This window comes from Pelmatolapia mariae, linkage group LG1 (genome assembly GCF_036321145.2).
Source record: "Pelmatolapia mariae isolate MD_Pm_ZW linkage group LG1, Pm_UMD_F_2, whole genome shotgun sequence".
In the NCBI taxonomy this organism is placed as follows: domain Eukaryota; kingdom Metazoa; phylum Chordata; class Actinopteri; order Cichliformes; family Cichlidae; genus Pelmatolapia; species Pelmatolapia mariae.
Genome location: NC_086227.1, coordinates 30317897 through 30389985, shown reverse-complemented (window position 1 = coordinate 30389985; position 72089 = coordinate 30317897). Strand labels below are relative to the sequence as shown.

Below are 72089 nucleotides of genomic sequence, written 5' to 3'. Positions count from 1 at the left end.
CCAAATGTTTTTTTGTTTTTGTTTTTTCAATATATAAATCAAGTCTTTAATTACATTAAGGTTTAAAAGGGGTGTTGCTAAAACTTTCTCTTTTTCTTTTATACTATTATTCATGGAATTCTAACTTCTATTAACACCTGCTCCAACTTCCACGGGCTCGGTTACTTTTAGCAGCTATGTGCTTTACAGAGTTAGCTGGTGACTTGGTACTTTAACTGCAAATATATCCAAATATTGTAATTTCTGGCTCCACAAAGTCATCACCATTCACAATAAATTGGTGATGCCCCAAATTCATTTATTAATATATTGCCTTGTGCTTGGTTAGTGAGGTTCTGTTGTGTTCCTTGAGCTGAGCATTTTAGCTCTCTCCTTGCTGTTTGGATAACTGGATGGGATAAGTGAGTGGTTGATCTTATTAAGAGGCACAATGCATGCTCGTATGATCAACGACAAGATAGACAGCACCCCACCCCCTCAAACGCATTCCCTGCTTTATTCTTTTCTACTATAATAGGAGCCATATAAACATCATTTTAGAATGATTACATTTTGAATCAAGCAATTGAGACCAAAAACTCATCAGGAAAGGGTCTAAGGTCAAAGGAGCTGAGAGTGTTTTTCTGTAAATCTTTATCTATAAATCATTATCAAACAAAGCAGGTTAGTGGCACTTCTCTATTTACTTAAGTTTTCCTACCCAGAAGTGGTCTATTTTAGTCTATTAGTGGTCTATGACCTAATATTTTGCTATTAACTTAAAATATTAGAGTGCATCTTTAAGTGAACAAAAGCAAAAAGTGAAGGACATTTTTGTTTTTGACTCTATAATAAACTCTGGAAGGATTTTGAGTCTATGCATGTGTTTGCTGATAGTTTTCTGTCTAGTCTGGTCTTTGGGTGCTTGGCATGAACAAACTGGTACTTATATAAAACATTACATTCCATTGATTATAGCTGTTTACCAGTTGGAATTAGTGAAAGATTAAAAAAAAAAAGCATAACTGATATGTTGGTTCTTTCTTGGTAAACACCAATTACTGGCTCTAGCTTTTGTTTGATTACAGTCAACTAAGGTTTGATTACAGACATAGCTTTGTTTACCACCTAATATTTGCATGACGAGGTAATCAAATTTAATAACAGAGGAGTATAGAAATGCCTCAGACAGGCCTTATTATTTTTTCATTTCATGTGATTTTTTTTTTTTTTTTAAAGCTTTGATTACAGGGAATTGATGGTACTTTGGTTGCTCTTAAGTCTCCTGTCAAATGCCACAAGGTTTCTAAAATTCCAATCTGCTTGTGGGATATTGGGCCATGTGGGTCATGACAAATGCACCCTTCTGGAACGCTGAAATAGCAGCACATATGTCTCACACAGCTTCCACTGTATTGTAGCTTGTATGGCTCACATCCAGTTCTGTCAGCCCATGCGACTCAAATGCATTGCCTTTATTTTCCACTGTTTTGATTTGGTTCCATCTGTTACCACTCAGTGAGGGGCTTAAGATATTATTTGACACCCAAGGTTGAGGAAACATGCAGGCTGCAGACCTTTGTAAAATGCTGTAAGTTTGTCTTCGAAACATGAGTAGCTGAAATGCAGGAAATCTAACAATATGTGTCATTATTACATGTTAGTACTGGCATGCAGACCTGCTGTATAATGGCTTAGGATGATCAAGGGGCTCTTTCAAGATAACAAACTGTAATACTTCACAAACAAGATAATTACAAGTGTTTGACTGAAAACACATCAAAGTGAGCGGCATTCCGTTGATGAGTTGGACATGGAGTTCAGAATGCCAAGAGAGGACATAGGTTCACTTTGTAAACTTATCTGTGAGTGGGTATGGGGACAATACTTGCAATCTGTTCATCTCTTCTTACCATGCTGGTGGGAAGGTAATTACTGTTGATGATACAAATAAAATGTGCCACTTATGGACTTCTGTGTCACAATAGCGTCCAATCAGACAGGATAATGAGCAGTGTTATTTTAGAGGGATTTTCACCACGCTCTGCTGAAGTTTGTTTGAAGTAAACATCTGGCCTTTTTCATTGATCAGTTTTTTTGTGAAACCTGTGTCATTTCTCAAAGCCCCATTTCAGTGCAGAAAGTCCTTTCAAAATCCATTTTATAGATGCAAAAATTTTGCACTAAAGTGTAATATTATGTTTTATTTTTTTATTTTTACAAAAGTGAGTTGTGGATGACTGTATCAAATACCCCCAAAGGCACAGAACTAAAGTGAGAGCTGTTGTAAATGTGTTAAACCGAGAGAACCTCGTAAAGTAAACTAAGCTGGGAGTGGGATGACTTTTACTAGTGTGTTTAGAATCTAAGGGCTTTAAGTCCTCAAGAATTAGGAGGGAAATTTTCGTTTGATAGCTGAGGAATGCTTTTGGCCTCCCGTGTGTTCCATGTGTTACCTCTACTGTGAAATGATACAGCAAAATCAAAACAGTGTCCTTACTGTGAAAGCACAATTTGGGTTTCTGTAATCAGGTTTTTCTCTCAACAGCTCAAAATATGTGCCGACAAACACAAGAGAGGCCACTAAATTGGGACACTGGCAGGGAGTGTAATGCACGATGAAGATTTTAAAAAGGAGTAAGTATCAACTTAAGTGTTTCCTCCTTGCATGTCATATTCTTAGTGGTTGTGTAGCTAAGGTACTGTGTTGCCAAATGATGAAGGGTGAAGTGTATGGACCGCTGTGAAAGGCTGATATTCTTTTTTCCCCCCGTGAGTTTACGCTGGATCTCTGCCACATATAATCTTGTCTCTGATTTCATTACCAGTCTTTAGTGCATCTGTTTGTTTAGTGTATCAGTGCTGGAGGTTACTCGCCATACAAGTTTGAGAAGTTGACTCTGATTTTGAATAAGATGTGTACTGTTCTAATTAGCATCACGCAGAAACCGACTAATGCACATTTGAATTGACATTGCTTTTATAATTTGAGATTACGGGTTTTAATAAAACACCCTATTCATGCCTCATTTCCACTGATCACCAGCTGCTGGGTCAATTGAATAATTAAGAATTTAATTAAACCTCAGTTTGGATCCCTATTTTCTAACACAGTCAAGTCTTGTAGTCTAAGCATAAGTAGCAGAGATCAAATAGGGAAGGGATGATGTGCCAAGCAAGAATTTAGTGATGTGAGCTCTATCATGCACTAAAATGGAAAGGTCTGAAGTGGCTTATCTATTTGATCTCCGAATCCTCTGGTTCCACTCCACAGAGTGGGGCTGTTATTTTTCTGCTTGCCCATATTATACTTCAGATTTCAGTGCAACCCTTTATGTATGCAGCATTTCAGTCTGTATTATCCCTCTGGACTGCTCCTCTCATCATTGCCAGCATGTAATACAATACTTTCTATTGACTTCTTGGGAAGCAGCTCTCACAGTGAATTGACTGTGTTGCTGTGACCTAAAGTAGGCTAATTTTACTCAATGGTGCATGAGTAAATGTTAAGTGAAGCTACTTTCGATATGATAATATTGCATCAGTATGTATCACCATATACCAAGGTGGTTTTTTTTATCATTTGCTGTTTTTCCAGTATTGACTGTCTTTGGGAATGCATAGTATTGCTTTACAAGGACCCACAGAGTCCTTGTAAAGCACTGAGTATTTAGTAGTAGTAGTACAGCATGTTCTCCCAAAGTTCTGTGGTATATATACTTATGCATTATCATCAGTCAAGTACATAGTAATTTTTTGTTTTTAAATAACTCGGAAGAGTCTAATTTAGCAAAATACTGAAAATGTAAAGTATAGGACTTCAGGTTTATGGAATTAACTTGGAGGACTGATATTTAAGATAGTCATAAACCTAGCAAACTGTTAGATCAGCATTTCAGCACCTGTACTGCTGAGGGCAGCACCGCTGTAAATCACTGTTTTCCATCAACACAGGACTGCTTCAAAAGAGCTAATCATCATTATTTTTAATTCAGTAAAAGGCTATTATGAAGTTAAATAAACATATATAGAGCCAAGCAAAAGGTACCAGTGTGCAATTAGCAGAAGTTGTTTTCTGTAATACAGCTTTAGGCTTTAAAAATATCAATTATTTGTTTAAAATGTAATTAAAAGGTATCGCAAACATAAAATGTGTGAAAATGGTGTTAATGATATTAGCGTAAAGTAAGAAATAGTTCTATTTTTTATTTTTTGTAACAATGTTACTGCAACAAAAACCAAACAAAAAACGTATTCAAAAACGTACTATCAAAATAGTGGACACAAAAAAATCTAGTTCTTATGGGCCTGGATTAAAAAAACTTTTATTAAGTGCACATTATTTCCAACCAAATCCAATTAACATGCAGCAGAGAATGAAGTAAGGGAACTTTTAATCAACTGTAATTGCACTGTCGCTTTCAACTTAATGTCAGTAGTGGGTCCTATTGGTGCAAAGTAACAACATACTCTTCAGACACACACACACACACACACACACACACACACACACACGCATAAAGCCTATCTGATTTACTGCTTTGTACACATTGTGCTGACACTGAAAATCACACTATGCATCACAGCACCTGATGAATAGACCCAGTGTAAAGTTATAGTTGGGTTGTAACCCTATGATATATGCAGGTTGCAAAGCTGCATGAAGACTGCTTACGAATAAAGTAGTATTTCTGGAGCCGATGTGAAACTTCCAAGTGCTTATAACCAACACACTGATAGTAACTCCACGGGCTCGGTGACTGTAACCTGTGGAATATCCTTTGTATTCAAAATTCCATTTCAAAATGTGAGTTTTTCAAAACCTTTGAATGTTTTATACAAGACCCACTGAAGAAATTATTATGGGCAAATTATCCTGTAACTGTATCTGTATGAAAAGAAAAATAAATAACAAGGGCATGCATCAGTAGATTTTGGGGTTATTTATAAGACACTTAGACAGGATGGCTGCCTTCATCCTCTGTGTGCATTCTCTAGGTTCTGCAAAAACAATTAAAAATAAAAACAGGGACTACACTAGTAGTAGTATAAAGACCAAAGTCTTAGGACCAAATTTTAAAGCTGTTCCCCCAGGCTTTAACTATAAGATTTAGAAATAGCGGTGCAGTGCACACTATAGGATATCATTAAATTTTCTTATCAGTAGCGGGTATACAGCACTGTATGTAACTTTCTCTCATCAGGTTTACATATCTGAGTCACGGATGCACACACACACTTGCATGCTTTTTAAACTGCAAGTCCTCACCTCATCCTTATCTTTACATGAAAATCATTTTAAAGCAACTGCAATATTGGCTTTATTTTCGCACGTTTCTCCTCCACTGCATTACTGCCTTGCAGATCCCTAGATCCCCCCGTTTCCTTTTTAAACATTCTTTTATTGATCTTTATTGCTAGTACCCTGAGTGATATAAACAGGAGGTTTGAACGTTTGTGTATCAGTTGGATATGAATATGGCTGAGTGTGACAAAGGCTCAGTTAGTAAAACAAGCTTAGCAAGCTCAATATTTTGTACTGATCTTTTATCAAACTGAGCCACTGGTTTGATAGAAGAATTTAAAAAAAAAATTGGCAGAAGCATACCTCAAAATCTAAGCACGTCTTTAAAAAATACAACAAATATTTCTCAATAAATAAAGTAAAAGCATGTTGATACATCCTCATTGGTAATTTGATAGAACACCATGTATATTAAAAGAACAGGAGATTAAGTACTGTTATGAATATAGAGAAAATGATACTGAAAATAATTACATTTGTGTGTCCTACTTGAACAAATCTCACATGTGACCACACATTTTTAAGCTCCATAGATGTTCGTGCAACTCACTAGCTGGTTGTATTGTTTCATTTTCACTTACATATATTCAACCTTGCAGTTATAGGTAGCTGTGATTTGGGCCTTGTTGAAAAAATTCAGTTCAGCTGTCTTGAAAAAGAAACACACATGTCAAAAGAAACATTTACACAGTGTAGCTAGATGTGCATTTCAATGTAATTTGTTGTTTTTCATGGAACAATAGTTGTACCTCTTGTATTGTTGAAGATGGCATCATAGTGTAGCAATACAGTGCAATAAATGTTTTTTCCTCATATTTTCAGAGTGCACCCAGCAACTGACAAGTTGACCTTGAATGGATAATGCAGTAGATGAAGCAGTTATTCTAGACAAAACTGGTTACAACAAAATTCATAACCTTAAACCTAAGAATATGCCGAGATTGTTATTTTTAATCGTTCTGTCCTAAATCCTGGAAAAGATTGAAGTTATTAGGGGAAAAGTATCTAAAATCCTTTTATTCAGATGTCTAAAGGTAAGGGCAAATATGTGACCACAGTGGGGTTTTTTGCCAGTTAGGAATAATTCCCTACTCTAAGACGGTAGATAAATACGGGTTTAGTTTATTCATCTGCAGCTGGAAGTCAGAAAACAAGCTGAAATAACACATATCACAACCCATTTCTTTGCGATTAGCCATGCTTCTCAGCCACTAAAGGGATTTAAGACACGATAATAAAGATAAAAAGGAAACATTAATGATTTTGTTATGTTAATTAAAGGCAAGAGGATTAGCAACAACACAGGAGCCTTGTAAAGAAATAAACAGACAGGGACTCTGACATTTTTCCAAAAACATTTATAATAATAAATGAATTTGGTCCATGCTGTGATCAAACAAATTGTATGGGAATTGGGGGGGGGGGGGGAACATAAAAAAAATTTAATAAATAAATAACACTTCTCACTTGTCTTGAGGGGCAGTTAGAGTTTGAATTCTGTGGTGTGTAAAAGTGTAGCATTAGTAGTGTGCACTGCTGGTCAAAAGTCAGCAGCTACTGAGATAAGTTGTTAATTTGTAAAGAAAAACATGAATTTTAATTAAAATTAAAATATTGATGAAAAAATGTTATAAATTACAATTAAAGATTAATAATAAATAATGTTGCCCTGTCTATACAGAAAACATTCAGATACTCGCTTTCTGTAACCACTTTTTTTTTAATGTTTAAAGATATTGTTAAAGACTTTCTAATACATCTGAAAACTGTTGTAATGCAATATTGTAATGCAATAGATTTGGCTGTTTAGGTATCTGGAGCATCAGACTATGTGGATTCTGAAAATGATCCAAAAAGATCTAAATCTAAATATTGTTGGATTCATAATTACACCAGTCTCTGCATTCCCAATATACACATCTTAAACCTTGGGATTTTTTCAGTAAAAATAAAGAACTTAAGACAGAACAAATGAAGATACAGAGTTCTTAATGCCATCTGTCAAGCATGGCAGATACGTTTATTGGTTGTAAAAATGAAGATTTCTACAGGATAAAATTAATTTTGATCAAGGAAGGCCATCATTCCAATTTGCATTGCTGTGTCAAAGCCTTTGGATGTCACTTTACTGGAGACAATTTCCTTCTACAATGACCCGCATCTTGCATCTCCATACTCTGCTGTAAACTGTTAAGACAAACTGCTAACAGCTTGTATTTTGTCTATAATGGTGTGGCCAAAGCAGTCACCAAATCACAGTCCTAATGTTGTCCCTCTTGTGGGAAGAGCTTGATCGTGTGATATGCAAAAAATGGCAATGAAACCAACTTTCATTGCCAGGAAGCTTTTGAAAGAAACACGGGGGAAATGTCTTCATTTACTTTAAATAACTGACAGAAAATGGTCTTCAAGGCTGTAAGTGCTGTAAATGTACAACTGATGAGAGCAAATTTTGATTTAAAAACAACAACAAAAAATCATAATTTAAAACCTTGTCAGTGTCTTGACTGAACTACTCATTCAGATTACAAATACTATATAATGAAATAAAATAATACCCAAGTAACTTTAACTTGTAAATGTAGGTATAAGAGAGAGAACTTTGAAATCAACATAGATTGAATGCATACTTACTAATTAAACTTCTGAATGTTGTTGTTGTTGTTGTTTTTGTACAGTTAGTAAAAAGGAAAAGAAAAAACCTACGAGCTACAAAAAATACAATTTTCAATAATAATAATAGTGTTCACTTTATTACAGTGAAGTTTTCGGCATTATAATAAAGGAAACCTTGGGTCCATCTATGTTGATTTGATGTATAGTTGCAGGCCTTTGCTAGTTAGTAATTTTGAATTGGGGTGCTCTAATTTCCATTGCCTTTGTTGTTTCTGTTGTTGCTTTGGTTTCATTTGTTGGCAGAGAAGATAATCTGTTTTGCAGTGTTTGTACTTGTGAAGTGTAGGCTTTGTCTATGGAGCCGCATTGCTTTCTGTAGGCTTGGTTGTCTTCTGCTGCTTTCTGGAATGTGTCTGAACTTGAGGTGTTGCTTCAAGGTGTTGCTCCTCTTTGGACAATTAATGGTGAGGTCCTCCATGTCCCTCTGGCATATGTGCCGGTACAATAGCTATGTGCAGCTTGCTGTTCTTGCACAGTGCCAGGTGGCTATAGAGGAAATCTTTGGTGATGTGACTGTTGTCCATGTGGTGGACATGACTAAGCCAGCATCTGTGTTGCCTGAGCAGCGTGTACAGGCTGGTGTGGGACAGAGCCCGAGATGCAACGGAGGCAGTAGAAGTGGAAAGTGTTGAGCCTGGTGTATGCCACCATGCAATAGTGTGCTGATGTTGCAAGTGCAGTAGACATTCATCAGAGAACCATCATAAGATTATGCACAGGGAGAACATGCAAAGTTCACTAAGAAGCTCTAGCTGGAGCTTTCCTGTTGTGAGGTGACCCATGCATCCATGTTCCACGCTCACCTGTGTATATGAAGAACGATATTAATACTACTCAACTGATTATTTTTGTTTTTAGCATCATTGCAGTTTGAAAATATATGATAAAATTTTGTGAAATGCACTGAACAACAAAATTAAATGTAACGTGTGCTAACATTTATCTTTGTTAAGTAGGTGTAGAGCAGACATTTTGACTTGTGATATTAATTAATGTACTTGTTTTTTATCTATATACACTGTCAAGTGTCTTCTTTGAAAAATATAGTCTGCTGAAGCTTTCTTTATTCGCTTACTAAATGCTATTCAGAGTCCCAATTCCATTTTGCAATCAATGGTGCCCTTGTTTATTCAGAATTTCAGCGCACCCTTTCCTTTACTGCAGTGCACTTTTTCTATTCCATAAAAGCTCAGAGCCATCGCTCTCCATCTAGCTGTTTGCTGTGTAGCTCAACTCAATGTTAGCAAGAGAGGTAAACCAATTAAGGTGTTAAGAAATATGTTTTTTTAAAGGAGTTTAACTAGGAAGGACTAATGGTTTGGATTACCAGATGTCTTAAAATGTTATTTTTACATTCGGTGCATGCCTGATTTTTCCAAAGTCAGCAAGTAACAGGATTACATATTTGTAATCTCAAGTTTGGACAAAATAATCAGTTATAAGTATATATTTCCATAAGAAAGCATACATAACTGCAGATCCTGTGATGACAATTGTAGGTGCCTTGAAACTTTTTGCTGCATCAGATGTTCTTTTCTGAATTTACTGACTGTTTGAAATGTACACCACCCCCTGATGATATTTCTTATACTAATATGACTGATCTCAAATTGTCTGAAGATCTTTTTAACTCCTTTGGAAGACTCATAGTACCCAAAGTATTTATTATGCAAGGCCTCAGAGAACTTGGAGAACACTATACAGTGGAAGACGGAACCACAGACACTTTTAGAGGTTTAAATTAAAAAAGAAAGTTACACTTGTCTCTCCTGAAGAGATTCTTAACAGTCTCAACTAATCTCAAACACCTCATTCAACTTTTATGTTTTCTTTTTCATTTATTTACTCATTGTTTGTTATTTAAAATATGAAAATAAATACAATTATAAATTGCTGTCATTAGATTAAGAATATTAAGTTCATAGATATTTTTTGTTTCCAAGATGATTATCTGGGAAAAAACAAAACAAAAACCTGGCCATGAAATGCATTTTTTGTGAAACAATAACTGTATGTATCTGTGCCTTGCTAACATATTTTTTTGTAATATATCTATTGCTAAAGCACTTTCTGGATGGATACAAACTGCATTTCATTGCCTCTTACTTGTGACATGTGCAATGACAATAAATAAAGTTGAATTCTTAATGTTGCATTAAGGAAAACCGATAGTTTGCTTAATTTATTCAATAGAAGTAGTGTAATTTGTTTGTTTTCAAGTGTCAAAGAGGAAACTGCAGCCCCCGATCACATATAGTTTGGGACTTTGAAATAAATTATGTTCATTAAGTAAGAAAATGATTACAACCCATTAGTGAGGCTGCTAATCAGCCCACTACTGTAACCTGCAGCTGTGCCAGCCTGTCTGAGCTGCTCTTTGCCATTCAAACCGTTTCCCCATTCAGGTTTATACATACACTATTTCTACTGTGGAAAAATATAGCACTGTCAACACTATATGTTTCATTATTTATGTTTGTATCCTGGACTTCTTAATGAGAAGATCATTGGTATTAATATATTTATCCCATATTTATCCCTGTGACCTGTGACCTGCTATATATACAGTGTAATCTCCTATAAAATTTAAATATGACTGTCCACAGACATTTAAACATTTTAATGCAATAAAACTTCAGCAATACTCTGCTGTTTAAAAAAAAAAAAAAAAAAAAAAAGGCATACCAACATTCTTCTTACCCCTCTACTTTTGGAAATGAACACCTTTAACACCTAGAGCACGCAAACTAAAGATAATTATCATAACTACCTGAGATTGCTCTCACAGTGCTCTCCTTTTTAAAATTCAGATTTGCAGCTGTGGCAAATGTCCTATTTTTTCCTTGTAATTTGTCACATCATTTTTTAAATATAATTTCACTTTTTTAAGTGTTATTAAAGGTAAATAATAGTTTAAAAACTGTGTTGCTTTGACCTTTAACAGCTTTGTATTCATATAGAAGGTCAGTATTTGTTTGAACCAGTCTGTTGAGGGTAGGGCTGGGCCATATCCAGTGTTGGGTAAGTTACTTTAAATTAGTAACTTAGTTACATTACTAGTTACTTCTATCAAAAGTAACTCAGTTACTTCAAGTTACTCGTTACTTTCAAAGTAACTAGTTACTAGGGAAAGTAACTTTGGTTTTACTCAGAATTTTCTTGTTAATGTGTTGCTTCCGTAACTGGATACCCAGCTAGCTTGCTTACTTGCCACAAGTGCACTGTGCCACCTACCAATAGAAAGGAAAAAATAATGTGCATATTTCCACGAGAGAAATCCCACGCCTGGACCGTCGTTGACCACCGCCATGATTCTAGCCTACATCACAGTGTCATGTGTGTTTTTTTACATCCAACACGAAAACTGCAGTCGTGGTGCTTTCGATTGTACTCAGAAACTTGGAAATTCTGCCTTCCGAATAGGAAGATGTAGGTAACACCAGACTGCAAATGAGCTGCATACAGGGCTGGACTGGGACAAAAAATCGGCCTGGGCGTTTTGACTAGAGACCGGCCCACCATTATAGGAAAAATCATAAAGCCTTTGAATGAAAACAAACGCTGCTGTGACAGTGATGTACACTGTTTTGATGGTCTATATGTATCAATCTATCAATCGTTTGTTGTAAGACTCAGATAATTATTTTTTAAAAGCTAGACATTTTAAATGAGAATAAGAAAGAAAAGTATTTCTTTGTGCCCCCCCTCCCTGTTAATGCCCTGCCTGGCCCCCCTGGCAAAACTTTGCTAGACCCGCCCCTGCACAGTTACCAGCTGTCAGCTACATAAAAAAAGGATCCTGGTGTTATTTGTCTCTCAGAAACAGTTCATAACTTCCCTTCAACTCATTCATGTCACCTAAAAGGTAAACCTGTTTCTCCATCACCTGTTCAGCTCTGATGATTCAGTAAGGACATCTCCTGGTTTCACCTTCATGTTTCACTCTCACCAGATATACAAACCGATATCATGACCAGCAGCTTTTACAGCTGTGGCTCCAGCAAACATCAACTACTACTAGAAAGTAATATTAAATAAATTCTAACGACAGCTGATCAAACTTAAAAGTGCTGCTGTTGTTTAACGCGACCTCCGCTGGTTTCTTCTTTCTGGCGCAAAGTGGCCAATAAACAAACAAGAGAGAAAAGCCAATCAGCTGATCATTGATCATGATTGAAGTAGAAACAGGAGAGGGAGGGGGAGAGAATGTGAGAAGAAGAGGCAGCTGTGCAGCAAAGACATGAAATAACTCCAGCTTTGTGTCTTTTTCATTGTAGCTGAAGTCCGGGACAAACTGCATTCCTTTTCACCTCAATACAAAACACGTAATATTTTCTCTGAATACGGGACGATTCCGTTTTTTAGGGGACGGTTGGCAACTCTAATAATTAACCTTATGAATAAAATAAAGTTCAACATCATTAACATCATAGCACCCACCCAGCTATATAGAAACTCCGTCATGCTAGCTAGTACGCAGTACGAAAAAGTCAGCACAACGAGAATAAACTCCACCTAAACTTGGTTTATATCTGACCCAGATAGACTGCAGGTCATAACTTCTTACCTGAAGTTCAGTTCACCTGACACTCGGACCGACGGCCGCCTCGGCTCTCTGCTCCTCCTGCCTCCCCTTTCCCTCACCCACCTGCTGGCCTCCACCACTTGCTAATGTTACTGAATCTGTGGAAGCTCCGCGATAGCCACCACATGAAGTAACGAATAACGACCCTATCTAAATCCCAGTAACGATTAATGCGTTCCTGATTTTGGCATAATAACAAGTTACTGTGCTCGTTACCACAATAATAACGTAGTTACTGTAACGCGTTACTTAATAACGCGTTAGTCCCAACACTGGCCATATCATACCGTTCACGGTAATACTGGTATAATGTTGGGCAACGATAAGAAAATGAAATATCACGATAGAATATGGGTAAAACGCGCATGCACAGTGCCTTTGTTTTCATACGCACATGGCGGAAAAAGCATGGCGGCAACGGAGAATGAAAAGGGTGAAAACGGATCATTGAATGAAACGGATGAACCAGAATTGGTTTGTAAAAATGCTGCAACTTCAGCGGTTCACTGGTTTAGCTTTCAACCGTCAGATACACAACAAAGCACTATTTTTGGTAGCGCATGCTGGCGGACCGTCGTTATTACCGTGTTTTTTGGAAAATACGGCACACTTAAAATCAATCCTTTGATTTTTCTGAAAATTGACAGTGCCCCTTATAATGCCGTGTGCCTTATGTATGAATTCTGGTTGTGTTTACTGACCTCGAAAGGATTTTATGTGGTACACGGCACTCGAAAATCTGTCACATGTTTTAGTACGACTTTGCTACGCTACGAACCCGCACTTGATGGATTGTCGGAGCATTACGGCTATCGTAGGCAGGAGCCTTGCGGAGTGGTACGTACTGTGCTTCAACATAATATTACCGTATTGTGTGTGTATAACCTCTTTTTAAGTTTTGTGGATATTATACATGGTTATTCTGAGGATATGTTGGCCAATTTCTACTGGAAATGCCTTTTGGTTAAACTGTCAGCAAGGAATTTGCATTTGCACTGTTAAATGTTTATATAACTTTAATGCACATAAAAAAACAGCTGCTTGTTTAAGTGAAAATACATTGATGTTTTTTTTTTTGTTTGCACTAATAAAGTTGTGGAGTTGTAAAGTATTTTGTCTAGTGTCAATTATATCGTGAGCTATATCGTTATCGCAAATTTTCAAATGTGTATCGTGATAAATATTTTTGGCCATATCGCCCTGCTCTAGTTGAGGGTAATTTAACCCTGCTGTTGTTAAGAGACATGTCAAAAATGGTTTGATAGATTTAGTGATGTAAGTATGGGAATCCTGGTTCATTGTTCTGTTTACTCACACACCAAAATGCACGGTCAGCATTAATGTTGTTCGTTGTGCTTTTCCTGCAGGTCAAAATGTCTGCCATGAGAAAGAGGTCTATTGGGTGTTTAAAGGTTAATGATGAGTATAGCGCCATAGATGCTTTTGTGGACACACCACCCTGTGGCTTTTACTGCTGTACACTGTTCGTCATGGTCACTGATTTGTAGACAAATGTCATGGAGAGCTGTGGACAAATGAAAACCTAGTTGCTGGAAAATTACAGGTAGTGTGAAATGTGATAAAGTTGTGAGGAATGAATAATGTTAGTGTAGCTGTTGCAGACTAAATGTATGAATCATACATGAATGTATGATTGGCTCACAGATTATCTCAATGTTTGAGGGGTTAATAATTTATGGTCTAAGTTAAAAGTTATACATACACTGATTATTTTTATGTATTTATTTATTTTTCATTTCTTAACATAATGAAACTGCCTGGCTTACATGGTCTTTACCAAGGTTACCAAGTTTTGCTTCTGGGTGGTTATGGTAAAAATCACATATGAACGGTTCTGCTCTATGGAATATTTTATAACCTTTATCAGTATTCTAAATGTGTGCACATAATTTGTAAATCTCTTATTTTTAGAGATTTTGTTTAATTATTTAGCTGCTAAAGCTTATCCGGTCTTTAAGTGATGACGTGACGAATCCTGCTTCCGGGCCCAAAGTAGTCTGTGTTTAATATGGCTTTTGTGTTGTTAACAAGTTTAATGTTTTGTATCTTCTTCTATTTAATTTCAAAAAGCCCCTAAAAACAGTCAGTGATCACTGTTGGCCTCTCTTGGCTTTTATTACCGCTAATCATTTTAAAGCTCAATTTTTATAACCTTACGATGTAACTACAGCCCAGCCCATGCAGCAATATGACTAACCTCGTATTGTGGATGGATTATCTCAGTTGTTCTCCTGGCTGAAGTTTGGTCTGTTTACAGCATCCTGCCATGCGATTACATTTGTTCCTGACCACTGAGAATCCTCACGTTAACTTTTATCGAGTGGAAAAAAGTTAGCGTGTTTATATTATGCTCACTTAGCTGTGAAGCTAGCGGTCACGTAGCACATCGTTATATACCAGCTAGCCAAATTTCAGTAACCCTACAAACGTCACTGCTGTTTAGTTTTCTGTCTTCATTTATGTCGGAAGTGATAGCAGAGCTTGTACGTCTTAATTTGTTTCCAAAATCCCTCAGTCAGGACATGCTATATTGTATTTAGATGGAAGCTAGTGAGCTAACTTCCTGCTAATTTCTAACTCCGTTAAATGTCATAAATTCTGTTTTCATGGATGTCTGGATGTTAAACTTAATTGTTACACCTGGTAGAGCAGAACGCTGATCATTTTATTACAGATGAAAGACTTTAGACAGTTTTTCATCTCTTAGTGATGCCACAATGATCGTTTGATTTAGGGACCTGCAGCGGAGTTTGAGCCCAGACAAGGCTAGTGACGCCAGACTTAAAGACCAGATTATCAGGGCTGTTTAATGGGGTATTAAAGTATTAGTCTGTTCTTTAAGAAAAATAATATTGTGTCCTGCTCCATGTCCTGAAAACATTTTTTTTTGTAAATCTTAACAGAACCATTATTGAAGTCATATTTACACCTGGGCAGTGGGCGGCTCTCGCCATTTAAATTATTTTAATTTCCCAACCATTCGAATGTCACACAAATATGGTATTCAGCTTTGGGATTGGCTGCCTGCAACAGCTGGCACAAGCTGGTAGTCTGTGTGCCATAGCTGATTGTGCCCGAGCTCCTACTCCTTTTTTTTATTCCCCTTTTCATATTGAGGAAAATTGTTTCTGCATTTTACCACTTCCCTCTAGCAGCCTTCCATTGAGGAAATGCAAGCTGATCTCCAGTGCTATCAGAAGCAGGTGTTTGGTTCTGCAGGAAAGGACTACCTTGGTGTGTTCATCTCATCAGAGAGCAGGACTTGCTTAATGACAGACTGGCTGAGAAGAAACAAAATGACTTAATCTAGTGAGGTAGGGAGCTGTGAAGAGGGCGTGGGATAGGGAAGGTGGCTAGTGGTATGACACTTCAGGGAGCACACCCCATCCTGGACATGCCCATAAAATGTATGAAAAATGATTAGGCTGTGACTAATTACCCGTTTAGTGTCGCCGAAAGTTGTTAAACAGACCATTGCCTTTTAATACCTAAAGTAAGGAATGGGATTAATTAAGCAGAAATGTATTCTTCTACTCTGCCAAGTCTCTTTCTCACAGTCTGTAAAAACACTATGTGATGGGGTTTGCACCTCAGGGAAATAGCTGGTAATGGCCTGAGAAAGGGATCTCCTTTTCTCAATTCAGTACTTTTTTTTTGGGTGACTGAATGAATGAATAAGTGCATAAGCAGCTGCCTCTATAAAATGGAGGGCATAGGGAAAAAAATTAAGTTTCGAAGGCATAGGATTTATGACTGCACGACTGTTCCCCTCAAATCTATGACTACTGAATAAAAAATCCATAATGGCTTATAATGTATTATATTATAATATACAGTGTACTAGACATATAAATGATTAGGGCACTGAAATAATAAAAATTGTTTTAAAAAAAACAACAAAATAAAACAAAACAGTGTGCTGTTACTATATAATAATACACATTGGGTCCTTCTGCATTATTTTAAGGTCCTTACCTCACAATATAAAGTGCTTTGAGGCCACTGTTGTTTTGATTTGGTGCTACATAAATAAAATTGAATTGAACTGAACCTGTCTAGTCACATGACGGCCACGTACTGTCACATGAGTGAGTGGTATTCACGCTTCATACCAACAGCAAGCATTTCATAATCACAGCATTAGATGCACCATCACCCCTATTTTAGGGTGAATTATGAAACACTACAGATTGTTGCTTTCGCTAAACTGTGCCTTTAAATACAGATGTATAGGTTTCTGAAATGTTTAGATGTATTTTTAAAATGCATTTAAGACTTAAATAGTGTTTGAACTTGAGGCTACTAGGGTTCTCAGTTATTTATACTGTTTGAATGATATAACCTAAAAAGGTTATTTAACCTCCTAAGACCCAAACTCTTCCACAGCATGCATTTTTAATTTCATCTTTGATTTTTGGGCACATTGGGGCCTGATGAATGTAAAAACAAAGAATTACCAGATTTTTTTTTTTTTACCTGATTTTTTGTTTCTAAGAGAAATGAGAGCCACATATGAGGATATTCGTTTGAAATTGCGATAGAACAGTAGCAGTATAATGTCTTTGTAAGTGGATATCAGGCCCTTGTAGAGCAAAATTGAGTATTGTGGTCTAAATAACCCAAAATGTGATGTCCACATATGTGGATGCCAGGTCCTAGGAGGTTAAACACACATACATATACAAGACCATATTGTATGGTGTATCCTCTGTGTAGTTTATCAATTTACAAATTCAACTAAAAGAATTGTGAAGAAATAAGCTACATATGTTTCCTTAAGATGCTCTGATCACCAAGAGCCCAATTAGTGGGTTACCTGTCAGTCTGGATGAGTTCATGTTATTTACACCTTATTTGTGGGTTAAAGGTTAGTGTGACAGTTAAGTGTTGCACTAAATTAATGTAACTCTACCCACTATAATGCTAATTGTAACAAAACTGTGGTAAATGTTCTTACCGTATGGTAAAGAATTATCCAGCCTACCATAATCTATAATGGAATCTGTAGTGGAAATAAGAAGACCAATATCAGCTGAACAGGTGAAAAAAGTATGAAGGTACAATTACTGACACCTTTTTAAAACTGCTTGAAAAACTTCTTTGGAGATTTTCAAGCAGTTTTTTTTTTGTTTGTTTATTTGTTTGTTTTGAAATGTCTAAAACAGCTGCTAGCAAAAAAAGAGTTCAGCTTTCACTGCTCTTTTTCAAAACTTTTACTGTAAGCCAGAGCAGTGGGAATATATTTTCCCCTAAAGATTTCTGTCAAATAAATTGATAAAGAGTAGAGTATCTAGATGTTCAAGGTCTGTATTGACTAACCGTGTTAACACTGAAGTATGCCAGTATGTGTGTAAGAAACAAAATCAAGATGAGTGTTGTGTGTGTATCATACTGTGAATAATTTGTCTGCCCCTCATTAAAAGTTAGCAGCTACCACATTCATTATTTGACAGTTTCTCATACAGTGCCTGGAGCATTGTGTTTTTAATTGCAATACTAATAGGCCAATGGCTGTGACAAACATGATGTGGTGCAACATTATCAACACAATCGGCTGTCATATAAATCCTGTAATTAAAGAAAGTTGTTGCTTTTAAAAAGTCATGTAACATAAAAAGTACAAATTTTGGTCAGTGTTGTTTCCCAGAATAGCTACATATTTTGCATGCAAAGTTTAGTGGCTGTAATCTGCTTTGTATGAGGAAAGATATTGTGCACTCGGTGGCATAGCTGAGTTAGATTTTGATCTAGTTCTCTATTGTTATTGGTTCAGTTTTTGTTTGTATGAAAATGAGCTGTAGCTGGATGCGCCTTAAATTTCTTGTTCAGGAGTATGCCTTCCTGTGCCTATTATGATGACAACATAAGTTATACCTATATATAGTATACAGTTTAATATTTGCTTGACCGATAATTCAGCGTGGAGTGAATTACCAGTTAAACAGCGCTTTTATTCCATCCTGTGCATATTAAGACAACATAACATTGATCTGCTACAGGTGTTGATTAAACTCTCCACACAAGAGCAAAACTCATTTGATAGCTGTTTGCTATTTGGAAATTTTCAGCTATCAGTGAAACAGTATAATAAGGTCCATAAGTATTTGGACATTTACAGACTGTACGCCACCACAATGACTTTTAAATGTAGTTGGTGTACCAAATACTGCTGTTTCATCACATATTGACTGTTTAAAATCCAGTGTGGTCGTGTACAGAGGCAACATTACCATTCAGACTAGAACTTTTGTCTTCATGGAAGATTTTTCTTATGCACATTTGCTGAACTGTATTATTGGGGGTAGAAATCTTTGACAGTTATTACTGCATAACAGACTATTTAGTTAATTAAGCTTATAGTTGAAACTGATTAGCTAAGGAGCTGTATTGAAGTGATTTATTATAGTGCAATGCAGGTATTCAACTGTGAATGGTATGGACAAGATAACAGGACTCATAAAACAGAAAAAAGACTTCTGACCCGGTTTTGGAGTATATTAGGGTCAATGTAAAAACTATTTGTTAGCACCGGCATTTGCATATCATATCTGGCCAGGCCACTTGTGCCCTATCTATTGCAGTAGGAAGGGTAGTAGTTCCTTCAGTAGTCTCAGGATGCTTATTATGTCAGGATTTGTGCTACAAAAGTTACTATACTCAGCAGGAATTGCATAATAACAACACGTTTTCAGATCAGGAGACTCTGTAAATCAGATTCTTCAATTAATGTTAAACCACCTTGGATCAAGCTTGAAAACAAATTAGGTTATACTAGCCAGGGGATCATCAAGTAAGGCTTTACCTTGTTCATCTATAGCAACGAGTGAACATACGTGAACTAATATCAGCTGAGCAGTGCAAAAAACCAATCAGTATCTTAGCTTCCTAGCTACTTTTTCTCTTTACTCTTATTTATTTATTTATTTTTTTTGCCACTATATACCCTGGTGAAATGTCATTTAGATATGAATGTATGAAAATATAGATAGTGCTCAAACCTACAGAGCACCCACTACTAGCGTATGCAAAAAGGTATTCATAATTTGTACATTTTCCTTGGGAATAAGATGTTGATACAGCTAGCTTTTTATAGCTCTGTGCAAGGTGGTAAATTCAGTCTGGAGACAGCAGAGATAAGTCTGTCAGCTGCAAGATTTACATTTTACATGCTCTTAATGTCCTGGTTTGACTGCAAGGATGCCAGAAACTCTTGCCAGATTGCCAAATACCAGGCCAGCAAAGGGCCCACACAGCTATTTTACAGCTGGCTTTCTAGGCTTTATAGTCCATGGTGATGCACTGAGGACACAAGCAAAAGAGAACATTGATTGGCCAGCTGGACAAGGCCAAGATGCCATAACTTCAAACTTCCGACTGATTGCTTTTTATCCAAGTTGCATTACAAGCCTTTTGCTTCCTTAGGATCAATTTTAATAGAAAAGCAGTAGATCTTTGCTTATGATGCAGCTTGGCAGATCACCAGTTGTGCTACATCACTTATTCCGCTTTATTTAACATTTCTTTTAACTGTATAAAATTTAAATTATTTAATCATTTCAAATTAGTATCTATAATTAGGGCCAGATGTATTTTCAACATAATTCATTTTTTTATTGATTTTGACTCTGTACATTAGCAATCATACAATCAGGTTTGATTGAAATGCAGACTTTCGTCTTTAATTCAGCAGGTTTAACTAAAGATTTGCATTAACTGCTTTGGAATTAGAGCCATTTAACAAGGCTCAAAAGTAATAGGACATTTGACTGACAAGCAATTTTATGGCCAGGTGAATCATATTCTATTATAATTCAGAGTTCATTCTAAGTTTTGAACTTGCACATGGTAGCTGTTGACTGGAATTCTGAATATGACATCCAAAAAAGATGCTAATGCAAGTGATCGCAAGTGGTTGTCACTGGTCTAAAATTAAAATGAAACCTATCAGAGCTATAGCAAAAACATTAGGATTGGCTAAATCAGTTAAGAGAGGGAATGCACTCGTCAGCTTATTGACAACAACATACCCGAAAGAGCTAAAATGGATTGCAGAATTCTGTCCTTGGTCAAGAAAAATCCTTCTCGAAATCTAGTCAAGACAAAAAAATTATCAAGAAGATACGCGTTTCATTGTCACAGTCTGCAATCAAGAGAAGCCTTCATTTATGTAAGTGCAAAGGGTTTACAAGTTGCAAACCACTGGTTAGACTCGAGAACAGGAAGGGCAGGTTAGACTTTGCTAAGAGGGGATCTTTGTACAGATGAAACCAAGATCAACTTGTACCCAAATGATGGGGATAGAAAAGTATGAAGGAACGGAAAGGGTTAGAGTTTGGAACAGTTGGTGATCTGAAGTACAACCTCATAACATAAAACCTCATCATTAAACATGGGGGAGGCAATGTTATGGCATGCATTGCTGCCACTGGAACCGGCTCAGTGGTGTTTATTGATAATGTAACTTACTGATAGAAGTAGCAGGATGAACTGGAATTCTGAATATGACATCCAAAAAACATGCTAATGCAAATGATCGCAAGTGGTTATCATTGGTCTAAAATTAAAATGAAACTTATCAGAGCTATAGCAAAAACATTAGCACTGGCTAAATCAGCAATCTGATGATGTGACTTGCTGATAGAAGTAGCCCGATGAATGCTAAGACCCATCCAATTTTACAGCTCAAGAAACGTTGGGTATTTTTACTGTTTTGTGTGTTTTATTCGCCTTTGTAATCTAACAGTAACTAGTTTTTTTGTCCAGTAAATATAACAATAATTGCATGGTATTATAAGAGTAGCAATAAGCTTTAATGAGTTATGACTGTAAAGTATGGCAGGCCAACAAAATAATTGGCTGAGCCTGGTAAAAAAAAAAAAATTCTTAATTATGGGCTAAACTTACAGGAAAGCACAGAAGTTGTAATTAATTTTGTTTATTCCTTCAGTTTCCTTCTAGCACCTTATTTAATAAAATCCCTCAGCTATTAATCTTTTGACATACCTCTGAGCTACTTTGTGCACTCATGGTGGTTCACTGACAAACCAAGCCTGACATTTGACTAATTGCAGTCATTTCAGAGTGATCACTGCTATAATGTATTGGAAATGCACAGCAGCGTAACACAACTTGCAGGCACTTCTCTCCGTCTGGTGACCCACTTTATAGTTTGAGTAAAGGGGAAGCTGTTAAAATGCTAAAAGATTCTTCTCATTAAGTACAGTTGTAATTATTGCAATCAGAGCCTTTTTACAAGGTCCACTCTCATTTTTGCAAACAGAAGGCAGGAATCAGTCTATGGTACATGGTCTTGTAGCACAGCTGAACTGTAGCTTTCTCCCCCTCCCTTCTGCTCCATAATGGAACTGCAAAAGAATGACTCTTACCTGTCCTTGCCACCTTTAAAATATCTGCGTTTTTGATGAAGACCTCAGTTAGAGCCTCCTGGGCTAGAGTGGAGAGCTCATTACAGCCAGAGGATCGGAGGATAGTGGAGTGAATGAACAGAGGGACGTAATTGTGTGTGCTAGTGTGAGAGAGAGGGAGAGAGAGTATAGGGTGTGGACTGTGGAGAAAGTACTAAATATGAGAGACTGGGAAAGCCCTTTGTAAGGTGAAATAAGGGGCACTTGGGGACTTGCTGTATACATTGCACCTGTCTTATCATCATTTAACTCTTATTTCTTGGTCTTACAGTGCTAAACTGTCAGCAATTCCCTGCCTTCTTGGCCTTTACCTGTAAAATCTCATGGAAATGCTGACAGACTGCCAAACCAGAGCTGTCTAGAAAAGACTGCTGCTGCTTTTACTTTACTTCCATGCGCTGTCAGAATTAGATCTATATGCACAGACCTGCACTTAGGTAGTATTTCAGACTGATACTCAATTAACAATGGATTTCTCTAAATTATTCTTTCCTTCCCGTAGTTTAGTAAGAACTTGGTAATATCTGTTTTGTGTTCATGGGGTTCCCTGCAACATGCATCTCCCATTCCCGCAGTCTGTCAGTAATGTTTCCTGTAATTGTGTATTTTTCTGGACCAATTCAATTGTCTCTTGATGTATTCCTCGCTCAGCTGAGCATGTCATTACACACATCATTTGTGTGCAATTTAATGCAGTATGCAACAAGGTTATATTTCTATGGTGGTTCAATTTGAGGACTCATAGTTTTTCAGCCAGAATCATTTCTCTCTGTCTTCTTTTTTTTTCAGCTGGCTTTCAAAAATTGCCTCGGCAATGATTCTGCACTCCTCTGCCTTGCTCGGTCATGCCACATTTTAAATTCACATTGGGAGATATTCCAATTATCACTCAGGTAATGTGATGAAAATGGTAACTTTCTGTCTTTAGCCTGGGTGTGCTGATCAATTATTGTCAAGTGCATTACATAATGAAATTATATCCACCTGTTTGGTATTTCTCTTTCACCAGATGGAGCAGTTGTAGGAATGATCATTTTTCGTTAGCTTTTGACTCTATGCAGTAACATGAAAACTAAATACACCCTTTAAGCTTCTATAGGAATTAGGAGGTTAAGTAGCTGCCAGATACTGTTAATTAAATGCACTTGATTTAGTCTTTAATAACTGGTATGACCGCCTTTATAAAAACAATTTAATTATCTGGAATATTCAGGTGGGGAAAAAGCCTTTTCTCTAAAAAGATAACTTCAGTTTTCAAAGTTGCATTTGAACAAACCACAAAACTTTAGGAACAACGGGCCTCCTTTACTAACGGTGGGTATGCACAACTCTATGCATAAATCGTCCGCACGAGTGTTTCACAGAAAAATGTGTTTTTAAATATTTTTGCATAATTATACTTAATTTAGCTTTTTGGTCATCATTTACAGTTTTTGCAAGGCATCATAAGCCACGAAATGCTCAGAATTACAATAAAAAATGCACGTAAGGAAAACAAAGTACTAAACGGAAAGGTGTAGGCTTTAACCTCCCTCTGTCCATTTTTTTCCGCTTATCCGGGACCAGGTTGTGAGGGTGTTCTGACAAACCATCCTACTTTGGCAAAACGTCCTACCGTAAGTAGTTTATGCACATGCTGTCACAGAGTAATTCCAGCACAAATTTAAGTAGGTATGACGGTCTGCCACTTAACTTTGCCCATCACAGTATGCTTGTAGCTCATAATTATAAAGCCAGGACGGTTTGCCACTTTATTTTACCCGTTAAAGTATGCTTGTAGGTAACATTCACAAAGGTAGCATGGTTTGGTACTTCATTTTACCCTTCAAAGTATGTTTCTAGCTCTTATTAACAAAGGTAGGATGATTTGGCACTTAATTTTAGCCGTTAAAGTGTGTTTCTAGCTCTTATTAACAAAGGTAGGATGGTTCGCCACTGAATTTTAGCTGTGAAAATATGCTTCTAGCTGAGAAACAACGGGTAGGATGGTTTGTCAGGTAGGATGGATTCCCAGAACAAGGGCAGCAGCATAAGCCCAGAAGCCCAAATGACCCTCTCCCCAGCAACATCCTGAAGCTTATCTGGTGGAACATCAAACACTTCTCTTTAATGATAAGCTCTCTCTTTACCATCCCTTTATCGGGCTTGACTAGTGTGCAGCTTTTGCAGCCCCAGTCAGTTTAAACATATTCTGTTATTCCATATCTCATATCATTGTATCTTACATGTAAAATGACTGTCATTGCTAGATGTTGTTATCTATGGTATAATTTTTTGGCTTCATCCCATGGATGCTTGAGAATCTGGATTTTTTTTTTTTTAGTTTTTCTTTTTTTTTTTTATTGCATTGAGTTTCTCATGTGGAGCTAACAGAGATAACAGACTACATGACCCTTGTCCTTTACCTATATTCTCCTTTTTCTTTTAGTCTGTTAGTGTTTTTCATATCATCTTTGATTCAGTTTTTTAAAACTTGAGACTGAGTGTCTAAGGGGAAATGATATTCAGCACTCCTGCTATTTTAGCCTGAAAGTTTCTATTTATTAATTTTGTTTTGTTTCCATTCCTGTGGAGATACTTTGGAAACTTGTGCCTCTTCTGGCTTCCTCCTTGGACCTCAGACAATATTATTGAATTTTCTACCGTCAGACTGTCTCCTTATTACTTGCCTTAGATGTGCAGTCTTCTTTCTTGCAACATCATCACCAGTTTCTCAGCTTTACCAGGAGGTATGCATTTTCTTATATAGAGAAATTGGGTAAGGACAGCATGCGGATAGTTAGCAAATTGTATGGAAACTCCACAGGCTATTGGTTCCAACAATTCAGATTTGCTAACATACCCATGGTGGTGAGAACAAAATGTCCTCAATATCCTGTGGACGTGCAAAAGATGTTTGGTTGCACCTCTCTTTCAAAAACCAAACCACAACAGATTGGCAAACATGCCTCATTTCAACTGTCAGTAGGTGGAGGGGAGATGATGTTTTGGGCTTGTTTTCAGCCACAGGGCCTTGGGCGCCTTGCAGTCAGTGGGTTGACCATGAACTCCTCTGTATAGCAAAGTATTCTAGAATGAAACATGAGGCCATCTGTCCCACAATTACAACTTAGTCAAATTGGATCATGCAACAGGAAGATGAGCACAGCACAAAATCTACAACAGAATGGTTGAAAAAAAGAAGAGAATCAAGGTTTTGCAGTGGCCCATTAAAAGTCCAGACCTCAACCAAATTGAAATGCCGTGGTGGGATCTAAAGGGAGCAGTACATACTGTAAACATATGCCCACAAACCTCAGTTAACTGAAGCAATGTTGTAACTGCATCCTGTAAAAATGACTGTTGCATTAGACAAGTAATTTTACTTTTTTTCCATATCGCAAATGATAAAAGGACAGTTTGCTGCCCAAAATTAAGAGTGATAGTGGCAAAAAGTAATTTGATTTCCTGTCAAGTTTGTTTCTAGGGTGCACATTAATATAGTGTTTCCTACCCATAGTCTAGTACAAACTCTAGAATTTATTGGGTATCTTTACTTGATCAAGGCCATATAGTTATCTTCTCTTTGACCTGTCATAGAATAATAATTGGGCTCCTTTGAGCTTCCATTGTTTTTTATTACATATATATCATCCTGATAAATCATAATGGCATGGTGTATGCAAAAGTGACTCTCATTAACTTTAATTACAGTGTGCCAAGTCATCTGAAGGCACTGTTTCGTCCCAAGAATCACCCAGATCCTCCCTCATGGCCACAGGCCCTGTCCTTCATCACCTGTGAAGGTGTATCTTATCTATTACTCCTGAATGGCTGTTCATTAATCATTCCCTGATTCTAATCAGATGGTACTTGATGGTTAACATGGCTTTGTTTGGCCATCCTTCAGATGGTGATATTGGTTTTTGGTTGACCATGGCACTATAGATCCTGCAGCCTATTGCTACTGGTACTTCTGTGTGCATAAGAGCAGCATTCCCCTATATATGTAGAAAACTGAGCCATGTAACTATGTGCAAACTGTTCATCAGGAGTGTTGTGTTTTTTGCCTGACTTTGATATCCAAGTGTTTTAAATATTGGTTGGAGACCATAATCCTCTACTCGTTGACAAAAAAAACTTTCTACTAGTTTGACCAGAAACTGAGATGCAAAATTATCATCCCATCTCTTTGTTAATCACTAGAAGATGCTTGATGTGACTAAAATCCACAATTGCCACAAATAGAAAATGGTGTGTGCAATGGAAGGAGATTGCAGGTAAAGGAAAAAAAAAGAGGGAGATACAATAGAAATAGTTTGCTCTTGTAGTGGCAGGATATCAATGGCACAAAGATGAAACAAATCAACCTTAGGTAGCCCCGGCTGTTAGCCAATCCATAGTAATCAGTGAGACTGCATTGAGCTCTCCGCTTCACGGACCCTTACCAATCAGCAGAGAAAACACAGATCTGTCATCTGTTTTCCTGTGCTCACTGATGGAGACAAAGGCCAGTGAGAGTAAAGTGTGGTAATTATATATGAAGGGTGGGTAAGGAAACTGTGGCCCATGTATATTTCTGCCATAATGACCTTTTAAAGTCTTTTTTTCCCCACATTATTTGTCAGTCATTCAACAGTGTCCCGCTGGCTATCATTAGAAAATTGATCAGGGATTTGAACTAATGCATGCCCACTGCTAATGTCAAAATACAGATGGCATGACTCACTTTGCAGCCTTCTGAAGGAGATTTTGTTTAATCTTGTCTTATGGACTAGTCGGGCCAAATGACTTCCAGAGGGATGTGCTGTGTCTATTTGTATTGATCCCCATTAATTGCTATGACAGGGAAATATAAAATTGTATGTTAGGTGTAATTCAGAAAATACCATGCATCTCCTCAGAGAGTGTGTAGACATAAAGGCAGTGAAGATACAGACAGGACACGCACATGCACACACACATTCACAAACACACATCATCTGTTTTTGTGTCTGGTGGCATCATGAAATGAACTTCCTGGTAGGCAGATGATTTGGCATCAGTGTGCTCAGGTTTTCATAACCTTTGGATGCCTCCCACCCTTGTCCTACAGAGAACTGAGGACAAAGCTCTGTCCTATTAGAGATGAATAATGAGCCTGTTGGCAAAAGAGACGTTGCTAATGTTTTGCCCAAAAATCTAAAATCTGTCCCCAATGATAATGTATTCTATGCCTGTGCCAAACAGGTCTATATTTGAAAAAGTGATTTCATTGCAGATATGACTTATAAAACCTGTAGAGTGGAAAAGAAGAAAAATTATTTTCGCATTGTAGTATCTGGCAGGTGTATAGGCATCAAAATAAGGGCTTAGTTTGTTTTCCTGTAATTGATGTCTTTCCTGTGTGGTGGCATAGCTTTGTTTGTTTATGCTAAGAAACAACACCAACTTGGGAATGTGGAATAATTCTTTATAAAGTCAATCTTTTACGGTAATCCTTTGAATACAAAGCTTATTTACTTCATATTTTTTGCAATATTTCATGTTTGTTTTTTTTATTAAGTGGAATAAGAGAGTGTATGGTAGAATAGTATACTGCAAGCAGAGTCTTCCTACCGTGAAAGGTTATGGCCATCAGAGGCAAAAAGGTCAGCTTCATGGGAGACAAAGAGGGTTTTCCTGTAAAGACTGCAACATTTAACTTTTTCTTTTGAAACTCCAAGTCAGGGACCATACTCGCAAAGCTGTTCCCCAGGGTAGATTATTGCTTTGTAGAAGAAAATCTTTGAACGTTAACGGTCTCTCTTTTTTCACCATCAACTCTCACTCTTGGACACACAGTTTTTGAAATGTCAGTTCTTTAGGGCAACAGTTCTAATTTTTGTTTCGCTTAGTGTAAGTAAATAGATCTGACTGTGAGTTTTTGTTCAGAGATCCCAGGAGAGTGGCATGCATGCTCAGCAGAGAGACCTCTCACTGCAACCTCCCTCTAACATATTGATCAGGAATGCTTATTGGCGTCAGCCCTGTGAATAAAATGCTGCTCTATTGAGTTCAGTTCCCCACTGGGCAACTGAATGAAGAGACAAAAACCTTTAGCACTTTTTTGTGGACTGCTATTCAGCTCAAATCCTAAGCCTAATGACGTCACCGGTAGGAAGAGAAAAATTGAAAATGGCACCTTTGTAAACTGCACCTTCTGAAATGACAATGTATATATCTGTTTTTCTTTTCTTTTTCCCCCCCTTTCTGTCAGTTTTATGTTATGTGTTGCAGCTTCTCCAGCAGATCGAGAAGAGCTCCGAATTTGGTGTTTATAAAATCAAGGGCAGGTAAATAGTGTTGTTCTCCGGCTCTTCACTCAGAATCATTTGTTGACATCAGTGAGAAGAGGCTTGACATGTGCATCCAGATACATATCCCTGCTGGAAGCAACCATCCCATTAACATTTAAAATCCTGGAACATGAAAAAAGACAGTGTTTATACAGATTCAGAGTACAGAATGAGCAACCTTCTGTATCCACATTATAGCAATTTTTAAGTTATAGTGTGGTGTGAGGAGTGGAAAATAAACTTTTCATATTTTTATTCTTGTGATTTTGAGCACTTAAATGTTCTGGTAAAAATGATTGTTTTTTTTAATCTCTGAAATCATTTGAAATAATCCAACATGGTGAATCCACTCAGTATGTGTTTTAAAATTAGAACCTTTTGGTCTGCCTCTAACTTTTCACCCTTTTGATCTGTTTGACTTCAATTCATCGTGTTTTCCCTGAGCCTCAGAATGACTTTATGTAGTCAAGTGATTTCCCATATATCATTTATTTATTTAGTAATTAATTTATTTGTGTATTAATCTATGAGCTATGTATTTAATATTAAATAATGCACAGTCCTTCATGAGATTTTACGATAAACTTCGGGCTTTCTCAGTGGTCCTTTGTTTTCTGTTTGGTTGGAATATAGGGCAGTACAGTTTGGGTGCTCTTGTCAGAGACAGTTTGTGTGCTGCTATTTCGTAACAGTTTTTTGCGGCAGCCGGGATTTAAGAGACCTTTCCTGGGTAGTGTGTGAGCTCCTGTCGTCCCCTTCACAGGTGAGGAGACATAAGAAGGGTCCAGACAGTTATGGAGGAGTGAGTGCTCAGAGGAAGAACGTTTGGGGGCAACTGAGCTGGCCAGGAGGCTGGGCTCAGTATCGCTATCTGGTGTAGCATAGCCACTCTTATCCTCTTGTAACTCCTCTTGCTCCTCCTCTTCATCATCGTCACAGCACAATGCATGGTACAGAATTTTGTCACTGAAGCGGACTCTTTCTCTTGTGCCAGAGGTACGGGAAGTCTTGTGGCTGTGCGTGGAGCTGCTGGCCTCCTCGCTCGATGAATCTGGAGTAATAATGCGTGGCCCATTGGGGATGGGCAGCCCGCCATTCATCTGAGAGTAGACAGACGCAGTGGTGGGGGGTGGGGTGGGGGTTTGTGTTTGGGTGAGGTTGGTCCCACGACCCATCTCCTGCTGTGGATCTCCTGGTTGCCCGCAAGATCTGCGAGCGGCTGCACCAGCAGCCTCCAGATAACTGCAGAACTCCCAGCTGTCAGAAAGGACATCTGCATTGAGGAAGTCCAATCGGAAGGCCTCTCCCAAGCCCCGCTCACTGCTGGACGTGCTGCTGGCTGTGGCCACGGTCCAGTCATCTGGCTCCAGGTCAAAGTCAAAGTCAGACGTTAGTTTATCGATTTGACCCACCACCTGTGAAAGAGAATAAACAGTTTTAGGTAAAAGATAGAATGGGAAGAGAGATTATTTTGATCCAGATATTTTTTTTTTTTAGCCTTAACAGCCACAAAGATCCAATCATAAATCTCTGAACAATGGTTCATATATTTAAGAATTGCTACTAAATTCTTTATGTTGTGCCAAGATTTCCAGAGAATGAATCAATAGCCAACTGTAGTGACTTTATCATTAACTTGAGGTCATGAGGTAAAACTTCTCTAAAGCTAATGGATTAGTTGAAGCAATATTTGGTGCAATTATGTCTCTCTTAGATTGAATTGCATTCACTTTCCCAACTCCTGTTTTGCAATCAAGATCTAAGTTCTACTTCTTGTTAGTTTACGACCAAGCGCTTACAAAAATTCAACTTGACCTTTACTCTGTTTAGTCCTATAGTAAGTAGCATAAAATGCATTTTACCTCCAATATGTCATTGTTATCATTTACCTCCAAAGGCCTCTGTGTCCAAAGGTAAGCTTATGAAGGCAAAATAATTAGGATAAAAGCTAAAAGTTATATTTCTGAAAAAATAATGCGTAATAATGTATATTAAGCTTTATATACATAGAAAAAAGTGCACGTATCACCTGCTCTGTATTGGCTGGACTTTTATATGCTAACATAATTAGAACACATAGCACGTGCACTTTTGCCATTTTTGCATATTTATGTCATAAATGCATATTGAAAAAGAAATATTTTTGCACTTGTAGAAAAAAATGCAAAGAGGGATAATGGTCTTACTTTTTGCAGACACAGTACATGAATAGACCGACTCCAATTATATGAAATCTCTAGACGTTTCGCATGCCCCTGAATTGCCCCCCACTGGGAAGTTTAACAAAAGCCAACATTTACTCAGAGTTTGCCTTTACAGCTTGCCATTACTCTCCTTTCATCCATAAATCTATAATTGTTTGTTCATAGTTTGGAAATTGTTTTTATTTCCACCAAGGTTTTCCTCAGACAGGTGTTGAAAATTTGCTTCATGTTATATTAAGACAAAATTAAACAATCCTTTGGAATTAGCCTGTAGCATGAAAGAGACTTGAGACAGAAAAGGCAACAGACGTGCACCAAAGAATCCTCTAAGACCAAGCTGTGTATCCTAAATCCAGTAGCTGATTCATTTTAAAATGAGATAAACCTTCTTAGACCTATAGCTTTACAGTATGAACCCCTAATCCAGTGCTTTTGATGCCTGCACTTTGATGTTAATTGTAATGCTATTGTAATGCCCATGTCAAACAAAATAAACTCAAATGTTCACCTGCTGCACAGAAATGTACCACAAAAAGCATTTCATTTATTGTTACCTCAAAATTAACCTCAATGCCTTTGTCATCAGCAGCAGTGTTGAGTGTTTGATGAATAGAAAGCACTTCAGTGGAAATCATGCTGGTTTGCTGACAGCACCTAAAATCCGAGCCCTCTATACTTGACATTTTAGCACCTTTAATCAGCATGTTCTGCTCTCAACAACAATCTATTGTGAAATGAAAACACTCAGCATTCATGTAGCTTGTAAATGATACATTTCCCCAAACTATTCAGCAATTAAGCACAGTGTTTTGAACTCAGAAAACTTTTTTTTTTGAATGTGTACACCTCGATTTGCCCTGTAATTGCTGCCGAACAGCAGAGAAATTGTAGTTTCACCCTGAGATTTGTTGAATATGATCTGTTTTCCCCCCCCTATAATTATTTGCAGTGCTTGCTTCTTTCTGACTCTTATGACTACAAAATGAGTATGCTTGTATCAAAAACTCTAGGTCTTATCTCTGTATGTGGAATTGCTATTGTAATTCATTCTTTGTCCAACTTTAAAAGCTCTAAATTCAAACATGCTGCTCGTGTGCTCAATAAAAAGCTTAAGAATAAGACTGAATAAACCTTCCATCCTAAATTTGGCTCAAGCATGGTTAGATTCTCCTTGCTGCTGTTTTATCTGAATCCTGAATTTTTCTTGGTGCTGAGAAGTCAAAGCACCTGCATTTTGAATCTGGCTGTATACCTCTGCACGCACAGCATTGGCTCATCTGTCAATGAGCTTCTCTGCAGATCTGCCAGTTATGGCATCGTGCACCTCATGAGTACCTGGACTGTGCTTCTCCACTGGCATGCTGCCCGGAGGGAACTAGGCTGTATGAATCCTCTAATCCTTGAATTACTCCACCTGTTTGCTGTGTGATTTGCAGACTTTTACTCATGGAGCTGTTAATGTAAGATGTTTTCAGGGCCAGAGGAGTCTGAATAACTTTGTTTACTTGATTGCAAAACCTAATTTAATCAGTGTGTTAAAAGAATAGCTATCAGATGTATTTCTCAACCCTGCTATTAAACCCGAATTTATTATTGTTTGGTTAGTAGTTATTGCCATGAGCAACAAGTCATTTTTATAAATCTTCTAATTTGCGTTTAAACAGATGGAGCACTTACAGCGTACCGGGGTAAGTTCAGAGAAAGGTAACAGGTAATGCACAAATCGAGATTCTAGTTGCCAAATATATACTGAGTGTTGCTGTACCTCTGCAGTGACCCTGAACCTGCTTATTTTCTATTTTAAAAGGCATTCCTGCATGCTTCAACTGTTTAGCGTGACCTCTCCCTGCAGTATGTAGTGGGCTAATTTAGCTTGATAACAGTTTCAGCCTGAAGGATCTGCTGATTCTTTTTGTCACAATGCTGCACATGCTCAATGCAGCAACAAAGAAGTCTAGTCTCTGCTTTTTTTCCTCCAGAGTGTGTGATGAAGGATCTATGGATGGAATTGGATGAGAAGATTATTTTAGCACAAAGGATGAATGAACACATCAGGAACAAGTTATTAACACTGTGCACAATGTGTTGGAAATAGAAAATGCATTATGAGAATGCATTATGAAGTAATTATGAAACGTGTAACACGGAACTTTATCTCATGTGGACATCACTGCACGTGGGTTATTGATCATATACTGGAAAAATAAATAAATAAATGAAAGCATTCCAGAGATCATGTACACAAACAAGCTATAAAACCCCCCCGATGTGCGTGTGGTTTTTATTGTCTGAAACATAGGCCTACAAGGTAAATAGTGGTTAGCTCATAAGGTGCTTATTTTGAGTTCTCTTTTGTTTTTATTTCCTCCAAAAATGTAAAATTCTGGAAGCTTAAAGTTGTGATAAACCTCTGGAGTCAGGCTGTGTATCCCCCACAGACTTCACAGCACATTCATACTACAAAGTTTATGATGCGGTGATGGCATATCCTTGTGACTGAAAAGACTCCATTTGCAACACAGTTAAGCAGTAATGTATAGTATAAGCATGGATATAAAGTGCTGGGGATTAGACTTTAACTTCAGTCTATAATTTTCTCTCCATGCCTCTGCTGACAACTTCACTTACTTGCTTTACTGTAAATGCTGTCTTATAGAAGCTATTAAAAAGTATGATGACTATAACAATAACCATGATTTTCTGTGTGTGAATGGTAAGCATACACAATTATAGGAACGCATGCATTTTTCAGTAGTATTTCAGAACATGATTTGTTTATTTTAGATTCCGGTTGCCCAGGAAGAATCGCACACACAAACTGAGTAATAAATGGCATTGTAATTTTTTTTTCTGTTTCATTGCACACTATCAGCCAGCAGTCACAAGTCAATTGTGAGCATATCACCTGATCAACAGAGAGTTGAGTCATTTCAAAGCTTTCTGAGGTGCTTTAAAAGAGAGGCTGCCTCAGCAGCATCAGGCGAGGTTTTATTACTGTACCTCAACACCTGTCCGAAATGATGGTCTGGGTAATTGAGGGTCAGACTGAAAGAGGGCACCCTCCAGCCTTGTCTGTAACAGAAAGGCAGAGTGACGGGAAAGACAGGCAAGGATTATCTAGCACAGATTTGTGTAAAAACTGTGCTTGTAGCTGGGCACCTGATTTCTTTCTCCCAAAGTGAATGTCTCTTCTCTCTTATGGCTAATTGAAATTGTACCAGAACATTAGTACTGTAACATTTTTTCCCAGATGTGATGTTTAATATGTTGTTGAAAATTTCAGACAGAGGTCAAAATCAGCAAATGTGAAAATTTAGGTGTGAAATTGCCTCTGATGAGGAGGGGATATTTACCACATGTTCTAATCACTCAGTTGGTCTTTAAGCAGATGTTTAACTGGAATTGCTTGTTTTGATGCGCATTGATGGTTTTCTGTGTGGAAAGATTATGGTTAGCTGTCTAGTAAACAAATGGGAATTACAATTCTTTGCAAGTCTTACATAAAAGTGCATCTTTAACATGTTTCTAATGATGCCAGTAGAAAGGGTATCTGGTTTTCCGTATGCATTACATATTTTAGTGTTTACCAGAAAGTAGAAAACAGCTCTGAAATATGCTATCAGTAGCAATGCAGTTTGTACATATGTAAAAAATAAATCAGGTGTGAGTTACCAAAATAAATGAGACATAACACCCTCACTGGGTTCATTTGAAATGCACGCAGTATGAGTGAATTTTCTGTGGATCACTTCATTACGCTGTGTTCAAGTGGCCTCTCTCCATCTGTTCCTGTGCCACCCGTTCTTCCAGGAGTCATTTTCAGAGCAGACTGAGAGAAGTTTGCAGTGCTTGTTTGTTAATTATGCAGCATCCAGCGTCTAGCATAGCTTTGCTTTTTTTTTTCTTTTTTTTTTTCATGGGAAAATCTCAAATGTTCAGAGGCGCTATTCAAACAAATCTAAGTGTTATTTCTTTCTCAACATGTCACAATAGATTTCCAGCCCTCCACTGTGCAGCACTTTCAGCACTGAAAGCGGTTAATGCCAGTTAGGAAGTCTCAGCAATTATCAAAATGGCCTTGCATGCTGGCTTTGTAAGTAAAGGCTTCACAAATATTGTTTTAATGCAGTTAACTCCAGCAGTTTTGCAGCTCCTTCTTACTCTGTATCCTCTCCTTATTTCCCCTCAATTGAATTCTCCCCAAGCCGAGAAGAGGGGGGCATCCAAGCCACTCATATTTTTGTGATATGGTTTATCTTATCCCCCAGAACCTAATTTATCATCCCCGACTTACGCTGAAAGGACATATTTACCAGATTCACCAGCAAAATTGTCCAGTGACTTGTAAACTTGTGCAATCTCTTCCAGACATCTTTATTCACTACTGGATAAAATGGAATTCTGGGAGCATTTTAAAATTTGTAATGTACTGAACATTACCCTGCTGTATGTGAAGAACATGCAAGTATTTCATATCTGCACAGAATGTTGCTTGGCTTGAGAGTTTAGACTTCATTGCGTAAAAGCTTCGGGCAGATCTTTACAATGACATTGTTTGCTTGGAGTGTGATTAGGGTTGTGCATCGGGGCAGAATAATGCAATACCATTGATAACAACCTAACCACAGTGTCTCTGTTTCAAAATGGAGCAAACTACAAACTAATGTATGGCTTTGAATCACTTTAATAAAGCTTAACATTTTTTCAGCTGCCCTTCAGAATATATTTTTCCAGACTGTGTGAACTTAGGTTAATGCAGAGGAATAGATGCTGCATCATTCCCCCCTAATCATATGCATGAAAGGAGACGGGGCTGCTTAACAGAGGGTTTGCAAATGTGATTCAGATGACAAATGAATATCCGTTACTCTTCATGTCTGTTTTACAGATAATATGCACACGCAAGCAAGGTCTTGAAAAATCTTGTGTAACATAAAAAGTGGATGAGAGACAAAAGCCAAAGCATTGTCTAGTCTCAGTTTTGTTTTTTGTCTTGTCAGATCCCCCAGTTGATGATTTACAGTTGAATAAAAATATTTCAAACATACAAAGAAAATCTGTTGATATAACAGGTGTGAAATACTTCCGTTGTGCTGCTTTGCCGTTAGCTTCCCCCATGTTTCCTCAGCTCTCCTGCTAGGTGCTGTGTGCTAAAGAACAACAGGGATTTGAACAGTTCATCACATTGTTACAGTATCTTATTTATGGTTCTGAATCAGGAGCAGATAGTTATCTGATCCAAATCGGTGCAGTTTGGTGCATCCCTCTAATCACAGCAGAGTCAATGGTGTTGCTGATTTACGGTATGATATATAATACATTAAGTTTGGCAGACCTAATTTCAGCTTATGTATCACATCAGAATTTTTTCCCTAAAATCTGTATTGACATCTTACCCCAGAAAACCTGTTATCACCCAGTGTGTAACTGAATCATTGTGCCACTGATCTTGGACCGTTCTGTGGGACATGTTACAAAAATTAAAGAAGACCTACGTGAGATCGGTTAGCTTCTCATGCATTTGCGTTGTACAAAATTCCATAGTACTTTGTACTAGCCAAGTATATTGAGCATGGTCGGGATTTGAATACAGTTCACTCTGCAGACCAATGAGTCACTGGGCAGAAGATATTACAGACAAGCTAGGGGGACCTGATTAGGGTCAGGCCATCTTGATTGGTGAGATGTATTGCTTAGTGTTGGCACAGGGATAAATGTCCTTTGAAGTGTTCGCTGGAAGCATTTGGTGTAATTATCCTGTCATGAGAGGGGCTATAAGCTTGAGACTTCATTAGGCACATGCCTGCTGCTTTTTCATCTTTTCTCAAAAAACACTCATCTTTATGGAGGCCTTAAAGTGCTAAACAACACTGTGATGAGCATACGGCCAGTACCTCCTGACAACTCACTAATCAAAAGCATCATTACAAACTTCAGCACATAATGGGCCTCATTTATCCCTGTGGGGCTTTAGAAGAGGTGGGCTTCTGAAGTCCCTGTAGGCCTGGGCAATCAACCACTTCCTTAGCCAAATTTAGGTCATTAGACTGTTAGACTGGACTGTCTTATATTCGAACTTTATGGCAAATTTGGAAGGTTTATCCTATCATACTTCAAGAGGCTATGGGTTGTACAATCAGTGAGGGAGGAAAATGGGAAGATTGTCTTCCAGCAATAGGGAGGTAGCAGATGCAGCATGTGTTGGTGCTGGCAGAGCACACTGATCATTTATTGAGGTTCTCCTTCATTGCTTCTATCCGTGTTGAGAGGCCTAGTGCCGGTAATGACCAGAAAAAGATGGTAGGGCCACGCTACGGGGCTCCTCAGTCTGTCTGCTTCCTTGAGATAGCAGGTGGATTAGGCCTGTGTACCGTCAGGTCATGCTGGTCACATGCAAGGAAAAATGGATCATGTGAGTGCAGTCAGGCCACACTGACCCATTTTAATGACTCAGAGTTTTTATTAGCAACATGGTGTCTTTCTGTCAAAGGCCAGTGAAGGTGTAAAGCGATAGTAGTTTATGTGTGTTTTTGTGGGTTGGGTTGAAGGGTAAATGTATTTGACCTGCACTGGAAAATGGGGGGAATCTCTTGGGCAGAGGGTAGAATACCACAAACTGCAAGTCTGTCTCCATGCCAGCCAATAAGCAGATAATAAGTGTATCCCGACAAGGGGGAGGGGGGGAAATACACAGTCCATTCTATAGCTGCATGCTTATCCCATTTTATGCCAATGACTAATCATAATTTCAATGTTTTAAATAAATTTAGATTTAGCGTACTTACAGTTGATCTGATTTGTTACAGTAACAATTTCTCACGTAATTCCTACTATGGCAGTAAATTGGTGTAAACATGTTACTACATTAACATATCACAGCAGAATATAAACACATTTTCTGGGCTGTCAAAGCTCATTTGCATCAGACTATGTGCATAGTCGAGCAAACAGTTAATGTTGATGGAATATTAAATATATACCCATCTCATTACTGACTGAATTAATATGTTGAAATAATTGAAGTTGGGTGCATCTTGGGGTTTGAGTTATTTATTTGTGCTGTATTTTAGTGGAGAGCACCGACATATATAAGCAGCAACAGTGGTAGTCCAAGCTTTACATCGTTTGAAATGGTTTTGATCAGCATTGGCCAAAATAGTCACGCAAACAAAGATGTATATCTGCATGTTAGTCTGCATCATCTAAATTTGTAAATTCTAATAATCACTTGTAAAACACCTCAAAATCAAAATAATTTTATGAAAAGAAACAGGAAACAGATGCATGAAGGGGCGGACAGATCGAGAAACCAAGCAGAAGGCGAAAGACTGACAGGGAAGAAATCATAATCTTCACGCAGTTTTATTTTTACTTTTAACTTATTTTTTTTATTCTTCTGTCTGCTTTACTCCTGCTTTTCTATCCATCTGTGAGGACATATTCATACCTTTAAAAATATGTTCTACAATAAAACACCATTTGCACCTCTCTCTCACATTACCACTAACATGCAGATTCACACATTGCCAATGATCACCTGCTCTCTTTCTGTAATTAAAAGTCCTTATAATACAGTCCTCTTTCCTGGGTTGTGGCTGAAAATATTGCCTGACAACATATCAGTAATGAAGCAGAAGTTACTTTTTTTTTTCCAACTCCGGGAGTGTAAATGGAGCATACTAGCAAACCCAGCACACCAAGTTGCTAAAAAACTACCTTGAAGACAAAGGGTTTTTTTTAAACAGGAGACAACATGTTTTTTCTCTTTCCTTACAAGAATCTGTGGTCAAATCTATCAGCTCAGTTAGTGGAGAAGTAGAACAGGCAGCTGTATGTGTGGTCAGCTTTTGAAAGATCTGATATGTGGATGTGTAAATCTCAATGACTCCACCCACACAGCTTGCTGTTAATCACCCGTGTATCATGTATGCCAGCAACTGAACTTTATTGCAAAATGTCTCATCTTCTGCCAAGACAATGGGTGGTCTATAAAAGCCTTTATCATATCACAATATTTCAAGTACAGGTGATTACAACTTGCAGGCAGCAGCATTTATAAATGTATGCAAATTGAGGACATTTCCATCCTTCTTTTCCAATAAGCTACGGCCATTAACATACTACCTAATTTTAAGTGTCAATCTCTTGAAATAAGGTGCCGGGAGCAGCAGCATTATAGTGCAATAGTAGCGATACAGCACAAGTCAAATTTAAGCACAAAACGTAGATGGGGTAGTGTTTTCCCCGGAAATTTTAAGTGAAAGTATAAAATAACTGCTTAAAACTTTAACATAACAAAAATGAAGGTAACTTAAGCTTGTAACTCTTCAGGAACTGCATAAAACTATAAAAGTATTTTCTGCTTGTAATGATGTAACTTTGAGAAAAGTCCAAGTTACTTACAGCCCTGCTTTACCACCGTATAGTAATGATTCCGATCCACTGTTTGCTCTTCCTGTCATATGGAGTGCAACTAGCGGTAGCATTTGGTGGAGTCTAGTCTGCAGTATGTGCATTGACAGTTCATTGTGATACACCTGTAGTATATATTTTGAAGAATGTATTAATACTTTGAACAAACCTACTGAAAACTGCACTTTCTGAACTATTCCAAATTCATTACAAGCAACATTTGTACCGCTGCAATATATATTACACACTGAGTACTGAGAAAGTAAAAGAAGCTGAGAAACAGTGGTGTCTGACAGTGCATAGATGTTCTCTTCCTTTTTTCAGTCCTGTCTAAAACAGTAAATAAAATCAAGCAGCAACATCAAAACAACATAAAAAGGACGCCTTATTACCTCTACCAAGTAGAAAGGTAACATACACTGAGCACAGGAGATTATGTTCCTCCACCTCTTTGTTGCTACGTTATTGGTGCGAAATTAGTTGCCTCATACTAGATAAATAAGTGATTTGTTAGGGTCAGTGTTTATTAATAATCTTTGTGTGTGATTTAAGTGATTTTTAACAGCTTTTCATTGTATGGCCACAGAACATTTTCTATTGTATGTTTGCATGGAAGTTTAAAACAAGCCCATTGCTGATAATCAGTGTCAATAAAGTAAAAATGGTAATGTTTTTCTGTCCGATTGATTATAAATGTCAAAGATTCATAAATAAATAACCAGTAACACTATCTATATATTTTTACATAATGAATCTGCCATGATGACAGTCTCAGTAATCTAAAATATGAAGTCTTGAACAAACATTGGGCTAAAGTACGATAAATTAACAGACTACTAGCTGCATGTTTCAGTGCACTGTGACTTTCAGTTCACTTGTTCTACGTTTCATTTTGTTTTAACATAAGCTTAGTTTCCATTGCAGCTAAATGTTGTCTGACAATGGCTGAACTGTTCGGGGCTGAGAGAGCAGCAGCTAACCCTACTATTAATACAGGGCATGCAATCAATATGCCAGTGGCATTTCTAGGTTTCCTTGGCCTGCAGCGCTTATCTTAATGGGAGTGTGCTCCCATTTTCTTTTATAGTGTGAACACATATATCATTACCCAACAAATATAGCTAGATCTACAGGCCTCTGTGAAAACACTGAGGCACAGAGGAGAAAAAAACCCAAAAAACTAATGCAATTTATTTTTATTTTAACCTTCTCTCTGAGCCTTTATGGAAGCAATGATGGACCTCAGGAATATTCAATTGCTGTTTCACTTCTGCTCCATCTTCTTTGGCCTTTAGTGAAGATTGGCTAGCCAGTGTTTGTGGCAGCATTATTACTCAGAACCATACCACAGAGGATGATGCAGTGTGCATTAGTGGGCAGAAACACATTTCTGTGGAGAAGCATTTTGATTCCTCCTTCAAGCTTACCTGGAGTTTCCTTGAAATGATACATGCTTAGTCAGATAGTGCATTGTCCTACTAAAAGAGTGTGACCATGTTCAGGTGCAACTGCTATGCCAGCCAAGGATGAATAATTTGTAGCTCCTGAAAACTTTGCAGCTGTTTGAAAGCAAACTCATACAATATGGACAATGACAATCTTTGCCAGAATGACAAACGCTAACCTGCTAATCTCTATCATAATAAATCAAATCATCTTATGACCACATTTTTAACTCCTGTTGTAGATCAACTCTTTTTTGGGGGCTACACTGTTTACCTGGGGGAAAAAAGTCTCTTCTGACCTCTCATCAACAAAGCATTTTCATCCGCAGCCCTTTAACTGTGACTCACTGTCTGGAGGAGTGAGGTGTTTAAAATAAGCGTGGTATCTTACCTTCCCACAATAACCGCTATGCTATCCTATTTACAGTGATATATATTATCTAAAGGTGTTATTGACATAATCCTCAACTTTAAAATAGTTCCAAAAACACACATCTAAAAAAGACACATCTCATTTAGTACAAATACATTTCCACAGTAAATATGTGATCTTTCAAAAGAAATGTCTTTTTAATAATTGTGCTAGTTTCTCCTGAATCAGAGATTGAAGCAGAGAACCCTCTGCACTGAAGGCTTCAAGATATAAAAACATGTGCCTGCTCTATTAAAAAAGACACTGCAGATTAAATTTGTGTACTCATAAAATGTTTGTTTGAGCTCTTACACCCAAATGAGTTTTACTTGTTGAGGTGCTAGCACTTATGAACCAGAAAATGTGCCCATATCTCTGTGAAATCACCCTGGCTTCTGTTACTGTGTTCGCAATGTCACACTTACACTCACTCAGTGGAACAGATCAATGATTGCTCTCTTGATGACCTAGAGAGAGTTTTGACTATAAATTTTTTTCTAATAGAATTGTTCTTGTGAACATCCATTTAATACTTTTACCATCAAAGGTAGAGCCCAGTGTTTCTCTTGCAGGTGTGTAACAGCAGCATCATTATGCTGGAAATCAAACAAGCTAAGACCATGCACTTACACGTGCTTTGACTGAACGATGATAGCTCCCCTCCTTCCCCACTGTGGTTATGAAGTAGGCCACAGATATTGGCATGACTTGCTCTCCTACCTTTTCTCTCAAAACAATTTGTCATTGCTTCCAGGGTTCTGCCATTTCTATCTGTGACAATCTGTAGGGCGGTCGCCTCAGAGAGTGACAAAACCTGTCACAGTGCGTCACTTTCACTCTCTCTTTGGCAAGCGGCAGGACATCTTTGAGTTGGCAGCACCTTTATCAGATATGGCAGTTCCTAAAGCTCTGCCTATAACAGCAGGCAAGTTGGAGGAAAAGAGCTGGTGACTTTACAGAGACCTATTTGCAAACAAAATCACTGGGAGACATTTCCCACAAGGCACCATCTGGCTGCCACATATACCTGCCTCCATCACTCCCTTGCCACCACCGGGTTTCCTATTTATAGGAACTCTCCTGTCCACCCACCCAAAGAATGCATCTTGTAAAACAGCAACTAAAATCTAGCAAACTGTAGATATTCCTTCAGACAATCAATCATCAGGGTGACAGATGTCAACACATCTCCCCCTTAATGTGTGGATAACATCTTCTTAACAGTCTGCTGTCGCTAACAATGGAAATGAACAATCAGCCGGCTTCTTGCCAGACTTCGCAGCGATAGCAAGTCCAGCAGTGACCTTCTTTGTCATTATCTGAACTCTTCTCCTATATTTAGCTTGGCTCTAAGTCATGAGACAAACTATGAAAACGACAGAAACCCCTAAACTGAAGGTACTGTGTATGATATAATGTTTGTGTATTCCGGATTTTCTTTAGCAGAATTTGTGATGATTTTGGAAGTCAGCTGTCAACCATCATTGAAGTATCTGAATTATCAATAAAGCAATTACTGTTTCTCTAAGCGTTGTAGGTTGCATTCTGATTATTGGTATTATGTTATTGAACGTGCATTCCCAAACGAGCAAAGGATACTGAGAGCGAAACACAGACGTGCACTTGCAAACTTGTTAGACATTTGCAGTATTTTGATATGGTCCACAGTGACTACGTTTTGAATGCTTTAAGGACACTCACAGCAATGTACTACTTTGATTGGAATGCTGAAATGTCAAATATAATTAAACTTAAGCAAATAAAAACTGCAAAATTCATCCTGACTAATAGATGTTTTCTCTGCCTCCATGCACTCTTTATCATGTATTTATTTGCACATTTCACATATCCTCCCCTTTATTTTTTTTCCTAATCCAAGGTTTAATCATCTGAGAGCAATACTGAACTTTAAACAAATTCCAATGTAAAATACAGCCTATGAATTAGTCATCAAAATCCAGATGTTTTGTCATTGTTCCCCATTAAGTAAAAGCCTCAGTAACATCCTCTCTTTCTTTCTTTCTCTCTCTCTCAGTTTTGGATAGATTTCATCAGCCGTCTCGTCAAGAGAACAATTAGTCAATGTGCATGGATCAGTTCCTTTAATTACATATTGAAATACTACCCATAAGCCCAAAAACATATTGATTACGTGCCTGAAATGAGGCAAGAATACATATATGTTCCCCTTGGAGAAATATCACAGCCTATTTTCTGCTTAACAAGTCTCTTGATTTGTGATTTAATGTGTCTATCTCTTTCTGTGTGTGTGTGTGTGTCTCTTGATAATTATATGTTGCCGAGTTGGCAGGGAAACACGATGGTGTTTGGAGAAGCGTTACCTCGGTCACACAACCCCTTTGGGCAAAAGGAGCCTGGTAAACACATCTCACAAAAGTGAGAGGAAAGAAAATATTTAACTAGGACAGTATTTTATTGCATATTTAAATAAATAAATAATTTAAAGAATAAGTTTAAAATTAATATATGCATGGCTCATTTGTTTTATACTAAGCCAGAAGTCTGCCCTCGTGCCCTTTGTGGACTGTCAAGCTCAAATACGGCGTAGTAGACAGTTTAGGGGCAAGAAATCCATGGCTACCCAACCCAAATATCTTCTGAAGTCTGAGGGGGAAAATGCTGTCTGTATTGACCTCTGTAAACTCTCCTGCTGAGTTCTTGGTCTTAGTCACTCATTTTGACCCTATTGAATAAAAAAATAAATATGTTTTTGTAAATCTTTAATAATGTTTGAAAATGGAGACTTAACAGTGGTATTGTTCAACTTGTCCATTGGCTATTAACTGGCCAATCACAATTGTTTCACAGTCAAACCCACCTCACCTTATCACATGCAGTTTTTTGCAACCAAGATGGTGACCTCATCTTAAAGCTTCAAAACACAACTTGACAGCCAGCAGGTGATGTCACAGTAGCTATGTCAGTCGTTCATACTGCCCCTGGTTTTGCTGTGGTATTAATAAAACCAACACACACAGTGCAGTGGGGTTCCCTTTACCTGCATTCTCCAGGGACATTAAAAGGGGCAATTACAGCAGACAAATAACCAATGTACAGTGAAGGTGAACGACAGGAGAGGCAATTTCCCATTCTTTTCTCCTCTCACTTCATCTCCGTTTCATGCGTTGAATTTCTAGTCCATAAACAGTGGGCCCATTGTACTGTTGTGTTGACACAAATTGGAAAGAGTGAAGAATGGAGATGTATTGTTCTACGTAAAGCATATTCATCTTTTCAATAAACTTGGCTTTGGCAAGGGAAGAGAGAGTGCGAAGTCAGGAGCAGCATGTAATTAGTTGGTAGAGGTATGGTATGAGGGCCTTGTTGAGCCATCTGTGGAAAACATTTTTGAGGATCGTTCTGACTGAGATTTTGTCGCTTCGTTGTCTTCACCTGCACTTGTCCGTGACCCCCTCTCCTATATGGTTTGCTTGCCAGCAAATCCCATCCTCCAAATCTAGTGTTTGCAACTCTGCGTGATACAACAATCGGTGTTCGCCAAAGCACCTTCTGATGCATTCTCCTCGCTTTTCACACACACCGTTCTACAAGGTTCCTGGAAACATTTGAAAAAGGGGCTTCATTAATAATCCATGGATTTTGTGTTCATGCATAAATGCGGCGCCAACCTACAAGTGCAAGTCCGTAGTTGGCCACTGTTTTGACACCTTTCATGGGTTTCTCGCTCTCTTTCTTGCAGCCGAGCTTTGATTGATGACAACAAAAGGAGTGGTGAAATCTGAGGGCTGGATGGAGAGATAACTGACTGGCTGAGAATGACTCAGTCTGTAGCACAGAGTCAGTCTGCTGCAGCCTGGAGGAAGAGACAGCAGTGCAAGAATGAGAGGGAGCAGGAAAGGGAGAAGGTATCACAGGGTAAATGAGGCCTTGCAGTTTGGTAGTGCACATAGCTTCATCATCCTTGGCTCATGTTTGGGAGGCAAACATGACTGGGCTAATGTTGCTTTATTTGAGGAGAGAAACATCACAGAGTCAGAGTGATGTGACCAAACACACAGCAGGGCCTCGCCAACAGCATTCTATCTAATCAATCTACTGTGGGAGGACAGAAAACACACAAACAGCATGCACTCACAGAACACACACACACAACACACACCCCCCCAAAAAACTACAGTATATACACACGCATTCTAATACTCATAGCTAAACTCATATCTTCTGGCAGATACTCATACACCCACACAAACACATGCATCAATCACTAGCTCTTTTTTCCCCTATAAAATAAAAAAAACACTGTCATAAAGGCACAACGGATATATATATATATATATATATATATATATATATATATATATATATATATATATATATATATACACAGTGCACGCCAAGTCAGACTGACTGCCAGACTGGCTCATGTTACTTTGATCCTGATGGGAAATGGTGATTATTTGAATGGCAGCATGTCAATCTGACCTCAGGGTTATTGAGATTTTTTTTTTTTTTAATAGACCAGATATAACCCAAAAAATGCATATGGCAGCCCTGACTGCATCTATGACATCATCATGCAAATTCCCCTCTTACGTGACCTTGGATTTATCTGCACGGACTCAGAGAGCACGCGATGTGATCAGGTCAGTCACGACAGAAAAAAATGTCCCCATCCCTTGGCCCATTGTAGTCATCGCTTATGGATCATATTTTTTCTCAAAAGGTGATGGCTGCCAGTAATGTTATACTGGTGGTAGGTGCAGTGTGGACATTGGTGTTGGGGGCTCTGGCGTGCTCTCCCTCTTTAAATAGCCCCAGATCTAATCTGCAGACAGCAGCAGAGTTCTGACAGATCCTGCCTTGGTGCCTCCTCCCACTAGGTGACACATTCTTTATTTATTTTTGCTCTCCTCCGCTCTGGTATTCACTCCATGGAGCACTAGCCCCTCAAGCTATTGTCAGTTCTGTTCTCCATCCATGTCTGAAAAACCAAATGGATTTACAGGGTTTACTGTCAACCCCTCCCTTTTTCTGGGCTTATGAATGTGGCACAATCTTCTCTTTCCAATCTTTTATTTCCACACTATCTATCCCTTCATTATGACTTGTTCCTTCTTCACTTTGGGCCACTCCACTGACACTGCCTTTTTTGTTTGTTTGAGCATTTCTTTTCCGAAATTAATGTAATAATATGTCCTAATCTGCGCATGATATAGTAGAAAATTATCTTAATAAATAAAGTTTATAATGCATTAACGGTTCTCATAAGTGTTTTAAACCTTAATACAAGAGAGTGCCTCTTTTTTTCCCTTTAATATCAGTAAAAACCACAATTCTCTCATTACTCTGTAATAAAAATGATAATGTAGGTCTAACCTTAATGAAGTATTCATTTTAAATCAAACTAAACCTAGCCAAAATGTAACTATCATTTTGGCAGATCGTAATATGTATTTGTTTTCCAAATGGAGATTGACAACAGCGATGACAAATAATGTCATCTTGTTAATACGGGTGTCAGATCAGGAAATAGTTGTTGTTCTCAAGGGCAGTAATTTCGTTAGTCAGTTTGGAGGACTTGAGTGGTTGACACCAATGTAAAGCTTCTGCTCCCTTAGGCTGCAAATCCTGAAATCTGCAGTGAACATCACTTGTCAGATATAATCAATGCAAATTAATAAGTGGTGGTAAAATTGACATTTTCAATTGCACATTTTTCATATACTAGATAAAAGAAGCACCTTAAGTGGAACCGCATATAAGGTTTGTTATCTTATATGGCTGAGAAATGACCAGATCTGCAGATTATGATGGCACATAGAAAACTGTTCGCTCCATGCAATTCTAGTCAAAAAGCTGCTATCATTTTATAGTAGTAAGATATTTTCCTTATAATCTGTGTTAAGTCACTGTTCAGTATCAGGTTTACTATTGCACAGCCACAGTTCTAAAAAAGTTTGGGAGCAGAAATTTTAATAAAAACGGAATGCAATGATTTGCAAATCTTATAAACCCATATTTTATTTACGATAGAATATAGAAAACAAATCAAATGTTGACACTAAGAAAATGTACAATTTTAAGAAAAAAATAAGGCCATTTTAAATTTGATGGCAGCAAAACATCTCAGAAAACTTGGGACATTGGCATGCTTACCACTGTGTAGCATCCCTCCTTGTTTTAACAACAGTCTGTAAATGTCTAGGAACTAAAGAGAACAGTTGTTGGACTTTTCAAGGAGGAATGTTGTCCCATTCTGATGTAGGATTCTAACTGCTCAACAGTCTTCTTTGTATTTTTTTTTATTTTCTTTTTGTTGCTCCAAACTGATTAAATTGGTAAAAGGTCTGGACTGCAGGGAGGTCAATTCAGCACCTGGACTCTTCTAATGCAAAAGCCATGGGTTGTGTGATTTAGCATTATTTCACTGAAATATAGGAAACCTTCCATGAAAAAGATGCCACCTGGATGGGAGCATATATTGCTCTAATACCTGTATATATCTTTCAGCATTGATGGTGCTTTTTCTCATATGAAGGCTGCCAATTTTATAGACACTAATGCACCCCTGTACCATGAGAGATTCTGTCTGAGAGAGAGGGTCTTTCACCTCTTTAGTCTAGAGGACATGTCATCCATGTTTTCCAAAAAGAATTTCTGAGTTTAACTCATCTGACCAAAGAGCAGTTTTCCACTTTGCTTCAGTTCAATTTAATTGAGCTTTCCCACAGAGAGGATGGCAGTGTTTCTGGATAATGCTGGCGTATGGGTTCTTTTCATGATAGAGCTTTCACCTGCATTTGTGGGTGCAGGTGAACTGTGTTCACAAACAGGGATATCTGGTGTTTCAAGTGTTCCCGAACCTATGCAATGATTTCCATGACAGAATCAAGCCTGTTTTTATTGTTTTTTGGCCTTTATGTGCAGAGATTTCTCTGGATTTTGATTTTTTTTAGATGATGACTCTAAAATGCTTTTCTTATATCAAATTCAAAATAAGATTTTTTTTCATGCAAAAATTTCTTGTTAAACATTTCACGTTTTCTTTTTGTATTGTAAATAAATATGGGTTTATGAGATTTAAAAATCATTCTGTTTTTATTTTCATTTTAACAGCATCCCAACTTCTTTTGGAATTGGGATTTTAAAAGCCCTGCAGAGACTGGCTTTAACTAAGGTGCAGACATGAAGTTGGCCATAAATAAGTGCAGTCAATGTAGAAATGCCTTATGGGGAGTAATACCTACTGTCTATGCTCCAAAATAAATTAGCAAACCGGCAGGAAAAGCAATATTTCTTAAACTATATTTTTTCAGACTTTGATTTCTTCATCCCAGAAAAAACAAACAATTGGCAATTACGAATAAAGATTCTGAATCATACAAATTTGTTAGTAACATCAAACCACCATGCACATTTTTTTAGTCTGTTTCTGTCATTTAAGGCAAGTAGCCCTCCATTAATAATTCCTGCTAAGTTTCATCTAGGGGCTTAAGTGTTCAGGCAAAAGTACCCACTGCATCAGCAGAAGACTTCAAAGCCACTAGATAATCCTAAGGCAGTGGTCTCGTCATGTGTTGCCTTTTTAGCTGTTTCAATGTAAATACTGTACATACCACCCCTATTTATTCTGTGGTGACAATCCTGGAAACTAGCTAATATACAATGCCACATCATATCTTTGCTCTGCTTGTCCGTGTTTTAGTAAAGGCAGCGACCATGTGCACTCTGCTGTGATCAAAGACAAGAAAACAAAGACTATAGTTCTACTTTATACATTTGTGTGATGACATGGTGAAATCCATTTCTATGAGATATTCTCTCGACCCTCCTCACTCCATGCACAATTAATTTGATACAAGCTAGAAGCGTAAATCCTAGATGATTATGCTGTGTTCAGGACAACAGCAATGAATATTTTCATCTTCCCAGGACTCAAGAACAGCAGGAGATGAGGAAATTAGTTTTGTTGTATTATGTAGATGCCTGCTCATTTTGCAGCATCGGCAGGATTCAGCAGTTGAGACGGCTGTATTAGGGATGGGGTGGGAGGTTAGGCAGTTAAGGTTGTTAACAGTAAAGCACACATCAAATTTCACAGTACACACTTTCGTCTCATATTTTATTTGTTTTTTTGGAATGAGAGGTATTCCATGTGTGGTCTGTGGATGATTGTCAGACTGAGTCTCTTGGGCAGTATATTATTGGAATAAGAATATAATCGTTGTAGACCACCCACTCTTCTCTCCTTAGACCACAAGCACAATTAAAGGCACAGTCTTGCAAGCTGGGAAGTGGCCAGCTGTTCTGGGTTAATAGATGGGTTTGGCCAGACGTCTGTGAGGTGACCGCTAGCTGGCAGCCTGCTGCTGGATAAGGTTGCAGATTGTAAGTGGACATGTACTTTGCTTCCCTCTGTGTGCAGTTGTCGCTGGAGATGATGAAGCACCCTGAATTTTCCCTCCTTCACTGTCTGCAGCTCTCTTGTCTCGCCCTTATTCTACCCTTCCTTACCCTTCTTTCACTAGCCAAGGCCGAAGCAAGCATGCTGACACGTAGGCACTATCCTACTGTACCAGCTCCCTGACTTCAGACCCCAGATGGAGTGTCTCTGTTGACTCAGGGGAGTTCAAGGACTGAAAGAGCATGATAATAAGAAAAGCAGAGCATGAGAGAGACTGCAGAAGGCAGAAACCATGCCCTTTCATAACCCACGTCCCATCTTTGAAAAGAATAACACATAGTGTCAACAGTGCTTACTTGGCACTGTCCTACTGTACTTATACATTCACTTGCCCTCAAACCTGGAGTTAAATCAGTGAAGGCACAGTCATGATCCACTTTAACCTGGAATCACATGAAAGGGCATGCTAAAATATGTACATTGCTCTAAATATTCACCCAGTGTGTCCTGGTTACAGCTATTTCTTATTTCAGCACTGCTCTGCTTAGCTTAGTGGTTTCATTTGGCATCTGCTCTCATTACCAGAGCAAAAAAAAAAAAAAAGAAGGAAGAGAGAACAAGATGGGGGGGTTGGTGTGTTCGGTCAGGCACTAATGTTACTCTAGCTTTTCCTGTAGTTGTTGGAGTAGTCTTGTTATTGGTGTTGAACTGAGGCCTTGGTCAGAAATGAACAGTAAAAGTCCTATGGGCTTCAGGCTGCACCAATAACTAGCGAGGGTTCCCATTCAAGCACTTAGAGTAGAATGAATTATCCATGTGTTACTTTTATGTTATTAAAAATCAAAGATTAAAACATGCTATGTTTGATTGACAAGTCTTTTAATATGCACAAAGGGTTACCATTAATCACAACACAACAGTATTATTATGTAAAAAGTTTGTCTACATCAGCAGTGTCTGTAAATGTTGGATTACAAAAAATTCAGCATTCAGAAATATGATTGATCGGGAAAAACAAAATGCTGATTTTTTTCCATCTGCAACTCTTCAATGATGTATGTGACTATACTGTATCTGCTCAATTATTTACATAGTCAAACAAATGGCTGGGCTTCAGAAGTGTTCACTGCATCTAATGCAAAATGAAAGGAAATCAGAGTATGCTAGTGGAGCAATAAATAATAGGTAATGTTTGCAGAGTGTCTGATAGATCCCATCAAAATGCGTATGAAATATTCATTTAATGGGCTACACTTTATTTGGATAGTCCAGTGGTGAAAATCGGCATCCCATTAAGTGACTTTAATGTGTCGCTAAAATGCCTAAGGTGTTTCAAAAGCTGCTCATAATTGTGTGAGAAGGAGTCAATATATCTCAGGGCTACAGTTAAACTTATGGTTCGGGTTACTTTAGTTGTACGATGTTCTGAAAGCCTGAAAGCTTTAATGCAGTAAAAAAGGGGGAGGAATACAGGAGCGGAGTCTCTTGCAGCTCTCTTTGGCTTTGCACTGGCCTTATTAGTATTCTGTCTGCAGCAGAGGACAATGGTCTAAATTTAACCAGAAAAATATAAGGAACTGGCCTCACCATCTTTAAGAGAACAGAGCTGACCAGACCTGCATTGTTCCCACACCTGCTGGAGGACCAGTGTTTGTGTTTTTTGCCTGTGGTCATAATTCCGGTACTTGAGCAACAGTCCTGTATCTGGACTGGATTGGATGCTTCTAATGACATGCCTCAGTGCTGTTGGCAGGGTGCTTCAGGCCCACACTTACACCAGCATATCCTACTGTTGTATTGCTGGGATTTTGCTCAGAGATGGCTCATTAATAAATACGTACTCTCTCAAGCTGCATGTCATTATTGAGATACACTGATTAGTAAGTAAACTTGAAAATGTATCTCAAGACCTCCAGTATGCAGACGATTGTGATTGGTAAACTTGTGTTTACAACTGCAACCATTAATAAGTCAGCACTTAGTGATAGGTATTGTATATAACCAATTTTAAATTGGTTCCAGTACCAGACTTGTCTGCACTAAATTGCTGATAAACACCTAGACAACAGTAATGGCTATCTGTTAGGGTTAGAATGTTACATATTCAAGAAGACATTTTTTTTTCCAGCGGAAAGGTTCTAATTGATGACATTTTCTGCAGGTATCATTTTGGTGTTAAGCAGAATCCTTTCCTCTCTCTGACACACCACAGGCATCAAAGAGATGATGAATCATGGGGACAATTCAGAAAAAGTCAACAATAATATTCTTCACGTCTTAACAACTACTCCTTTTACAAAGATCTTTGAGAGTAAAAGGCCAGTAAAAATCTTTTTTTCACAACACCTGCCCAATAGCGCTTAAATAGTTACCTGGTCCAAAATGCTGCTACTCTGTTTTACACAAACGCAATGGCTTGTTAGGCTTATTGAATCAAGAGCAGGCTGACATGAAAAACCCCACCCCAAATAGTTTAAGCTTAGTGTGAGATGTCTAGACTAGTACCAATAAGAATGTCAGTGAGGAGTATCTATTGATAAAATCCTAACGGTACGCAAATAGGACAAATGGAATAAATGCAAGAAAAAAGAAATCAGAGTATTCTATGTAATGTCAGAGCAGCCATAGCTTTTAGTCACTCATCTTTCTATTGTCACCCTGAACATGTCACTACTGCCAGATAGCAAAGGCATATCCTCATGCAATCACTGCAGTCCACCCAACTCATTAGCCTCCAGATATCCAGCACTGATCTCAGAAACTTACCGTTCTGCTCCGAGTAATGAAAGTGGCGATAAATGGAGAGCTATGTGGGGAGTGGGAGAAAGTGAAAAAAGAAAGAGCTTCCATCTATCAATTAAATGACAGGGGCCAGAGTGTATGTGGTGAATTAAGAGAATTCGATGGCCTATTTTTCCTCTCTCAATGGAAATCATCAACACTAAATACAGCAATAGCAGATGAAGGCAGGAAATCCAATAAAGTATAAAATAGATGGAAAATACAGCCACTGTGCTGCCGCAAAAGTTTATAGCAGGTTTGTCATGAGAAAAATTCTCTTCTGCTTTAAAACGAAGTCTCACTATAAGAAGTTGCTTAGATGCGGTGTGGTGCACCTTTCATCAAATTAATGATGTTGCTAAATTGAACTGCTATGCCAGATTGTTTCTTTCTTTATTGCCCTCAATATTGTGAGCTCACACCACCACCCACAAAGGCCAACATTTTCTCCAGCAGTTCTGAGCAATGAAACACTTCTGACAGTTATTTTGACAATGTGGTGTGAAAGGAGGGTAAGAAGTGGGTGGGTGGGCTGTGTGACAATGTTGTTAGCAGTGCCAGAGCTCCTTTTTCCGTTCTTCCTTGAAGCTTGTTTTCGCTTTTAGTGGTTCGATGCCCCTCAATGAGATGATACCTGAGGCACCCTCCATTTGTTTGTTTTTGTCTTTCCCCTTTTTCTTTTTTAAGATGATCAAACTGAAATTATCTGCTGCTTTTCCCTTTGTCTATCAAAGATGAGTTACATGCATATTGAGAGTGCAAAATAAAATCCAGTACATTGATCTTTTTGGATCAGAGGTTAGTAAAAAAATCAAATAATTTGCAACCTCTGTATATCTTATTTAAATAAACTGTTCACAATGCCTGCATATATTATTTATTTAATTGTAATTTTGTTCAGGGATGTGGTAGAATGCATTTTGAAGCCCCGCATACAGATGATGTGTTTTGATAGGCTATGTAGCTTAGTTTAGCTGTGAAACAAAGTTTATTCCTCAAGGATATCCACTCGTGTCCAAGAGTTAGAGATCAATATTGTATCCTCTGCCTCTACTAGGCTCACTGATTTTTAAAAAAAGAAAAAGATGTATATTTGTGAAGTGAAAGTAGCATTTATTGATCTTTATCCCTTTTTTGTGTCCAAGTGCATAAAATCTGATGCAATCAATGTAATTCATTTTAAGTAATTACTCAGATTGCAATTTTTGCAGCAAACAGCACGACAGGTCAGATGATATGTATGAAAAAAATGTACGATGAATAGTATTAAGCCAAAAAACATGTATTAAAAACTATTAACCCGTGTCAGTAATAGTAACCACCTCTACATTATCTATCATCCATCCACCATGATTATCTTATCCATTAAGACAGCCTCTGTTCAGAAATGAGAAAAGCCATAGTTTATGGCTGGTTTGGTACTCCTTTCCACTTTGTGAGCACAAACTCATACATATGTATAGGCTTAGGCAGGCAGGCAGGAGTGGGCTGAGAACAGCATGAGGCTGTGTTTTGCACTGTGTATATCTAATTGCCTGACCACCAACAGTTATAGCCAGATTCAAATCCAACACTAAATGTTTCCTGAGCTGTTCCCTGCTTCCCAATCCCAAAGCCAATCTCCCTGGAGCCCCATGGTGGCGGGGCAAAGGCCCATCTACCTGTGGCGCATAGAGGCCGCAGTCAACCTTTAGCAATCTGTCAATCAGGCAGTGACTGTCAGAATGAATTTCAGCCCATCAAGCCCCTGCTACTTCTCCTGCAGAAGTTGGCTTCAGAATCCTTTCCCAACTGCCAATGCTATGTCCATGCAATTAGACTGAGGAGAGGTAATGGTGTCGCCCTCCTCCAGGTGTCTGGATGGGCTGCATCTGGTCAAAAGAGGATAGGGATGTTGACAGAGTGCACATTTCTCAGAGGTGTACTTGTACAGGAGTGCCACAAAGCCTTCATGTGGTGACGTCAAAGTAGCAATTTAAAAAAACAAATCTTTTTGCTCCAGGCATCAATTAGTGGAGTTAAAGAGCTTTGTGTGAGATTTACATTCACAGCTATGTTATATTCAAAGGTCATCCTGTCTCCAGCTTGTTTCAAAGCAGAGCATTAAGAAAAAGTTTTAAAATTACAATCTTTAACATGTCTCTTACTCTTTTATTTACATATGAGGCCTGATGGTTAGATGCCTTTTCCTGAACTTCACTGACAATAAAGTAAAAAACACTTTGTAATAAGTTATTAAAGAGTTAAAAATTAGCACCAAGTTATCTTTCTTTAATACATTTTAGAGCATCATAGTGACAGCTCAGCAAAGTTGGGGCTTTATCTTAAACAGAATGAGAGGGCACATACATCAGAGCAAATCTGTATGTTAAGTGCTGTATGTACTACATGCACTAATATTTTATAAATAAGATATATTAAAAGGAAAAAAGGATCTCCAGTAAAAGTCATTGTGACTTTAAATGCTTTTTTTTGTGTTTAGTGTTTGCATTGTCCTTCGTAATTTAGACGTACAGAAAACACAGATCCCTTTAAAGTGTGTGTGCGCTATCATAAATTTAGCCACTGGCAGCCCATTTAATATTTCCTCCATTTAGGTCATAGCAGATGTCATTGACTAAATGTAGACCACTGCTATTTATGGTTGTTACAAATGACTGTGCAAAGCATTAGTGACGCAAGACAGATGGATCCGATGCTTCTTGGGGGCAAAGGACTTGTGAATTCCAGTATCAGTTAAAATATAAGTAACGTCTAAAAACAAACAAACAAGCAAGTGCACAGATGGGTAAAGCGAATTTTTTCTTTCTCCTTTGTGAACCCTGGCAAATATGCTTTGATTAACAGCCTCTCTAGTTGTCAGAAGCTGGAATGACAAGTGTTAAATGGATAGCTGTTTATTTTTATTCTTATTATTTTTTGAGCATCTGCAACTGACTTGCAATCATAGAATTATGGGATGAACTGCTGACCCTCTGGCTCATGCACCCCAAAGAGACACCCCCACCCTTTTTCAGAGCTGCAGCTCTAAAAAAGAACTGTTGTCTGCAGGCCAAGAGATAAGCCTTCGCTGTGTCTGTCTCTCTTTTCTTTTTCCCCCGTCTGTCTGTGGCTCCACCTCTCTCCTCTTCGATTTCACACTGCCGCCTTCTCTACTTCATCTCTTGATTTTTAGTCTGTAAATATTTTCTCTCCACAGACAGACCCCTATACAGTCTGTTTTGGACGTCGGATGCCGTGCTGTTCTGTATCCTCGTCTTCTTTGTTTTGTGCTGACAGATGCCTCCCCACTCAAAACCACCAACGGGTGACCTGTGTCTTCACCCTCACCTGACTCTGAAAGTCCTGACTTTGGGCAAACCACTCTATCAAGCTGCCCTCTTTGCAAAAATGAATAGCTGATTCTAGAAGTTATAATTTCAGCTATGACCTTAGCAGCCACTCCTGAGGTCATCAGTGCAGCTCAACTCTGCTTCATCATTCCTCACCACCTCCTTACAATCCATATCAATGGCTCTAAAGCCAAACAAGGACGGCCTCTAAACATTAGGACAATTAGTCACGTAGTTTGCCTTTTGGGAATTCACAGATGCACACAGAATTGGTAATAAACCTCAAGCTGCAGAATGAGCTTTATGATTTATGTGATAGTACAAAAAAAAAATGTATGACAGTCATTCCAGTCATGATTGACCCTTAGTCCTTGATCACATGGATTGTAAGGATTTTTTTTACACTGGTCCACACTTTGATAATCATACTGTTTTAATGACTAAACTATAAATCTACCATTTTTATTTTCAAGAAATTCAAAGACAGCAGAATGGATTAAATATAGGATATAACATTTCTTCATCGTCATATGTCACCATAGCAGCAAGTGTGGTTTAGTAACTTAATACTTAACAAAACCCGTCCATATCTTCTTCCAGCCGAAAGGTCATTCTTAGTATCTCTACCAACCATCTGATTTCCATCTGTATTTGTATGTCTCACTAGAAGCCTCAAAACTGTGACTCATAGTTGAACTGAGGGCAGCAGAGAGGGTCTACTTGTCAGGCTCTTCTTCTTTTTTTACATTCCTTGACACACACAGCATGCAAATATAGATTTTACTGTATCAAAGTGAATGTATTGTATGTGTTATGTATGGCTTTACACCTGAGTTGGTGTTTATGAATATGAATTTGTCATGCATAATGAATTCTCTAATGAAATGACCACAGTTAACCATGGACTACCGTAGCAGGGTGGAGGGTTTGATTATATTGTGTGATGTATTTTCAGTCTAAGCTGAAAGAATAAATGAAAGTACTAATTACACGAGGTCAGTACAATCCTGCTAATCAGTCAGTCAGTCAAGCTTTAATGACAGGTATCAAGATGAACATCACATCAATAAAATCTTAAAGTGCCTTTTGTGTTTATTTTTTATCTTAAACTCAGTACTCACTTAGTCATCCAGAAGACCTTAAAATGCAGCTGTTGTTATTAAGGGTTCACTGTTTTTCTATTGGAGCATGCATAAGTGCATGGGTTACATCAGCCCATGCACTTAGCAACAATTTTTTTTTTCAGTTTAATATATAATATCTGGGAAAAATATTTTTAAATTACCTGAGTACCCAAGAGCACAAGATGATCTTATTGAATTTATTTTGTCATGTAAAACATTTAGTAACATTTAGTTTGGGGACATTCTATGTACTACTAATCAGCATCTTCTCATTAACATTAGCATTTATTCCTTTCTTTGTAAGTTATTTAAATTAAGATACCTCATTGAGTGATTATATGCCTAATATTCTCCAAATCCTTATTTCAGAGATGTTAAAATGCATTAATGGTTTAAGTAATAATTTAGATAGCTGGATGGTCATGCAGTTGATAATTACAAATCTAGCTAACGAGGCTGAAAGAGATTAATTTTGGGCATTTAGCATTTTAACCCCTAAATGGCTCTTTTTGTATATAATAGAGTCATTTTACAACAGAAAGGGCTTCCCAGAGATTTGAAAAAAAATTGTGATCACTGGAGACACAAGTGGCCATAAACAGTTTCTTTATGTGACACTACAACACAGCTATCACTTATTTCACACTGAAATGAAGCGCAGGATCATTTGAATCCTGCTCAGGGCAAGAGACAGAAGATATTTTCTATAAAAATGCATTAATGAGCGTTACTGTATCAAAAAAGAGTCCATGAAATAAAAGAATAAAAATGCTTACAACAAATGATTACTGTGCCCAACTTTCTCAAAAAGGGGTTTTGTTGTCCTTTAGTGTATACGGTTTTATTTATAGTCAAACATTTGACATAATGCAGACATTGGGTCTGTGGATAATTACAAATGTGAGTTTGCTTGATGCCATGTAAAAAGGCTGAGGTTCAGTGTTTGTATGATTTTATTAAAATTGTGTTCTGGATATAAACCAAGGAAAAATGATATTTCTTTTAATCTTCCTGTTACTTTAACCTCTTTCTAGGAATTAATATATATGGGGTTTTTTCACATAAAAAATGTATGAAAATATATCATTGGCATAGCACAATTATGAAAATAGAGCAGACACATAATTGTTATTTTTAATCTATTTGTGCATAATCATAATTAGTATTTTTCCAGTGTTTATCTCTCTAATCAGAACCTTGTAACTTATGGTCCTCACAGCCCACACAAACCTGCAGTCCCCTCGCCAGACAATATCCTTAAAAATAACAGCAGACTAAAGACTCATTATATTTTTACCCTCTTACACCTTGCTGCATTGCATAAAAGTCCGTATTCTTCGTCATCTTATCACCATAAACCGCCAACTACACAGGTGACTGCGCAAATGACAAAAAAAATTAATCACCCAAACAGTTTGTTGACAAGTTATGTCCCCTTCTGCTCTTAGCTGTGTGTCTGAATAATTAGCCTGTCCTCTCTGCTGTGCGTGTTTCATTTTTGCCTGCCCTGCATTAGATAGTGTGTTGTCATGCTATTGACAATGACAGTGGTGGCAGCCATCCATGCCGTGCTTCTGTCAGTGTGAGCTGCCAGTGCAAAGCAATGAGAGAAACAGAGTCAGAGGAAGGCTCCAAAAACACAGAGCTGCTTTTGAAGGCATTGAATTTAAAGAGATTTGAAGGTGCTGTTCTTTAGAATGACTGTAGTAAATTGTGTTAACATTACCAACATTATGAGAAAGCCGAGATGTAATGACCTGCCATTACATCTTGCTTTTCAGAGAACAAAATGTTTCTTCTGTCACAGAAGAGCTGAATTTATTCTGGAAGTCTAACTCATTCTCATGGCCAACTTATTCACCTGCAGCCTCAGCACCTGCTCCACCAACACTTACTGGCACAAGCCTCAATCTATGTTGGATAGATGGCTTCCCTTTGGATACCATCCGCAACAAAACCTAATACCAGCTACCCAGTATGCAAGCCAACAACTAGCCACCTCGCCAAAACCGTTAAAGATGTAGTACACAAAAAAGTACAAAGAGAAAAAAAACCCCGCATTAATGTAGGAATGTAGAGTCATACACACAGACTCTCTTAAGTACTTGTTAATTCATTCGGCTCTCAGCATGCAAAAAGGCTCCCTGAGTGGACAGGTGCTACGCCTTGATGAAGATCTGTGTGTCATTCTGTTTTGCTTGGCTTGTTTTCTATATGAATGCTTAGATTTTGTGATTCATAGATTTAGTAAAGATGTCTATGAGGCAACTTTGCAGGATTCACTGTTTTTGTGATGATTAATATGGTTGGCTCTGTAGTACTTGGAGCACTGTGTAGCTGGAAGGTAATGATATCATCCCAAAAACTGCACATCACTTAAGGTCAGTAGTCAGTTGCATACTAAGTGAAAACAAAAAATTGAGATTTGTTTGATAAGAAGGTTCTGCATAGGTCCACAATGGAGATTAGCATAGCATCAGACATTGTAGGCCACTTGCTTAAATATTCAGACAGATCAACTCTTTACAACGTGAAGTAATTAATGACATTTAAATGTTAAATGGATCCTGGGCTAGTTGGCATTAATTAGGGGATTCAAAATAATCCCAGTAAGAGAATTTAATGTTATGGTATTTGTAGAGTTCCGATGCACACATTGCAAGGTGTGTTACCTTTGTATTTCCTATTATTCCCAGAGCCTGTGATCTTGCAATCACAGAACCGAATGCAAATTCAGCTAATCCTATTTGCCACCACACACAGTTGTGTCAGTTTTATGCTGCATTTCCAAAACAGTAGAAACAATATTAAAAAAAAAATCTACTTGAAGTAAATGTTACGAGTCTTAAATTAAATTTCAACCTTACCAGACAAACTTAACTGGCCACTAAAATCCTGATCTAAAGAAAAACCTACTCTCAGACTGTGAAAAGCCCCTAACAAGCTCTTCTACTTCAAATTTAAACAAAGCATTTCCAAAGTGAGACAAACATCGACTAAAACCAACCATTTTAGGTAGGAACTTCATGAAAGAGCCAAACAGGATGACACTAGGCATAAGCTTATCCCTCAAGAACATTTGCATTTCTAGTTAGCCGTTGGGGGAAATAAAGTAGCTGAGGTGTTTAAACATTAAAAAGGATAAGGGTGTTTCTCTGAGAACATTTTTCAAGATGTAATTTAATTTCCCTGCTGAGCAGACACTGAATTAAGAATTTAAACTAGTTTTTTTTATAGTATTTGTAATCTGTTTGACTGTATATAGTACACCACATCTGCTGTGATTTGTACCAGTAAAAGAAACAGATCTTTGTGTATGTTCTAAAGAACATAAGGCCTGTATTGCACAGTAACGTAGCATTTTTAAATTGTATAGTTTAGTGAGGAATTGTTTCTATTCTAAATACTCAGTTGCTAGAAATGGGTCTGATAGTTTTGTTGAGGAAAAGCACATGGTGTCTTCAGTGACTTTTTACTCCCATAGTGTTCTCATGTTGCCTTGGCAAAATGCTTTTCAAGAGCCAAATTGAGCCTTCGATAGGAGACATGCCTCGTTTATACACTCTGTTATCATAGTACTGAAGCAGTAATTTTTCTGCCGTCATTTATCCCCAGAAAATTCTCTACAGGTTCTGTACCTATATTCATCACATATCCAAAGTTATTTTGTGTAATAGTAATGAAATTAAAAATATGCAATCTAAAAAACAAAAAGATAGTGGAAAAAATACACTTGAGTACATATTGTCAGAAACTTATGTTTGAATGGTAATAAAACAGCCAGATTCAAAATTAATGTATAACTCAATAACTTTCTTACAGAATAATTGACCATTTGTGTTTTGTGATACTAAAAAATGTACAAGTTATCACATAAAGGTGTTTATGGGATAATGGAAAAGAAACCTGGCTTTACCTTACCAGAGAACTTTCATCCTTCTTAAACTCACAAAGTGTAAATTCATCAACTATATAAAGGAGCGAAAGAAGTAAAGACAACACTGACTTGTCCCTGAATATGATAAATGTTCCTTTATATAATTATTTTTTGTGCAAGACCTTATTTGTTTAATTGTGACAAATTACTGCCAAATTTTAGAATCCTTTTTATTATGATTCATTCTGAGTGAAACAGTTAAGTGGGCTGTTGCTCGAGCACTTTACAATTAAAAACTTTGCTCAGTAAACTTTCCACTTTACAAAATGCTACTTTTGGACTAATTAGTAAGTCAAGTAGGGATCTTCTTCTTGACTTACCTTGTTGCCACAGCAGCCATGTAACCCTAGCATCCTCCTCTATCATACCAACCCTCTGCACGTACCTCTCTCTCTAAATCCATGACTCTTTTCTGTGGTCTTCCTCTTTTCCTTCTCCCTGGCATCTCTCCCTCTTCTGTACATGACCAAACCACCTCAGTCTTGTCTCCAGAACTGGGTTTCCAAATTGCTCAACCTGAGCTGTCCCTCTGATATTTGTACACATGATAAAATCAGGTTAGATAGCTTTACAAACTAATAGCTGATACTGATTAAAAATAAAACACCCAATTGCATTGTCACAGCTGCATCCTGGCTCTATATTGTAAACAACACATTTTTAATTATACTAAGACAGTGTGCAACATTACACATGCCAAGCCAGAATTAGAAGTGAGTCATACTGTTGTAACTTGTCACACAGTTTCTGGCAGGATTTTCTAACATGCATAACAAAATACCAGATGCACAATAATTTTCCTATGGTGGAAATATCAGAAATGCTGAATATCAATAGCACTAAAACACCTGTTGTGTGTTATCTGAGAGAACCTGTTTGGCGTTATGTGTCAGGGCGGATGTGTAAAGACTTGAGCCCTTAAAAGGTTTTAGAAATGGTCCAGTTGCTTAGTAGTGTGCCATCTAACTTGAGCTATTTCTGCTAGTGAAAACTGAACAATCTCATTCGAAACTGGGTTGATTTATGATGCATCACAGACTATGGCTAAAAATAAAAGGAATGACAAAAAAAGCCTCCTGATGATCCCTCAGTATAACACAGTTCCAAAGATTGTAGCTGGATTAAGCTGCACCGCTGGTGAGTGGGTTGGTCCATGCTGCCCTGAGCGTTTTTACAGGCAATGGAAATAGAGAAAAATATAGCGCCTCTTCAAAATCTGATCATAATAGTAATCGGTTTATTTTGCATTATATGTATCTCAACAGTTATAAAATCACATATCCACACCTTAGTAAAACACAATCTGATGGCCTAATGGAGAGAAAGCTGTCCCTCTGCGTACAGTATGCTTTGACACAATGAAATGATGTAGCTATTCTTGGAGGCTGCTTGTGCACTTCGATGGATGCCATTTTTCACACCATTAACTACAGTCTACTGGTTTTATTCACAGCACAGAGATAGGCCAAAACAATCCTAAACACGCCCACGAACGAGCACAATTGCAACAATTGATCTAAGCTGTTCCACCCAGTCTGTCGCAATTCTGTGCAGCAGGAGAAACCATTATCTCCATCCGCCCTTCATCTCTCCCTTTCTCTCTCTTTTTTTCCCTCAGTATTTCTTTGCTTTGCCTGTAACACCCTTTTTTCATCCTGTTCGGCTCTATCCTTGCCTTGGGACAAGCAAAAGGGTTTGTGGCTGAATCATAAAGTACAAACATGCATGGTAAAAATTTTCACTGTAACTAGCCCACAGTAGGTGTGTTAGCTGATAAAAATCAATGAACACAACAAGCACAATTTTTGGAGTGTTTATCTCAGCAGAGGTCTAACCTAAAGCCCTCATTACAGTCTGTGCTGAGTGCAGGGTTCACGGAGGGAGGCAGAGCTCAAAGGGCCAACTAATCCAGTGGGTCTTATAGGCACGATGGGCTAGTCAATATGCTGGGCCTGCATCCGAAAGAATGCTGGAGCTCCACAGCAGAGCTAGGTAAAAGAGTCTCTGGGGAATGCTTTGCGTGGTGCAGTTTTTATTCTTTCCACAGCTCTCAAGGTTAGATGCCGTTTAAGTCTTAACACATTGTTTACCACTAGTCCTTTCCTTCTTTGATCCCGTTGCAGTCCTCAAAACCGCTTACTTTTAAATATTGTGATCGTGGAATTTAAATAAAAACAAAAGGTAATGTCCTTTTATTAAAGCAGTGATCTTTTTGTCACTTGCTAACAACTGTGGACATATCCGAATTCATTTAAAATCAGCCAATCAACAGATGATCTGGTTTTTCACTGAATCCCAAAGAGCAATTTCTTCAGTCCTGAGAGTAATTGAACCCTTGCTTCCTTCTAGGAATGGACAAACTCATGGAGAGCTCAGCTCAAGGCAGCAACACAGATGTGGAGATGGCAGGGTGTTCTGAATTCAGCCCGAAAAAAACGGTACCTGCTTTTTCTTGTTTTCCTGAGCAAGGAGAACTCTGCTGGAGGCACGTCACCAAGTTTAATTTAGGAATTTAATTTGCACACACAAAAGAGGTCAGTCAAGGAAGAACAAATTGACAGACACAGCAGGCGGGTACTTGTCATTTCTTCCAAATGGCTTTTAATAAGATGAAACACTTTGGCCCAGGTATGTCAGGTTGAAGGGCACTTTTCTCTCTGTGTGTTTTTAAGCTTTTACTGTTGGCAACTGAGTATCGTTGACCTGCAAGGAGCAGCTGGTCGGCATGTTCGCATGTCAGATACTTGGCCCAACCCTGCCTCAATCTAAAGTAAATGGATTCTGTAGTGGAGAACAGGCTGGGCCATCCTCAGTGGAGATCACTGGGCTGTGGTTAACTGGGCAGTAAAATCCACAATGCAGTAAGCCAAGTCGAAATGGTTGTTTTGTGGAAAATGATACATCAGAACACAGCTTTGTGACTTATTACATTGTAATTTCTTATTGTAGGCGTCCGTTTGGACAAACAAAATGAATCCCATCCACATGCCAAGTTGATTAGTTATCATGAGTATTAATAGAAATAGACTGGTTTTTTTTGGTTTTTGCTCTGTAGTAAGTCCAGCGTGATGGCATGGATGTCTTAGAAAAACATTTTAGTTATTATCCTGAATTTTCCCAAGATTTCATTTATCATTACGGCTATATTTTTAAATTTGTTGTAAAGATATTTCATTAGACACATGTCAATTAGGGTCAGATCAAAAATTTGGAAATAAGTGGAACTCATCTATTTTATCACATCACTCTGCAGTGGCCCATTTTCCACACAGGGATTTCCTAATACCATTGCTATGCCCTTAAATTTTGCAAATATTCTCTAGTAATAGGCTCAACAATGTTATGGTATGAGAGTGTGTTTACCACTGTCCTCTATATTGTTCTACTCACTGAGTTAAAGTGCTAGTGATTGCAAGAGCCACTCTCATGGTTAAATGTTGAAGTGTTCTTGCTAAGCAGTTTTCTGCTCCCTGCTCTGCTCAGCAGCAGCAGTAGCAGCAGCAGCAGGGGAGGGAACAGAGTGAGGAGAGGATATGGCTTCTTCTTCTAAAAAAAAGAAAAGAAAAAAAAGGCCCTTTGATTTTGGTTTGAGTCTCCCTTGGGCTGCCTCTGGGTTTGGAACAGATTTCATTCAGCGCTGAGCATGGTAGCTTCAGCAGAGGGGCACTGTGCCCCCACCCCCACTTCGACATGTGTCATAACTGGTTTCAGACTTGATCAGGAGACACAACTGGCTTGTTGGCTTGGCAGATGGCTCTGAGGCTGAGGCCAGGTGCTTGGTTACCTCACTATCCACACCAGGCTTTAATAACATGGCATTTACGTATGCCTCGCACATGAAAACAATATAGTAGCCTTCCCGATCAGATAATTTACATGGCAGTTTTCTTTGACAGACTCCATTTTAGCACAGATGTCTTGATTTGACAGCCAGGCCAGAGGGATCATGCAGATGGTATTGGGTGATGAATAGAAATGAAATAGACCACTCATTTGTGCCGCATGCATCTGCCATTTAGAGGCGAACTTAGCTTGTTGAGCACAAGTTCTCTTGTTAAAACACCAGCAAAAATTAAAAGCAAAAGATGCTGGTGCTAATCACAAGGAAAAACGGTGATGACTGCTTTTTGTTGTTGTTTTTGTTTGTTTTTGGTCACTTGGACCTTTAATGACACACTGAAATCTCTATTATATAATTCTGAAACGGCTTAGTGACCAGTCCCATTAATGGAACTGTTACTCAATACATCATCACTGGGGGGAAAAAAGCTGACATTTGGAGTACACAAATTTCACCTGACGCTTGCCTTTTGTTGCTGCCTCTATACTCCTCCTTTAGTGTAGTTAGTCGCTCTTAAGCATTACATGAACATATGCATAAAGCTACCAAAAGCTACCATCACTCTTATTGCCCTTATCTTCAACGTTATGCTGCTCTGTTGTTTGTTAATTGCCCCTTGGGGATAAATAAAGTCTTCTGATTCTGATTCTGAAAAGGCTGACTGATCGAGGCCAGTTCTCTGGATGTCTTATACTTCTGATAATTGCCTTTTTTTCTAGCTTATATTCTCTCCTCTCTTCCTGATTAGCTTCCTGTGTTTAAATATCTTGAGAGGAGCACAGGCATGAAGTATTGTCTGCTTTTGCTATCATATAGTATAAAACCCATGTTCACATAATAACAGCCCATCATTAGTTTTTGCTTCAATATAATTTGCCAAAACCTTTTACGTTAGTTGATGCCACTGGTGCTTTTTTATTAGTCCTTTATTTATCCAGGTAAAAAAATCTAATTTCCAAGAGTGACTCATGGCAGACGTCATGGCAACAAAAGTCAAAATACATGTACCACATAAGTGCATAACATTTAAAACAAATAAAGTACACTTTTCCTGTGCCTCATTTTTATTTCTGTAGCACTTCATTAAATTCTTTTAATTTTCTCCAATTTCCCAATTTTTCCAATAACCATCACGGGTGCACTCTAACATTTGCATTTCTATATTTGCCTTTTTTTTTCTTTGTAAATTTTTATTTGAGCAAAAGTAAGAACTCAATAACTTTCAGAGGTTACTTTGCATTCTGTTTGCTGCCATTTTCACAAAAAGTCCAAGGTTGACATGATATCCAAATGAATTATTTCCTCTAGTCTCGCCACTCCTGCCAGTATTATTACTACAAATGGAGTAGTTTATCAGTATATTACCTTCCAATGTCCTTCCTTTAGGTCCTTTTCATTTTACCTGTCATGGAGCCTTAATGGGATTCACAAGTAAGACAGGCTGCAGTTGACAGTAATAGGCTTTTGAAGGGAGCAATCTTGAAAAACTACCCGTGCTCCGTGTTACATTTTTCTTCAACATGTGAGGAAGATTTGCTGCCTGAGACATTGCTGCAGCATGGAAAGGAAAACCTTGATATTTTACACCCTTCCAATTTCAAGATTCGTACCATAATCACATTTTTATGTACACTAGGATTATTCAGAATTTATATTGGATGAGTTCACGGTTATATTGGAAGGTGCATATGGGTAGTTTTAGTAATATTATCATAATCGGTTATATTTATGTGGGTATATAACCATATGGCATGGTTTGCTAAAATGTTTAACACAAGATCTAAGGAACTATATGTATTGTTCTGTGTGCAGCTGGCATTCAGATCAGGCTTTATCAAACCAGTCAGGTACTGTGGTGCTTTTTCACTGGCTGCCATGTTATTTAATTTGTATGAATTAAAGGTGATTGTAGTGTTAACGTTTGAGTGGAGAAGAATTCTGTGTATTGTGTGAAGATTTTGCAGAAGCATGCCTTTATGTGAAAATTTGCTTGAGATTGCTTTTTAATTTAGCAATCATTGAGTCTTTCCTGAAAGTTTTCTGAAAAAGCTCCATCTTTGTGAAATTTGTTCCCAGAAATATTTTGTTTTCATAACAAATAAAAAAAGAAATCTGAATGGCATGCACTCACTATACTGTACATTTGCATAATACAGATTTACATTAAACTTGGTGAGTTCATTTAGGCTGTATGGGTGCTCAAACTGTAGCAACAATTGTGAACCTATATTTGCTGTCATTTAAGATGTTGAGCACATCCTCTGCTGAAAGAATGCTTATTGATGGGGATGGTGAGGTCTGAAAGTTAAAACCAGTAAGACCCAAAAGTGACCCCACGTTAAGTCTTTTTCTCTCTTTATGAGAAATGGTAGTCGCTCATGGGAAGACTGAGTGAAGGTGAAGAAAAGCACTGAGTCATTTTTAAACTGTGCCTTATTTTCCTAGTGTATAACAGCACATTGACTGGGTTTAGTGTTTAAACAGCAATTTAATGGATGTTTATTCGTGCCAATTATCTAGTGTTATATTGAGTTGAGAACCTAGATAGTGATGATGTCTCTTGATGGAAGGCTACAATTCTGCAGTGATACATTTTTATTTTTTTTTAGAAAAACCTATATTGTTCTCAAAGAGATTCCCCTTAGAATTTTTCTTGGATTTTCCTCGGTGCTTTTTAAATCTTATTTTATATAGAGTATTGAAAGTGTTCTCCTTTTTACTTTAATCGACTAAAAACGCAGAGGATACATTATTTAACTGTAGGTACATAATACTCTAAAATCCAGACAGTATAATTAGAAAACCTCCCAAAAGTAAGTGTTTTAATTCATGTGACATTTAACGTCATTGACTAAATGATCTAAATGAACACTGCAGGCAATATGGAGGAAAAGAAAATTAAATGTAGGTAGATTTTTTTTTTTTTTTTTGGCAACATGACTAATAATGTGTTAAAATTAGATGTTTTAATCGCTTCTTGGTTTCAGCTTTTGACCAGCTGGCACAGTGACATGGTACATATGTGATCTGGAGCTTTGAAAGCGGTACCGTGAAGTAAGTTTAGTAACACACTCGTAGGTTCCCAATATCTGGGCAGCTTTTTCCTTTAGAATGTCAGCTTTAACTCCTCAGAGCTCTATCTTCAGTTCCCCAAAGACCTTGTGGGTGATAATCAGTCATTACCGCTCCTCCACTGAGTTATTTATTTCACTACATTCACACTGCAATTCATCATTTATTTATATGACAGTTGTTGTCTATTATAGTGTTCCTTTCATGTGGCCAAGAATGAGAGATTTTATGGAACATTAGGCTTCCATGCATCTGATAGCACTACACTGATTCTATTTCTCCATTTCCCTTTGATACAGACTCCCACCCCAAAGGTCAGTTAATTGTAGGATATTTATACCAGTATCACAGTTGTTACTTCAGTTAATATGATTCCTTAACCATTTTAATATGTGGGAATGTGCTCTTCCAATAAAAAATGACATTTGAGCCACTTTGCAGAGCCTTCTCTAATGGGGTCTGGGATAAGAATGGTAATATGCACTGGAGCTGGCAGAGGCACAGCCTGTGTTTTTGTTTATAAATAGCTCCAGCCAGCATTATTCCACTTGCAGTTGTCCCATAACCATCAATCACTTCTGCTCATGGGCCGACTTCTCTTGTTCACCAGAGAGAAGGTGCACTGCAAGCGGTGCCCTTGCACCTCCAACTGTGCAAGTACATAAAGTAGAGCGTAGTGAGTAGGACAGAGCTGGGAGTCAGGGAGAATGTGGGGGGAAAGGTTCCTGTGGGGTGATGAACTAAGTTATGATAGCCACCCACACCCCTCCTTCTTCGGGTGATTATATGCACCAACATCCACCATTTTGCCTTTTTAACACATTTAGACACACGTGTCGATCCCAGAAGCAGGTGGGAGGCTAATCATGTCATGAGCTTGGAGGATATGGAATGGGTCGGACAAAGCTGTTTACTCAGGTTTCATTTGTCTCTGTCTATATCTGCCTTCATCTCTTTCTGCAGAAGAGCTTTGCAAGAAGAGCTCACATCTTTGAGGACACTGCAGGAGGAAGATCCTAAAGAGATTTCCCACATAAACAGATGTACTACTGATTATCAAACATCACACAGATTTTTTTTTTAAGTCTACGTGGTTGTACGTGCATATAACAACACTCACAGTGTCTCTTTGAAGATCCTTGTTCAGACCTTGTGGTGTATACACACACACACACACACACTAAAATGCACATATTACAGTGTTACCATGGCAGTTTCAAAAATACAGTAAGAATCCAGCTGATTCTTAACAAAATGGTTATGTAACTATTGCAGCGCTAAGTCATGTATCTTATCTAAGCCTGTGTCTGTATTTCCTTTCAGCCTGGCTTTGCTGCTTTTCAGCAGCTTTTCACATCTACTGTACCTCCCACAAGACGCCAGTGAACACATGAAGGACATTTGTAATTGCCCATAAGCAACTGTGTTCTTGTGGGCTTATTGTAAGAGCAGAAAAGCCTTGGTGTGGTTGTAATAAACAACATTCTTTTGTTACAAACACACAGAAAAGTTAGATCTCATCGCTGTCAAATCTTAATCAATATCTCTATGCTAGAAAAAGAATTTTACACTTAATTTAATGCAGCTTACAAGAGAAGCACGCCCACCTGGCACCCATTGTTATCTCCCTGCCTGCTTGTCTTCCTTACTATAGTCCTCTGTAAATGAAAAAGCCTGATATTTGTAAACTTATTTTGATGCTCACCTCCCGGAGTTCCTTGGCCACATCCTTGAGCTCTTTGAGAATTCCTTCCAGCTGATCAATCACCATCTTCATGTGGCTGCGGATGCGTTCTCTCGGGCTGGGGGTCTCAGAGGTGTCCCGGGCCGGAGCTCTGCTGAGGGACATCCTTTACAGGGTGACGTGGAGCCAGTGGCCAACAGGCTGAGGGCGTGGGGGAGCCGAGTCGGGGTCCATGTCTTTGGCTACAAGGAGCCTCAGTGCTACTGATCCGAACAGGGGCCCCGGCCACGTGGGGAGACCTCAACATCTTAAAAGCACCTCGGCAGCCAAAACACCTTGCCTCGCCAGCACTCTCGGCACAGGGTCACACTCTGGCATCCATGCCTTCTTGAAGACACTTCCAAAAATGAAGAGAAAAGGAGCATGGGAAAAGTCAAATGCTGTAAATCCATCGAAAAAGAAGAGGGAAAATTCATGGGCTAAAGCTGGTATGAAACTCTTACATAATCATGTTGAGCCAACTCATCTCATGTGTCAGTGTATATATTTGAAATTGTTCTCAAGGAGATGCTATTTAAAATGCCTGTCTATACAGGGAAAAGACTTTTTCTTTCTTCCATTTGTCCTGAACACTCTTTTTTACGTGTAAAACACAGTGGCATAATGGCAGGCTAACATACAAAAGTGAAAACAGGGAAAGGGTTCACGATAACCTTTTTGAAATAGAAAAATAAAACTCCCAGCAGTGGCTTGATTCTCAAAATGATCGTGTTCTATTTTATTGGTAGCGGGCCAAGATTTGCCTTCTAAAAATAGTCCATTAGTGAGGGCTACTGTTTAAAAGACAGAAAGGACAGCTCCTGTTTAAAAAAGAGAATATTCCTCTGTCAAGTGTGGTGTAACCTCCTCCGAGGAAAAAAAGACTCTCAGTAGAAACTCACATCAAAATAAACTCTGCTTCTCATCCATTTTCTTTGCAGTTGATGACCTAATCATGTTGTCCTTCATTTCTTGTCCATGACAGGGAGAAATGTAAAAGTGGGTCTTTTCACACAGTGTCAAATCTCCCCCAAAATGCAGGGCTCATTCCAGGTGGCGTGGGATCAAAATGAAGTGATTTCTAAGCCAGTGCAGTGTGACTTGCGATGCGAATTTGTGGAGGCATAACAAAAAACTCATTGTGCCAACGAGACACAGTAACAAGCTGACTTGACGGCAAATGAGCACCTTCCTCTGGAATTTCGGTGATAGCTTGTCTTATGTAAAAATGTTTTTGAAGTCCTTTCTCAAAAGACTGACCCACAGCAGTCCACAGGGGTGTGCCCAAAAACCAAAGGGGCAGAAAGAGAAAAGGATTCTCTCGTCTCCTTCAGTTGTTGCTAAGGGAACCCGGTCTGCCTGCTTGTGCTGTGATTGGATAATTATTTTACTTCTTATCCGTGTAATGTATGTTTTCTCTGTGGACTCTTTTCAGAGAGGCAGAGAGCTCCGTGCCATCCAGCAGGACAAGATAAATCCCATGAAAGCTTCCCAAAGGAGCCCCAGAGAACAAGCAGGGGGGAGAGCTTCTCGCCAAATCCAGGGCGATGCCACTGCCACAGGGTATGCTGGCCAATCACACATGGCACCTGGTCATACAGGAAGGAAAGCAATCACTTATTCGTTCATGTCTCATCTTCCTTTCTTTTTTAAAGCTTGCTCTAAATCATAGCAGCATGAAAAGCAGCATCAGTCGGGTGAATAAGACTCAGATATGGTCAGGGATTAACTGCGTTGATTATTTCTTGCTTCTGTTAAAATGCATCTCGTACTTCAGCAGCACTTGCCTCACCTCCACACGCTCACACACGCTCACACACATCCGCTGGGACGCACACCTACTCACCTTTTCTGTGCATCACTTTGCTGTTGCTATGCCCAGAGCTTACTGTCCAGGCACAGCAGAATCACTGAAGCTACACACAACCTGCTGGTTCTTTAGAAGTCCCTGTGTCGCACACACCAACATCTTCTCTCCTTCTTGCCGTTCTCACTCCCTCTTTTTCCTCTCTGTTTTACACACGCAGACACACTCCCTCTCTCCCTTACACACACACACAGAGTTCTCCCCCCTCCTCCCGTACTTACTGTCTTGACAGAGGGAGAAGCTTCTATTAGCAGGGTTATTTCACTCTGAGGCTGTGGCTCATCAGAGGAGGAGTAGAAGTGGAGGATGAAGCTGTGGAGGAGGAGGAGGCAGGAGGCATGAGATGGGAACGATGAATGGCCCTGATAGCACTCTGAGAAGGGAGAGCGGACGCCGAAGATGACTAAGAGCCAGAGTGGCAAGAAGAGCCCCTGCTTCGGATTGTGATGCTGCTGCGGCCGCTACCATCACTCAGATAGCTATGCTGCCGTAACACACCACCCGTCATCCCCTTCAGCATTCGCCTGCATCGGGAGGCAGCAGACAGATCAACTGAGCTGCTACTGTGAAAAAGGAGCTGTGTGATTCTTATGACAGCCTCTCCCTCTTTGTCTATCGGCCTGGTTTGTCTCTCTCTGCCTCTCTCTCACACTTCCCTCTCTTTCTGTCACTCTTTCTCCATCCCTGTCCCTCTGCCCCTACGCCCTCACTGTGTCCTCGCTCACTGCCGGATGAAGGGAAGCTGATGCCAGAGTTTATCGTTGGGCTCAGGCTCCTGCCAGCACCACTCGGCTCTTCTGCTTGGCTCTGTGGAGGAGGGGCTTGGTGCTTTAAAGGCACAGTGTATCACACAGTCCCTCCTCTGCCTCCCTCCTGTCCTGTCTTCTCCTCTCTACTGGTGTCGACACTCCCTCACTATCTCCTCTCACACTGCCTATCTAGCCTTTGTCACAGTTCTGTCGAGGGTGTTATCTCTCTTAAATCAAGATGAAGTCTTCCTCTGCTGCCAGACAAGCAGTCTCCAGGGACAGGGTGTCCAAAGAACCCTGGCTGTTGCATCATTAATATACAAAGCAGGTTGGTGTTTGATGACCTCATCTCGCTGAGAGACAAAAATAGGAAGGGAGGACCAGGCTGACTTTTTTTTCCCCCTCCCTTGTCCTCTTTATCAAAATTTATATTTCTACACAATGCATAGCCACACATAACACAACCAGAATCAACCTAAAATGAAACTAATATTTTAAAAGCCAATTGAAAATGTCA

The 72089-nt window shown here is 38.4% G+C and overlaps 1 protein-coding gene across 2 annotated transcripts; it reads right to left on the bottom strand.

Moving 5' to 3' along the window:
* Positions 1-27447: 27447 nt before the first annotated feature.
* insyn1 (inhibitory synaptic factor 1) lies at positions 27448-71675 on the bottom strand. 2 transcript variants are annotated; one of them, XM_063478443.1, is made up of 4 exons: positions 71045-71675; positions 69859-70545; positions 68939-69314; positions 27448-29702 (listed from the first exon to the last, which is right to left on the bottom strand). In XM_063478443.1, the coding sequence occupies exons 3-4, from the start codon at positions 69080-69082 to the stop codon at positions 28884-28886; spliced, it is 963 nt and encodes a 320-aa protein (XP_063334513.1). In that variant the 5' UTR covers positions 69083-69314; positions 69859-70545; positions 71045-71675; the 3' UTR covers positions 27448-28883. The 2 variants fall into 2 exon arrangements, with proteins under 2 accessions (XP_063334513.1, XP_063334504.1); XM_063478434.1 differs by lacking the exon at positions 71045-71675 and adding an exon at positions 70803-71015 and having other exon boundaries at positions 68939-70545.
* Between the last annotated feature and the right edge of the window lie 414 nt (positions 71676-72089).

What these genes read in the sequence shown, in the direction of transcription:
- insyn1 (XM_063478443.1), bottom strand. Translation starts at nt 69,082, where the DNA reads ATGTCCCTCAGCAGAGCTCCGGCCCGGGACACCTCTGAGACCCCCAGC. An exon ending in TGGCCAAGGAACTCCGGGAG is followed by an intron (nt 29,703 to 68,938) that starts GTGAGCATCAAA and finishes TCTCTTTCACAG; the next exon opens with GTGGTGGGTCAAATCGATAA.